The following is a 71169-nucleotide window of genomic DNA, read 5'->3' as shown; positions in this document are numbered from 1 at the left end:
AAAATCTTTTTCCATTTGCAGGGATGAGGAAGAGCAGTAAAGAACATTGTGGTCCCAGCACTATCTTATTCAGGATGAGGAAGTGTGACGTGGTGTTTCATGGATGGCAACAAAAGGGAGCTGGGTGATGGAGGGAGAGGAGGTTGCTGAGTGATGGTAGCAAAGGAAAGATACGAAGGGGGCGTTGGGGAGCAAGGAGTGTCCTATAATTTCTTCCTGGCCCTGAGTGCCAAGGACTGTGAGAACTAGCTTTGAAGATGGTGCCAAGAGATAAGGCAACTTGAGGAGAAAAGTAAGGTTTCTGTGAGTAATTGAAGACTGAAGAAACATTAAGAGAAAGAGGTCTAGGATGAAGGGGAGAGGAGGGTTCAAGGAGAAGACTGGAGGCCAGGGACAGATGAGGGCTAGGCCTGATTTTACTATTGGGAGATGGCAGTCAGAGCACTCTGCTTTTGCCCATTCCCCATTCTCAGTCCTGTAGTGATCCCCAGGCCAGGATGCATATGGGAAAGCAGAACCTGAGAGTGGAATGGAAAAGCCCTGGGACCATGGGAGAGGGAAGGAGCAAGTTTGTCAAGTGGCTGGTGCTCTGATTGGGTGTATATGGGGAGTATGCTTCCCCTTTCCCCACCAATATTGGCTAATAGGACAAAATTTCAGTTGCCCTTTGCTGGTCCCATTTCTGCTGTTTGCTGTGCACTCAGGGGTGGGAATCTCTTTTTATCACACAATCATTAACATTAAAGGAATTTTTTTGATACTGCTAAATATCTAGGGAACCGATAGACATAATTAACAGCTATAGGCATAACATCACTTTTACATGGTCTGCCTTTCAAATGGGACATCTCCAGAGCTTAATAATTTTACTGTGTCTATGTACTATATCGATATATTTGTCACATCCTAACACATAACACATCCTGACATATATACATCGCTGTAAAGTCTTTGAGGGGGACTATATAAGTTTTGCCTTTGAACCTCCAGTGCCAAGCACTATACTTTGCACATGATGCATGTTCATTGACTGGAATTTTGTTGATTTGAGGGAATTTTACAAGATAATGCCTTGCTCAGGATCCTTAGCTCTGGGTTTACATGGAACAGACTCAGATTTTTTTCCCCTCACTTAGTAGTATTTTTTTTTCAAAGATAGTTTTCAACTTTTGCAAGATTTTGAGTTCCAAAATTTTTTCCCTTCCTCCATTCCCCTTTCTCAAGACAGCATGCAATCTGATATAGGCTATACATATACAATCATATTAAACATATTTCCACATTAGTCATGTTGTGAAAGAAGAATTAGAAGAAAAGGGGGAAACCACGAGAAAGAAAAAAAAGAGAAAATTGTATTCTTCAATCTGCATTCAGACTCCATAGTTCTTTCTTTGGATGTGGGCAGCATTTTCCATCATGAATCCTTTGGAATTATCTTAGATCATTGCATTGCTGACAAGAGCTAAAACCAAGCTCAATTTTGTAGATAATCTCTCCTTAATCAAACTCTCTAAGGATCATTAGACCTCCACTAGAGTTCCTTGGTCTCCACAGATGTATCTAAAAGAGTCATCAGGTCCTGCATAAGCACTCAAGGTAGCAATGATATATTGGGTCCAGGGCATCCTTTATTCTAATCCCATAGAGAAAGCAAAAAAGCACAAAAAGAACTTCAACAATGTAGCAGCAAAACATATAAAGGACTCATAGTAGCTCTTAAACAATCAACACAATTATCCTCTGTCTCTAGTGAGTTCCTCAGAAGGGTAACACACCTGGGGCTACAAGATGAGCAATGCCCCATGGTCCAAATAACTCCCGGTAATAGTGGAGTTCCAAGTCTAGCTCCCTTGCTTCCGTATATCATAGTTTACAGTGTGTTGTGGCTCCTTCAGCTTTAGGAGTCATTTGCACCATCACAAGTGTAGGTATTCACAATTATACTGTGTAGAAATTTCCCTTCTTCCAATAGAAAAATCAGGGTTCAGAAACTCTTACCATTTGGATGACATTCAGTTGAAAGTATGTATACTGCTTTCACTATTTCTCCAAGAATGCTTCCTTCTCCAACACTGCTGCAGTTACTTCTTTCTCTCAGCTGAGAGGGAGTTCTCTCTAGGACACTTTGCCACATAGCAGAGAGGTGGTGCCTACTACCTTTCCAGGGCATTGTCCAGAAACTCCCTGTTGTTCTCATGGTTACTCATCTCTTTGCTACCAGCTTTTAGGCTTCTTCTTTTTAGGTACTTGCCAGCTATCCGAGCTCTGAGTACTACTAGTGTACTCAGAAAGCCTCTTTCTGTTAAGGTTGGACCAATCACTATGAGCCACCACATCTAACTAGAGTCAAAACTGGGCAGAATATCCTCAATCTAAGATGAAACCTAATTTTTAAAGCTTGTCCTAGGGATGTCTCAGTCCTTTGTCTCAGACAATTTTTGACTTAGAAATAGATATTCCCAAGATGCTTTGGTCTTATACAAATGAAAGGGGGAGGAAGTGAAAATAAAATCTTTTAGGAAAAGCTACAATTGTTTCACATTCATGCCATTGTTAAGTATATTCAATAGGCAACAATCCTTAGTTTCCAAACTCCTTGAGGGCAAGAATTGGTTTTTTACCTCTTTTTGTATCCCTGTGCTTAGTACCCTCCCTGGAACACAGTAGGTACTTAATAAATGTTTATTAAATGAATTGAATGAAAGAACAAGTCTTGAGGCTTAGAATATGAATTAGATAATGTGTAGCATGGATATCAGACCATGTTGGAGGGAAACAGAACGTAGTTAAGCAATATAGTATGGTGAGGAGTTGCTATGCTGGGAAGTCACTCTTCCTTACTGCCCCACCTTTCCTTTCTGGCTCTTTGCCTCCACTGCCACTTTCTCTCATCACTTTCTAAGTTTACTTCTCAAGAGAAGGGGTTTTCTTCTCAAACTGGCCATAGTAAACCAGTGGAAACATGGATGAAATGTTACCTCTCATATCAGTCTTAGCTTGTCTAAGATTGTTCCAAACAACCAAAAGCCACTGATTTGTTCTTGTAGAAGAACTAGGTCTAAAATTTCTTTGTTTTTGGCCTAAGAAGTTACAAAACTGAACTGATAATTCTTTTTTTTTCAGCTTGAACCTCTAGCTAGAAAAAAAAAATATATCCAATGAAAACATACAAATATCACTATTTTTTTAAAAAAAGATTTATTTCTCTCTTTTAGCTATTCCCTCTCTATTTTCTCTCAGCTGAATTTGCACAGAGACACATACGGATCAGTAATGGTTAACCACATTCAACTTTTAAAGGGAAATAGAAAGCAAACAGAGATTTGGGGAACAAATGTGGTCTTCTAAGAATAAGAGGCAGAGTAAGAGGAAGAAAGAATGTGAAGAGTCACTTCCCTTGGTATCCGTAGCTTTAACAAGTTCAGCAAACCCAGAGTCTGATGTCAGATTCTGGTTCGTAGCTAGAGCCCACAATTCCTTTCCTGTAGCCCAGAACTACAGATCTGATTGTTTTCATTCTTCCTCCATGGTTTCCTGGAGTACTCACTCCTCTTGGTCCTTAATACAACTGCTGGTAATGACTCATGTTCCTTCCCTAGAGTCCCAAGCGCTTTCATACCTCCCCCTTCTCTGTCTACCTACCAGAAAATGGAAATTCTCAGAATTCTCTTCTTTGATTCTCCTGAGGATAGGTCAGGATGGCCTGGGACCAGATTTTGGTCCCTTCCTATCCTGAGAAGGGGAGCATGAAGGATTTTTACCTGCCATCAGCCTCTGCTGTCCTGTGACATTCTTACTAGGGTCATAAATTTTGCAGTCCCTTGCAAAATCAATTTCAGTAACTCCTGACTTTTGAAATTTTACACATTATAACAACTACAGCATACATAGCAACACATCATAGCAAAATAAGTAGTATCACTTAGCTGAAGATGCATGCCTGATCCAGCATCCCAAGGGTGCCGTGCATATATAGCACATATACATCAACAATTCATACAATAGGCATGGCATGATATAAAAGCGTTTCTTGACAGGCTGTTTCAGAACATACATGTCTATGTCATGAAGACAGATAAAAATTACATGTCTATGTCGAGAAGCACATGCTTAGCTATATAATGCAAGCAAATATGCAAAACAGCAAAGCATCAATAGGTCTATAGAAAAACAAACCATGCAGAAATAGTAGTATATATGCAAATCAATCAAATAGTGGACTTGACAGATAATTGTATCTATAATAATACATGCATTACAATGATAATTGTACAGAATAATGTTACATAAGTATATATAAAACATACCATATAAAATAAGTAATACAAATATATGAATAAAATATATACAATGCTATATAAATAAAATTATATGTAATAATACTAGTCCCATGAAAAAGAAAATCATAAAACAGAAGCACACTCAAAACATGGAGTAATTAATATATGTGTATTAATGAACATATGCCATTGCTTGCAGAGCACAGGTTACATGGGTAAACATGAGCACTGTCATCTGGCTACATATATACCCACTTCTGTTTCCTCTGGAACATCATAAATTAGTCCGGTAACAGGTCAAATAAACTTCATTTTCCTATAACCTGCTGACTTGTCTGCCCTCCCTCACCGATTTATTTATCCCATCGACTCATCACTTGCCAGTTTTCAGACCTTTTCATCCTTCCTCAATCTTCCCATGATTACCCCTCAGTCCACCCCCCCAGCTTCTTAGTGGAAAACCTTGGCTTATATTTGACTTGAAAAACTGAGGCCATTCACTGAGTTTCCTTTTCTTCCCTCCTCCTCAGCTCTCATCAACCACTCCAATGCCTTCCCACACTCTCTCCTCCTTCAATTTTCTCTCACGTGAAGAGGTGAGACAAATCTCTTCGAGAAGGCAAAAAACCTTCTGCATGCACCAGCAACTGGTATCTCCACTGTCCTCACTATTTCATTAATGTTTGATCTCTTCTTGTCTGTTGACTGTGTCCCTGAAACTGACAAACATACTCATGCCTCCCCCATCCTCACAAACACCTCACTTGATCTATATCTATCATCACTTGCTGTCATCCTGAACTTCTTTTCCCTTCTGTGGCCAAAGTTGAGAAATTTGTTTCTGATTGATGACTTCATTTCCTTTCTATCTTCACCGTCTTCTGTAGTCTGACTTCTGACATCATCGTTCAACTGAAACAGCTCTCTCTTTTGGGGAGGGGGGAGAAGCAATCAGGGTTAAATGACTTGCCCAGAATCACACCACTAGTAAGTATCATTTGAATGCAGGTCTTCCTGACTCCAGAGCTGGTGCTTTATCCACTGCACTACCTAGCCACCCCACAATGTTCTCTTAATTGCCAAATCTAATGATCTTTTCTCAAATCTCATCCTTCTTGATCTCTCTTCAGTCTTTGACACTGGTGATCACATAGTTCTCCTAACTGATCTTTTTTTCTAGGTTTTCCCAACACTGCTCTCTCCTAGTTCTTCTCCTACCTGTCTGATTATTCCTTCTCAGTTTCCTTTGCTGGGTCCTCATCCAGATTGCACCTGATAACCATAGGTGTCCACCAAGGTGCTGTTGTATGCCCTCTTCTCCCTCCCATGTACTGTCTCTCTTTGTGATCTCATTAACCACCATGAATTACTTTATAATCTCTAGGCTGATGATCATCAAGTCTACTTATTCAGCACTTATTTACCACCAGCTTATCTCCAACTGCCTATGAGGCATCTCTAATAGGATGTTTCATAGATGTTTCTTAAACTCAACATGTCCAAAACAGAAAACTCATTATCTTTTCCCCAAACCCTTCCCTCTTCCTAATTTCCCTGTAATTGTTGAGGTCACCACCATTCTCCCAGTTACCTAGGTGTGCAACCTAGATGCCATCCATAACAAATCACTCTTTCTCACCAATCCTAACCCCCATACCAAATCTATTGCTATGTAATGCTAATTCTACTTTCCTAGCATTTCTTGTATACCATCCCTTCTCTCTGTCCCTGCTACCACAATGGTATAGGACCTTATCACCTCACATCTGGACTATGATAATAGCCTGCTGGTTGGTCTCCCTACCTCAAGTCTCTCCCTACTCCAATTCATCTACTACTCAAGTGCCAAAGTGATATTCATAAAGGACAATTTCAACTGTCTTATTCCCCCCCCCCCCACCATATATACATGCTAAATTCCAGTTGATCCCTATTGCCTCCAAGATAAAATATAAAGTCCTCTATTTGATTTTTAAGGCCCTTTATAAACTGCCCCCTTTCTATATTTCCAGTCATCTCATACTTTATTCCCCTCCAAGTATGATTCAGTAACTCTGGCCTACTTGTAGTTCCTCAAACATGAAAATCTCCCTTCTCATTCATGCATTTTCACTGTCTGTTCCCCACACCTGGAATGCCTTTCTCTCTTTTCTTCTCTGCCTCCCAGCTTCCCTGACTGCCTTCAGGTCTCAGTCAAAATCCTTCCTTCTTTAAGAGACCTTTCTTGGTTCCTCTCATTGCTAATGCTTTCCCTCTTAGATTACCTACAATTTACTCTGTATATACACAGTTTTTTATATTATCTCCTCCCCATTACAATGTAAGTTCTTTAATGGCAGAGAGCCCATTTTAACCTCTCTTTGTATCCCCAGCATTTACAACAGTGCCTGGCACATAGCAGGAATTTAATAAATGCTTATTGGTTTGACTTGTCTTCTTCTTCCATGTAAGTTGAATGCTGAGGACCATAGGCTGCCCAACAGACAGTTCAAGGCATCTTGAACTCTTGGTCTGGTGTTCTAGTCCAATGCAGGTTTTTTTTGTTCCAAGTCTAGGGTGACCTCCTTCCCTGCCCCCACCTGTTACTAATACTGGTCCTGCAGACCCCACTTTCTGCAGTCCTGAAGCATCACTATCTTCACAAGTACATCTAACTAATATCCACCTGAATCTCTTCTCCACTATATAGAACTGTCATAAGGTACGTCTGCCTTTGTAATTGTTTCCTGATGGTGATGTCCTATATCATGGTCTCCATTTATTTGTTCCATTACTTTCCCAAGTGAAACAATTTTATTCATGTCTCCCTCCCTTTGTGGTGTTTTCTGAGGGCTTCTGTATCTCTAGTGGGACTTCTTTGGTTTGTTTCCATAGCCCATAAATTAGAGGATGGTCTTTTGCTGTTTGCAGATGGGACTTCTCAGTGATGGTTACAATAGACTATTAGGAAGGAATCTAGGAAGGGTTCCTAGATACTTTCTAGCCCATTTTATGCTACACAAATGGGGAAACTGAAGTCTAGGGAAAGGGAGTAACTTACAGCTAGTTAGTTGCAATATTAACTAGAACCCAGGACTCATGGCCTTCAATCTGAAGCTGCCTCAAAGAGGACTCTTAGACCAACAGGCAGAGCTATGGAGTGAAGGCCATGCCCCTCCCCCACTTCTGCTGTAGGATTGGACTCAGGTTTCTGAATGGGGGAATGAAGCAAATGAGGTTACAAATTCTCCTGACATATTGCTGGTTCTGAAGTCAGCTCCGCTGCTAATGACTCATATTTCTAGGGATGAGTTCTGAGGCATCTAAGTGCCCTGAGAAGAACCTATCTACACAATGAAAGTTACACTTGAGGAGTGAGGAGGAGTGGGAGAGAGAGAGAGAGAGAGAGAGAGAGAGAGAGAGAGAGAGAGAGAGAGAGAGAGAGAGAGAGAGGAGGCAGAGAGACAGAGAGACAGAGACAGAGAGAGAGGAGGCAGAGAGACCAACAGACAGACAAAGAACTAGGTAGACACAGGGATCACAAGAGAAAGAAAAGGAGGCACGCATGGAGATGTATAGAGAGAAATAGAGAAAAGAAGTAGATAAGAGAGGCAGAAAAAGTTAGATAGTAAGAGAGAAACACAGAAGCTTAGAGACAGATAGCCTGGAAAAGAGGGGGGAAGGGGAGGGAGACAGAAGGAGGGAGGGAGGGAGGGAAGGAGGGAGGGAGAGAGAGAGAGAGAGAGAGAGAGAGAGAGAGAGAGAGAGAGAGAGAGAGAGAGAGAGAGAAGAGAGAGATGGATAAAGTGAGTATCCAGACAGAGAAAAGTAGAGAGCAAGAGAGGGACAAATCAACATTTCTCCATGAAACCTGGCAAATTCTGCAGATTCTCCAAGGGCTCTTCACAGTATCTATCAAACACTTTTCATGCTGATATGTAAGGGATGATAAAAAGTTCCTTCCCTGGAAATCCTCAGCCTTGAGCTAGTCTGAGTGTATCACCAAGTGCCTCTTTTACTCCCTATCTCGCTCTCTCCCACCACAACCCTTCCCTGTGTCCCTAACCCCTCCTTCAAAGCTCCATCCCCTTCATGGCATCCCTGTCTCTTCAGTCAGCCAGCCCTCATCATCTTTACAAAGCATCCATCTTGTCAGTGAGCAGCCACCCTTCTCACAAAGATTCTGTTCCTCAGCTCCCTGAATCCAGTCTCCCATCACTGATCCACTCAATTACCTTTGTCCATTTCACTGCTTGCTTCCCCTCTCACTAATCCTCCATTCCGTCACTGAATTTCTATTCCCTTACTAAGCTCCCCAAAGGAGCCCTCATACGTTTCAATGATAAGATATCCCCATTCACCTCACTGAGCCCTCATCCTCTTTACTGAGTCTCTACCTTCTCATTGAACTTTCATTCCTCAAACTGAGCCTTCATTTCTGAGCCTCTTAATCTCTTCCCTGAGTCCCATCATTCTTCATGGATCCCCAATACTCTTCATTTGATTCCCATATTCTCTCTGAGCCCCATCGATGTCACTAAGCCATCATCCCCTTCATGAGCCTTTATCCCTTCACTGAACCCCAATCACCCCTGTTGAGTATTCATTTTTCTTGCCTGCTCTTCTCTTTACAATTCTCCCAGCCCATCACTCACCACCGAGTATCCTTCTCAAGTCCCTAACCATTTCATTTAGCATTCACACCTCTACCTAAAATCCCACCCCCTCATTGAATCCTCATCATTGTACTGAATCCCTATCTCCCTCACATTCTAATACAGTCATTTTTTCCCTCACTGAATTCATATCAACTAAATGTACTACTATCCCAAACATAGATTTCCCCATATCACTTCTGATCCCTCCCCCCACCATCACTAACTTTCCCAAGACTTCACAAAGTGCCCCCCAAATAATCAACTAGCCAGCAAATATTTATTAAGTAACTTCCTGAAGTCAGGAAGAACCTGTGTTCAACTTTAGCATCAGTCACTTATTAGTTGTAAAGTGATCTTGGGCAAGTCACTTTAATCTCTGCCTGCCTCAGTTTCCTTATCTGTAAAAAGAGAATAATAATGGTACTTACCTTACAGGGTTATTGTGAGACACAAAGAAAGTAGTATTTGTACAGTGCTTAGCACAGTTCCTGCCACATAGTAGGTGCTTAATAAACACTCATTCCCTCTCCACCCCCACCTTCTATGTGCCAAACCCTGGGGATCCAGAGATAAAAAATGAACCAGTCTCTGCCTTCAAGAAAATCACATTAATTATTATAGAACACAACTACATTGTGCTTTAAGGTTTGCAAAGCATTTTATATATGTTGTCTCTTTTGATCCTTATAACAACTCTCTAAGACACCATGAATATTATCCTTTCTATTTTACAAATGAAGAAGCTGGCTCAGAGAGGACACATCTATGATTTTTGGATTTGTCTAAGGTTACAAAGCTAGTGTATCAACAACATTCACACTTTCCACTCATCAAGTCCCAATCCCCTTTGCTCATCCCTCAACCTCCTGTAAACATTCAAAACAATCTTGACAGGCTAGAATCCTGGGCTGAATCTCATAAGGTGAAATATAATAGGGGTGTAGATAAAGGCTTATATCTGCATGCAAAAGAATCAAGTTCACTAAGTAGAGCCAGGAAAACAATACACACAATCATTACAGTGATGTAAATAGCAACCACAAAACAATAGAGGATGAACGTCGTGAACTGACAAAGAACTACCCTGATCCCACAGAATAGCTGTAAGAAAATATCTCTGCCTGTTCCTTTGCAGAAGAGGGGGAGTGCATGGGTGTAGAATATTTCATATAGCGTCACGTTTTTTATGCATTGATCAGTTTTGTTGATTGTTTTTCCTCTTTTTTCTGAAAAAAATTCTGTTATAGAGAACAGCTTTCAGGGATATGGGAAGAGAAGGGATGTAGAGAAAAATGTAAAAACAAAAACCGTCACTAAAATCTATGTATGAATTGGACTAAGTGGTGTCTGATGTGGCTTCCAAATTTTAAATTTTATGATTATGTGTTTAATTGAATTTCTGCCTCCCTCAATAAACCCTTAAGATACTCTTTTATTCAAGACTTGTTTCCTCTCTGAGCCTTTGTCTCCTTTTCTGAGTCTCCTTCCTATTTTATCTGCTCTCATTCCCCCCACTGTTGCCATATTCTCTTCTCTGATCTGACATTTCCCACTGAACCCTCATTTCTCTGATTCTTCACCCTCCTCATTCAGCCTCTATCCTCTCACAGATCTTATCTTATTCACTAAGTCCCCAGCCCTCATTCCCCTCACTGGTTTTTAGTCTTTCACTGAGTCCTTCAACCATCTCTTGGTCCCTTTCCCTCTTATTGCCTCTGATCTTTTATTGCCTCCCCATCTTCTGAGTGTATTTTCCCCTCTTTGAGCTTCAATGACCTCGCAGACCCCCATCTTCTCACAGACAAACACCCTCGCTGGACCGTTATTTACTCAATGAATCTCCTTCCCCTTCTCTAAGTTCTCATGGAACTATGGTGCCCCTATCAAATTCACTGCACTCCTATATTTTTACTAATACCCAATCCAACTGTTTAAATTTCTATCCCAATTTAAGTCACCTCCATCACTAATCTTGTCCTTTCATTGAACCCCCATGTGTTCAATGAGTCCTCTATCACACAAACAAAACCTGCCTCCTGCCCTGATCCTCCATTCCCATCAAATACCTGTCCCCTCATTGTTCCACCATACTTACATTGAGCTTTCCACCACATCACTGATTCCAGTCTTTCTTAATGAACAATCATTACCCTCTTTATATTCCCAAATTTCCTCAATAAGACTCTATCCTCTTGCTGAGGCTGTTCCTTTATGTATTCTCATCACGTCACATACCCCACTCTCATCGCTGAACCCCCATTCCTCCCTCTATTGTCTTATCTTCCAGCTGAATTCCCATTCCTGTGAGTTCTAACTCCATTCAACTCCTGTCCTCCAGCTGAGACCCTCACTGGTTTCCTAGCTCCTTCCCTGAGTCCTTATCCTCTAGAGCCTTAGTTCTTAACTTTTGTGTGGGCAAGTTATGAACCCCTTTGGCAGTCTGATGAAGCCTACGCACTCCTTCTCAAAACAATGTTTTAAAATAATTCAAGGAAATGTTAAACTTCATTTAGAAGGTAGTGAAAATAAAGATGTCATTTTCCTCCATCCAAATTCAGGGACCCCCTCAAATCCATTCAGGTTAAGTCTCCCTAGATTAGGTGATCTCTTAAAACCCTTCCAGTTGTATGTAAATTTATAATACTGTGCTGCTATTTTGCCCTGCCCCCTCTATTTCTTAAATGAACCATCCAGGCGATCAGTTACAAGTTAAGGTTATCAGTTGTGGAGTGGAGGGGAGGAGAAGCTGGAACAAAAAGGGAGCAGAAGAGACCCCTGGGGAGGAAAGAGGAGATCTTGACAGGGGCTAGGCTGTAGAGTTGGGGGAGAAGAGAGGGGTCCAGAGAAAAGTCAGGAAAGGGGGTGGGGCCAATGGAGAGATCTACTTTCCAAATCTGCTCTTCTACTCCCACCTAGTGGAAATGGGAAGGTGGAGACAGACTACAAAGGCTCTTCATTTTCCAAACCCAGGATATGGAGCCCAGAGGCCATTAGATTCATTACATCAAGAGCAATTCAATTTGATTCAACATTTATTAAGCACTTGCTATGTGCCTGGTTGCTGATTCTGGGGTTATAAAAGACCAAAAACCAAAAAATAAACAACAACAAAAAACCAATTCAAAACCAAACCACTTAACCCACAAACAAAAACCAGAAACAGTATCTGTCTTCAAGGAGCAGAGTGGATACATATACACAGAGAAGATACAAAAGATGAGAAAGAGACAGACAGACAGACAGAGAGACAGAGACAGAGACAGACACAGAGAGAAGTTTTAAAAATATTTATGTTTAGGAGATGGGTGGGTGTCCTACCTTCCTGTCCTCCCTTCCTGTCCTCCTTTTTCCCCATTCCCACATGACATTTGGGGATAATACTAGGAATTATTGGAAAGTGATTTCTTCTTAATAGAGAATGAATGCATTCCTAAAAGAGAAGGGAATGAATGCATCCCAAACATGGCTGACCATCTGTGCAAAAGCACCGAGACCAGAGACGATTGCCATGTGTAGGGAATAGTTAGCATGTCAGTTTGCATGGAATGGAGAGTGAACAAACCTCAGGACTGGCACCCTACCAGATACATAGTAGGTGCTTAATAAATGCAGATTGAATAGAATTTAATCATTCTTGGTTTAATGAGTCATATGAAATAAAAGGCATCATAGGGAGAAATCAGATCGTGGAGGATTTCAAATGCCCAGCTGAGAAGTTTGTATTTTCTCCTAGAAATAACAGGGAGCCACTGAAGATTTTTGAATAAGAAGGACAGGGGTAACATAGCTAGATCTATGGTTTAAGAATATACATTTGGCAGCTGCGCAGAGGATGGACTGAAGAGAAGAGAGACCTCCATTCTAGGTTCTTTTGACACCGATGGTGGTGATGGTGGTGGATCTTTATCCATGTCCCCTAACCTCTGTCTAGGGTCCCCTTCTGACTCTATATTATCTCACTTGGTGATCTCATCAGTTCCCAAGGGCTGAATCTGGGAATCTCCATGAAAATGATTCCCAGATTTATCTATTCGGGGCTAACCTCCCTCCCGACCTCCAGATTCACTAACTGCCTCTTGAATATCTGGAGCTGGTCGATCCATAAGAATCCAAATGCAACATGTCCAAAACAGAACTCTTCTCTCCCCCCACCCCCAATTCTCTCCTCTTCTCAGTTTCCCCATTACTACGGAGGATACACCACCATCTTCCCTATCACCCAGCCTCACAGAGGCATCCTTGACTCCTCACACTCACCCACAAATCCAATGCGTTTCCAACTCTCTTTTTTCTGCCTTCCCAATATTTCTTCCTTTTCTCTTCTCATCCAGACATCACCAGGCTTCATACCCCCAAGCACCTCTCACCTGAATTATGAAAATAGCCTTCTGATGATTTTCCCCAGCCTCTAATCTCTCCCTCTTCTCTTCCAGCCTCCACACAGCTGCTAAGATGATTTTCCTAAAGTAGTGATGTTCCCATACCAGCCCCACCGCTCACACTTCTGCTGCCTAAACTCCAGCGGCTCCCTCTGACCCCCAGGATCAAACTAGAAACTCCTCCGTTTGGCTTTTAAAGCCCTTCGTCCCCTGGCCCCTTCCTTTCTTTCCAAGTCTTTTCTACTTATGCCCCTCCGCGCACTCGGGAGTCCAGCTACCCTTCCTCACACCCTGTTCTTTCGCAGGATGCTCTGTTTTCCAGCTCCAGCTCTGCCCCGGCTCTGCCTCCTACGGTCTCCCCCGGCCTCTGGGCTTTCCTGGCTTCCGCCAAGGCTCAGCTCAGATCGCCTCTCCTGCACGTAACCTTCTCCCTTATTCTTTCTACATCTTCCATGTGCCCGAGTGTTTACAAGTGGTGTCTCCAGAAGATCATCATCTCCCTGCGAAGAGGGACTGTCTCCCCCTTTCTTTGTATTCCCAGAGCTCAGCGCAGTGCCTGGCCCCTAGCAGATGCTTGTGGACTGACTGAATGAGAGACTTTTCTTAACGTGGCTCTGGGAGGTGGACAGTGCAAGGATGATTACTCCCAAGACTGAGGACCAGAGTGACTCCAGGATTCTTTCTTTCCAGTCCAACTGAGCTTGACTTTTATTTCACTACCAAAAGATTCGTTTCTTTGGATAGCAGTCTTCGCCTCCCTCCTTTCCTTCTTCAAAGTCCCACTCCTCTCTAGGAAGTCTTGCAGTTCGGCCACACACGATTCAGGGCTCTTCTTCGTGTGTATCTGCGTGCGCATGTGAGCCAGGGCTGGGGGCCTGGTCAGGGGTCCTCATTCCGTGTGTGTGCACCCCTTGGGGAGGGGCTCGGTGCGCTCGTGCCCTCTGATGAGAACGCAGGACTGGACAAGGGGAGGAACCAGACAGCAGCCCCAGTCCCTAGATCTAGGGTTTTCTTAAAACACTCTGAGCGTCGGTTTCCGTAGTGTAGCGGTTATCACGTTCGCCTCACACGCGAAAGGTCCTCGGTTCGATCCCGGGCGGAAACACCTCCTTTTGGGGGAGGGGCAGAGAGGAGTCGTATCCTGATTTCTATAATAAGTTTTCACACACTTTTTGTTTATATAACATTACTCTCGTACATAAATAAGAGGATCATGGACTCCGTTCCTCCCAGTTTTACTTGCGATAAGAAGGAAAAGGCGTGGCTGAGAATCGACCCCGCCCCGCCGGCGTGTGAGGCAGCTACGCTAACCAATTCAACATCAGCATTCCACGAGACGCCCCGCCCCGGAGTCCTCCAGCTCGCGAGATAGGGTACCTTCCTGTCTCTCGCCGAGGCTCACCCAATCGGCTCCTTCCTTTTCCCTCTCGCTCCTCCCCTTGACTAGATGAGTCACATCCGGGCGGTTTTGCTGTCCTCCCTCCCGCTGGGGTCCATGCCCCCGCCTCGGAGGATCTACTTCCGGGTGAAAAGGTCCGCAGCCGCCGGGTTTCCCCGTGTCCGCCACCTTCCCCTCTCCGCCCTCCGCGGCCGTTTCCGGGGCCGCTCGCCGGGGCCATGAAGCCGCGGGTGTGAGTGACGAGCCGTCAGGCCGCCCCCCACCCCCCCTAGCCCCAAACGGAGCCCGATACCGAGCCTGAGACCCCGACCCCGCCCCGCCGCGGTGAGGAGTTGACCGGCCCCACCTTCCCTCCCTTCCCCACCCTTCCCCTTCCCTCCCGGCCCGGCCTCCCTCCCTTCCTAGAGGGACTGGGCTTGTCCTGTCCTCCTCCTTCCCCCGTGGTGGGTGTCCTGGGTGTAAGGCCCCCCTCTCCCCCGTGTGCGTGGCCCCTCCCTGAGTGTGGGTGACCCTACCCCTCGGAGTCACCGCGGGGTGAACGACCCCTCCCTGTGTGTGTGTCTGTCCGTCTCCATAGGTGTCACCCTCCCTTGGGTCACCCCCCCCCCCGCCCCGCCCTCCGTGGATGTCTGACCTAGATCCCACGGGTGAATTTGTCCATCCCACGGAGGCGCGTGGGGTGCCCCCTGCACGGGAGGCTTTCCCCCAGGTGCCCTCCTTCAGACCTTTCCTCTTGGCCTCATTCTTTCTCCCTCGGCCCGCCTCCCGGTCCGGTCTGGCTGTGGGACTCTGGGCCAATCCCCCAAACCCTCCTTAAGGAGCCCTTGCCTCCAGGCTCGTTGTCTGAGCCCCCCTCAGCCGTGGAGCACTTAGGCCCCCTTCGCAGACCAGTCCAGCTCTGGGAAGCTCAGTGCCCGAGTCCCCCCCCTCCCTGGGCTGGGGCTTCCTTTCGGTTTCTCTTCTGTCAGTGCTACCTACAGCCCTTCCAGGGATGACCCGGAGGGAGTCTGCGCTGCTGCAGATTCCCTTCTAACCTTCATCTTTCCCTGTCTCACCTACATAGTTAAGAAGATTTGAGGGGCAGTATGGTATAATGGAAAAAGCAAAGTGGTTGCTCGCTTGTGGGTTTTCGTTTCCTTCTCCAGATCATTTTACAGATGAGGAAACAGGAGGAGAACAGGGTGAAGTGACTTGCCCAAGGTCACACAGCTGTATGTCTGAGGCCAGATCTGTGCTGCAGTTTTCCTGACTTCCCGCACAGTACTCTAACCACTGTACCACCTAGCTGCCCCTAGGCATTATGATATAGTGGGAAAAGCACTTGCTCTGAAGTCAAAGTCATTGCTCAGTTACGTCTGACTCCTCAGGTTTTCTTGGCAAAGATACTGGAGTGGTTTGGGCTCCTTTCTCCCGATCATTTTACAGGTGAGGAACTGAAGCCAGCAGGATTAAGTGACTTGCCTAGGGTCACACAGCTGGTGGGTGTCTGAGGCTGGATTTTAACTCATGGTGGTGAGTGTTCCTCACTGCAGGCCCAGGGCTCTATTCACTGTGCCACCTAGCTGCCCCTGGAGTCAAAGTAACAGAGTTCATATCCTGCCTTCGATTCTTATTTCGCGTTGACCTTGAGCTTAACCTATGTGGACCTCACAATTTCTCATCTGTATAATGAGGGGGTTGGTCTGAATGGCTTCTGGGTTCCCTTTCAGCTCTAAATCTATGATCCTGTTATGGTGTTACAGTTTAGAACTTAGAAGGGGTTTAGAGATCATCAGATCTCTTTATTTTATAAAGAAACTGCACTTTCAGGTTCTGGATGGGAGGATCTCTTGTCTGTTCTTAGTTGCTGTAGGATTTTCATCTTTCTCATCCCCTAGCATCTTTGGTGGTTCTGCCGGTCTTGGCCAGCCCTCTGCCAACTGCTCATTGATGTCTTACTTGGGCTGTGGAGGAGTCACCCATTTCACAGACAAGAGGAAACTTTCTTTTTAGGAGCTGGGACTAAAGTTTAAATATCATAAGTCTTTCATTCTGTCGTGTGTTTGGATTAGTTTGCTAAAACTCACTAGTAACTTCTGGGTAAATCAAGACCGGTGAAAGTGTCATTTCCAAGTCGAACTGAAGGGAAGGGCAGTAAGTCAAAAGTACTACTCAGAGTTGGAGGAGTTTTTCAGGTGGGAAGTAACACATGAAGCTCCAGGAATACAGAGAATTCCAGGGGAAGAGATCACATAGCTTATCCCTGCTGTCAAGTCTGCCCAGTCTTGGACAGATTTATTTAATCAAAGTCTGGGCCCCCGACTGTGTTTGGAATAGAAGATATTTGGACAATTTGGAAGGTCAGTTGTTCTGGAGTTATTTGGGCACTCAATAGCTAGGAAAGTTTGCATGTGCACTCTCTGCCTTCTTGGCTTCTTTGGGTGATTTGGGAATGGTTCATAGGATTTAAAGCTGGAATCTCTTTTTCCTTCCCAGATTATCACTTGTGTACTTAATGTGTCAAATGAGATAGTATATATAAAGTGCTTTGTTAACCTTAGTGTTACATAAAGTTATTATTATAAGTTCCATGAAGATAGAGACTGCTTTTCATTCTGGCATTGTATCTTCAGAACCTTGCACATAAGTCCTGAAATAAGTACTTTCATTGGCTTAATTGAAAGACAGCTTTATAGAGATGATTTTTTACAAATTGAGGCCCAGAATGTTTATGATTTGTCCAGGGTTGTGCAGTTAGTAAGCTGCAGATTGTAGTGTTCTGTCATTTTCAGTTGTGTCTGATTCTTCGTGACCCTGTTTGGGGTTTTCTCTTTCTCCAGTTTTTTGAAGAACTGAGGCAAACAGGATTAAGTGACTTGCCCAGGGTCACACAGATAGTAAGTGTCTGAGGCCAGATTTGAACTTAGGAAGAGCCTTCCTGATTTTAGGCCTGGCACTGTGAACAGCAAAGCCAGCATTCAAACTCCAAGGACCCTGGCTCCAAATCCATTGCTGTGTCCATCACTTTCGTTGCTTTGACTTAGAAGGGTTGTTATATAAAAGCAGCATTTAAAGGAGCAATCTTGTCTATTCCTTCCTTTGTGTTTCTTGTGCTTTCTCTTCCTGAACATCTGGGTGCTAGGTACCATGACTAAGAGGGAAAGGGACTGTGCTCTGATCTTAGGTTTATCCCCTTGCAGTTGTGGCACCGGGAACAGTGAGGGCAAGTCACAGAGAACATAGTGTGGACTTGCATAAGGGAAGACTTCATAACAGAAAACTGCCCCAAAATGAGCTTGGCTACCTACTGAAGTCATGGTTTCTTCCTCCCGGGAGCTCTCCAGGGGCTGAACTTGGGGAAACTATTGCAAAGGTGGTACAGGTTAGACAAGATGCTTTCTGGGGTCTCTTCCTCACTCTGAGCTTCTCTTGGCCCCAGAAATGCTAAACTCTGCGATGGTCTTGTGACAATGGGATGACGTTCTTTGCTTTGATTCTCCCATACATCAGGCAGTCTTGTTTCCCTCTATCTCAAGAAAGTGTTCCTCACTTACTGCTACCCCAGAGTCATGTGAGGCTGGGAAAACTGCACAGAGAAAACATGCTTTTTTTCTTCAGGGTGTCCTTGTTTTGGCAGAGTTTTATAGTGTTTCAGGCATAGAGTCTGAAAAGTCTTTCAGAATAGCATTGGCTCAGAGATTGGCCTGAATACACCAAAATGAGCTCTTTCAGACAAAGATGTAGAGGAGCTCTAGGTGCCATTGCTGATGCTGTCATCCCCTTGACGTTTGGCCTCTTTCTTTTCTAGGTTCCCATCCTACCAGAAGCCTGCTGAGTAGTTAATGCGGAAGGTAAAGAGGTTGCGCCTGGAAAGCAAGACCACTGGAAGTTGGAGAAGGTAACCTGCCCCTTTGTGATTGTCTCTGATGGTCAAAGCTGGAAGCGATTTGGGGAAACAACTCATTCTTACCCCTTTCCCCCTGTTTGTTGTACAGATGAAAATATTGAGACTTCTGGAGAAAAGGGAATTGCTAGTGGTCATATGCTTAGGGGGTGGTGGACCTGGAGTCAGAACATGGGTCTTCTGATTCCTGGTACAGAGCTCCTTCTACTGAGTCAGATAGGGAAAATATCAAAATGTACTCAAGGGTTGGAGGCAGCAGAGTAAAAAGGGAGAAAGAGACCATCTGGGCATACCCGTGGACCCACTGTGTTACCCCCATCTTTGCTGCTTGTCCTGCCTTGCTGCTCTACTGGCCTTGTTGTGGCTCAAATGAGGGAATGTGGACTAGGTGGTTTCTGAGGTTCTACCAGGCTTCAATCTATGTTCCTGTGGCTCTTACCTGGCCCAGCCTAAGTAGTATGTGAACTCTGAGAGGGCAGGACTGTGACACTTTGTGTTTGTATCCTTGGTCCCAGGAAGTGCTTAAAAAATGCCTGCTGAATCACACCTTGGGGGTGGGGGTGAGGGGAGTTGGTTATTGGTCTTCATTGGCTGCCTCAATCAAACTGGCCCAGAATTTTTTCATGGCAATTGCAAATCAGTTCAATACATAATTATGATGTGCCCGTTGTGTATGAGGTGCCATGTATGGAGGGTCTTGTACATTTGAACTGGGTGCTGAGGCCACCAGCGTGGTGGAACATTCCAGAATTCCATTTCTTAATATCATTCCTCCAGTACTTATTAACCCCACACTGAGCTTTGGGGGATTGTTGCCCCACGGAGCTCTGTCTCAGTGCCCAAAAGTTTTTGCTATTCTCAGCCTGTTGGAGCGTTTGGCACTGGTCATATGATCCAAACTCTTAGAACTGAAGGACCTTAGAGATCATCTAGTCCAATCCCTTCATTTTTCAGGTGAGGAAACTGAGGTGTGAAGTGGGAAAATGGGTTACCCAAGGGCAGAAGAGGAATTCAGACCCAGGTCTCCTGCCCTCAACCCTTCATGCTTTTCATTACAGTACTGTGGCTTTGGTGCAAATATTACCCAGCTCTTGATTGAGATCCTTGCTGCTTCCTACTTCATTGAACCCCATCTGCAGCTTCATTTGGAAGGAGGGGAGTAGGGAAAGATTTGGTGTGTGATGTGTGGGAAGTCTTTTCCCAGCCCCATTCCAGTGCTGCAGCTGGAAGAAATGGTTTTGAGGGAGAAAAAAAGTTGAGAGGCAGCACTGCTTAATAGATAAAAGGACTGGTCACAGAGGCAAGAAGAACTGGGTTCAAGTCTTGCTTCCCCCCCCCCCCCCTCGCCCGCCCCTCCACCATACGGGGGGCCATCACCTTAGTCAACCTCATAGTGCCCCAGGCAATTTTCTAAGACTACTTGCAGAGGAGCTAGAAATCTGCATTGGTAGAAGGAGTTTCATCACCTGGAGTTCCTTCTTCCAAAAAAATCCAGTCACAGTTCTGGTCATTAAAAATGGAAAGGATTACCTAGTTGCTTGATGTGAAGATTGGATGGCTTCCTTTGGGGAATTGTGTCAGCTGGGGATGTTGATTAGTCTGTTCTTAATTTAAATATGTACCATTTTAATGTATCTTATTATTATAGGCTAAAATCATTTCTGAGGACTAAATTAGGTGGAAGGGGCAGAGGAACAGCTTTTGTTGGTAGAGATAAAGGAAAGATTTCCCTAGAGATGCTTGGCCCATCATGGGCCTAGTGGACCTTTGTTCCTGGGACTCTCCTTTTGGAATCCCATTGCTAGACACCCTCCTCTCTCCCTTCTTGAATTCTGAGGCTGGATAATACTTTGCATGCCCAGGAAGATAATGAACAATCTGCTGGATTTCTCTCTCCCTTCCTCCTTTCTCTGCTGTTGACTGAATGGTCCGTAGATTACAACCATTGATAACAGTCTATACAGTCTCTTTAACTCATGTACATGGCTCACCTTTGCTCTCTAAAAGGAAGTTCTAGAAGTTGAGTGGATGCTCAGATAGCAAGGGTTGAGTTATTAAAGGACCTAGATAGACTGAGGCCACTGAAATCTGGCCTAGCCTTGGAAATTACTTTCTTGAGTGGTGTGAGGTTATTTGTTCGATGACATCACCATCTTTGAAAAGGCTACCTTGATTGGCTGAAAGAGTGTGTAGGTGGAATTGTACATTAGTTTGCCCCGAATCTGCTTGAATTTCTCAAGCTGTGCAAACTCTCCAAATTGTGAGCTGAAGTAGGCTTCATGGAGGTGGGCGTGGAGAGAAGCTATTAGAGACCTGTTCTTAAAGGTACAGTTGCTCACTCACCTGTCCTAGCTTCATGCTGTATTCCCAGTAGGTAGTGGGTGACTTTAAAAAAAAAAGTCTTTTGCCTTTTGGAAGGCAAGGAATATATTGCTTTGCCAAACCAACTCCTGCCGGGATGAGAGAGCAGGGCTGCCTGGCTGGGACATCTGGCATGATCTTTGAAGGTTCCGGGAAGTTTCGCCAGATGTCTCATCACATTCTTGGTTGTCTTCTTGACTGTGGTTTCATTCCATGCTCCATTTGCAGGCGTCTGACTCACAAGTATTTTCTCTCTTTTTTGCTTCATATGCTTGAGCTTGTGGCTTTTTTGCAATGTGTTTAGAGGATGGAATCTAGGCTTGGTTACTGAGAGTCGATGATGGTGTTCCTTCTATATTTATGACTGGGATTGGGGCCAGAGAAGTTGTCAGGGGCTAATTCTTGGAGGGTACTGCAGCCCAGCTAGAAGTGGAGGGTAAGCCTGGGGTAGCCAGATGGTTTAGCACATCTTGACACATGTGCTAGGGCAACCTGATATGGTGAGAAAAACATTGTATTTAGAGTCCCAAGGCATGAATTCAAGCCTTGGTTCTGCTGCTTACTACCCAATTGGGACCTTGGGCAAACCCTTCACTTGGGCCTCGGTTTCCTTGCCTGTAGAATTAGACCAGTTGATCTCTAGGGGCTGTTATGTTCCAGCGTTTCTGTGTTTTCTCTTTCTGAAGCTCTTGCCAAAGCAATGGAATAAGAAGTGGGGATAAACTCAGGGACTTTCCTGCCTTCTGCTTTAGTCCTGTGTCTGTGGTAGAGGCAGATAAGAAATCATCTTTTCTTGGTCATCCATGTGTTTTTACCTCTAGGATCAAATGCAGATTTCTCTGGGCATTTAAAGCTCTTCATAACCTGGTACCAGCCTGTGTTTCCAGCCTTAGAAATAATCTCACATATTCTTCAGCCTAGCCAGACTGGCCTTCTTGCTTTTCTTCATACATGGTGTTCCATCTCTGATGTCTGAGCCTTACACAGACCTCCTCCCCCTGTTCCTAGAATTCACTCCATCCTTGTCCCTGCTTCTTAAAATCCTTAGTTTCCTTCAAGGCTCAGCTCGTGTGCTACTGTCCTCAGAAAGCCTTTTCTGATGATCTCCCTGTTACCGCTCTCCTGAAATTATGTTTACGTACCTATCTATTTACATGCTGCACCCTCATCTCGACCTCCTCGCTTCTCTGGTTTCCTTCAAGTCCCAGCTCAGATCTCACCTTCTATAGGAAGCGTTTCCCAGTCCGCCTTAATGCTAGTGGCTTTCCTGTGTTAATTATTTCCTATTTATTTTGTCTAGAGATTGTTTGTACGTAGTTGTTTGCATGTTACTTCCTCCATTAGGTTGTGAGCTCCTGAGGACAGGAGCTGTTTTTTGCCTTTCTTTGTATCTCCAGCACTTAGCACCTAATAGATGTTTAATAAATGTTTATTGACTGACTATATCCTTGTAGTGGATTGTAAGCTCCTTGAGGGTGAGAACTTTTTTATTTTATATTTGTACCCCCAGGCCCAAGTACAGTACCTTGTATATGGTAGGCACTCCATAGGTGCTTGTTTCATTGGGTTAGACTTTCCTGCCTTGGCCTGTTTCTGCCTCTGTAAAATAGAGACAGTCATTTCTGCTTTGTGGGTCTTCTGAGGGTGGCATGAGACTCAAATGAAGTAACGTTTGTGAAAGTGCTCCATGATCATCATGCTCTGTACACATGTGACGTTTTCTTTTTAAATGCTTATTTAAAATGGATGTCAAAATCAGTGAGGAATCCTTCTCTATTTCCCTGTGTTCCTCCCCTGCTCCATCCCTCTTTGGAAAATGGGAGCTGAGAAGAGGTGATGATCGATAGGGAAGTGACTCGGAGCAGTGCTATGCAACGGGGCGGGGGGGGGGGGGTGGAAGAGCTCGCTTGCATGGAACCAGCAGAGCAGCCCGAGTGCTGGATGCTCACGAGCTCTAACTCTGGGTTAGTCACCTAACCTCTCCCAGCCTCAGTTTCCTCATCTATAAAATGAGGGGTGGGACATAGTTGCCTCCAGACTTCCTTCTAGCCCTGAATCTGCGATCCTGCGATCTGAAAACCATGCATAGAAATGGATGCAGTGTGAGTTATTGGAAAAAATATGGAATTTTAAACCTGAGGCCTTAAGTTCAAATCCCATTGTTGCTGTTTTCAATTCAATTTGATGGACATTAAGCATTGACTCTTTTCAAAACAGGTTGAGATGGTTCTTCTGTTAAAGGGCTTTCATTCTCTTGGGGGGCAGCAGTGGAAAGGAAGCTGTAGATGTACATGGACAAGTAGAATCGGGGACCTAGGGGTGAGGGTGGGGATGTGAGAGAAGGCTTCACGGAGCCTTCAGGTGGCACCTGAATGAAATCTCGAAGACATTATGAGAAGTAGGGATACATAGAGAATACATGACAAATTTGGGGAATGTCTTGGGCAGATGCATGGATGTGGGAGATTGGGCTTCCAATTTGAGGGATAGCTAGTCATCTAGTTTGACTGAAACAGTGAGTCTGTGAAGAGTGATATGAAATATGGCTGGAAAGCCAGTGGAAGCCAGGTTGGGAAAAGGCTTTAAATGCCAGCCCAGTGTGTTGTTCCACTGGCCTTAGGAAATAGAGAGGCTCTGAAGAGTTTTGAAAAGGGAATAACATAGTCAGACCTGTGCTTTAGAAAGATTATTTTGGCCTTTTGGAGGATTAACTGAAGAAGGGAGAGACTATAAGCAAGGAGGCCAGTTATGGGGCTGTTATAGTTAGTTAGTTAGTCTAGGCCAGAGGTGATGAAGGCCTGAACTAATAATACTGTCTGACATTTTCAACTTTAATTTGTCAGTGTACACTTGATGTACATTATCTTTGAGTCCCACAACTAGCATCCTCATTTTCCTGATGAGCAAATTGAGGCCCAGAGAGATTGACATAGAGTTGTCATGGAGACAAAAGTCAGAAGTGGGATTTGAACCTCTGTCTTCCTAACTTTAGGGCTAACATGCTGTCTACTTATTCTTTACTTAATTTTGCTAGGGTGATAGCTAGGTGAATGGAGAGAAGGAAACAGATGCGAGAGATGTCATCTAAATAAAAACGTAAGATCTGGCAACTGATCAGATATGAGAGGTGAGGGATGGGAGAATCTAGGATGAAAGAATCTGGGTCCTGGGTGACTGAAAGGATGATGGTGTGCTGCAGACTGAGGGATGTTGAGAGGAGGAGTGAGTTAGCTGGGGGTTGGAGAGGATGCTAAGTTCTACTCTGGACATGTTAAGTTTGAAAGCGTTATCAAGGAAGCTGTTGGTGATAGACTGAAGGAGGTGTGTCTGCAGGTCTGCGACTAGAGATATTTAGAAGTCATCTATAAGAGCAAGGGTGTAAAGTGAGAAAAGAATGCCCTGGACAGAACTCTATGCAATCCTGATACCAATGGGGCATGGGGAACAATCAAATGAATAACCGTGCACTGGGGCTCTGAGATTGCATGATCTGACAGACAGTAGGCGGAGACACCTGGAGAACAGTCATAGAATCCAGGAGGGAAAAGGTAGTCAACAGTGGCAGAAGCTACAGAGGACTGAGAAGAGCCCTCTGGATTTAGCAGTTGAGACCTTTGGGAACCTGAAGGGAAACCCATTTCAGGTGAGTGGTGGTATTGGAAACCACATTTTAAGGAACTGAGAAGTGAATGGGAGGTTTGTAAGTGAGGGTGGCAAGTGTAGACCAGAGTGTCTAACTTGCAACCTGCCTGTCCAATCCAGACTATAGAACACATCCATATTATACCCCATAACTTGAGTATGACAGCTTAGAACAGCATGGATGTTGGAACAGCAAAGGCTGGGGGTGAGAGGAGCAGGAGAAAGGCCATTTTAAGAGGGAAGGACTTTTGGTGATACGCATATTGGTAAAAATGTGCTATGGACTGGTTGGTTGGGAAACATAGCCAAGTCGTTGTGTAGTTTCTGCTTGAACTAGCCCCTCTGGTAATGAGGAACTCCCAGCCAAATGAGAGGAGTTGTGAGAATTCCAGTCCAGACAAGTTCCCCTTTAAATGGGAAACACTTCTTTGCTGTATATTTAATTCAAGGCTCTTGCAAATGGAAGTTAGAAAAGTTAAATGAGGAGGTGATCAACATAGGTCTACTTCTTACTTCTCTTAAAAAACCTTTTGCCCCTGTCTTGCCAGGCACATAATAGCAGTCAACAAGGTCGAGGTGGTGTATGGTTTCCTAGCTCCAAATGTTCTTGCTTGCAAATGAACACTGACATCAGTAATAGAAGCTGTTTTCCCAGAAGAACTAAAAAATCCAAGGTCTGCTCTCTCAGCAACTAGCAGACTCCTAATACATTAGTTGCAGGTAGAGGAAAGAGTCTGACAGTGAGATTATTTGCATCTGCCTCTGTGCTCTCACTGAACTGCACAGAACCTTACAGGGCTCCGCCTAGTAAATTGAGTCACAGAATTCAGAAGCAAGCTGTGACCTCCATACCTTTGACACTGACATGATATCTTGCCAGTGACATCTTGCCCTTTAAAAAGTGGCCCTGGTGGCTCTCTGTAGGTGTTTAGGGTTATAGGAAAATATTTCAGAAGAGCTAGTAAAGCTGGCTAAAACTCAGTAACTCAGCATTACTGTTGCTTCCTCCCCTTCAGGTACCTGGGGCATAGCTGTCACACTGCTGTCACTGCATGCTTTGGCCATGACACTCCTTCTGGAGAATAAAGCATCTTCATTCTTGCCCTACTCAGTCAGCAGTGCAGACAAACATTTGTTTAAAAGTCAGTCTAAACACTGCTGTAAATGACCCAGTTTACCTAGAACACAGAACTAGGAGCAATGAAGGACAGTTCCAGAGGAGAACATTTTTGGTTCAGTATAAGGAAGACTATCTGGACAACAAAGGCTCCTGGAAAATTTGTGGGTGGCAGTTTTCGAGATATTCAAGCAGAGACTGGATGCCCACTTGGTGGTGGTGGCCTAGAGGTGATTCAGATCTAGGGATCAGCTGTACCAGATGACCTCAAGGGTCTTTTCCACTTTTAAGATTCTGTGACTGTAGAAACAACCTTGCCAATGCATGACTCTGTGCATGCCCCTCCCCTTGTCAGAAAACCTTAGTTGGCTCGCTACTTGCCAGGAGGACAAAATCCATTCTTAATCTGACTTTAAAACTCCCTGAAGTTTGGTTCCAACCTCTTTTTCCAATATTTTCCAGTAACAATAATATTTTTAAATAATTAACAAATTATTTTGTTAGTCTCTTTCCATCTGTTTTATATTCCAACCAAAGAATGGTTGGAATATGACTAACTGTCTTACCTTCTCATTTGTCCATAAGTTGGGATCACACTTCTTCCTCACTGTTGCTGGCTTTTCTTTTGAGGTCCCACTCAGATGCTGCCTCCTTAGTGATGCCTCCCCTGATTTTCTCTCCCCCACACCCTTTCCTACCTCAGTTGAAATTATTTTTCCCTCCTTAAATTTTATTTTTAAATTTAATTTCAAAGAAATTCTGAACCCCAACAAAATGAGCATTTTCATATGTAAAAGAGATTAGAAATGTGGAAAATTGTGAATCACCCTGTCCAGCATGCTTTTCCTTATAAGTATATAACAAATTCAGCATGTAACTTTCAAAGCTGTCCTGCCTGTCTGTTTCTTCCTGGCCTCCTTTTTGTTCTCTTTTTTTGTTTTTTTTAAAAATGCTTCAATGACCCTCTTTTTTTGGGCGGGGGGGCAGCTACCTTCCTCCCAACTGAAAAAGAAAAAAACCCATTTTAACATATTTACATAGACAAACAAAACAGATCTTTCCATGGGGCATGTCCAGAAATGTATCTCTTATTCTTCACCTTGACCCATCTCACCCCTTTGTCAAGAGATGGGTTCAATGCTTCGTCATTGGTTCTTTAGAATTGTGGCTGACTATTGCATTGATCAGAGTTCTTAAGGTACTCAGAGTTGTTTGTCTTTACGGCATGGTTGTTATTGTGTAAATAGTTGTCTGGGCTCCACTCACTTTGAATTAGTTCATCCTAGTCTTCCCAAGGTTTGTTTGCTACCATCCATTTCATCATTTATTATGATTCAGTAATATTCTATTACATGGGCATTCCCTTAGTTCCCAATTCTTTACTGTAACAGAAAGAGCTGTTACAAATATTCTTGTACTTCTGGGCCCCTTCCCCCTTTTCTTTGGTGTTTCTAAGGCCTGATAGTGGTATCTCTGGGTTAAAGAATATGGGGCAGATTAGTGATTTTGAGAGTAGAGTTCCAGATTGCTTTCCAGAATGGCTGAACCAACTCGCAAGTCCACCAACAGCCCTTTAGAGGCCTGTTTTCCTGTAGTCTCTTCAGCAGTTGTTGTTCTCCTCTTTTTCATTTTTGCCAATCTGATTCTCCTTAAATTTTGTCTGATTTTCCTTTATTCTGTCTTATTGTTTTGTTTTGTTTTGTTTTAATAAAAATTTTTTTTATTTTAAACTTAAATACACATTGAGAAAAGAAAAAAAAAGCCATGTACATAGCAGACCATAGGAAAAGATTCAGTATAAAATAATAAATTTCCATTTCAAGAAAACCTATATAATAAATACTAAACAAAAACCTATATAATAAATTTCAGGCTTGATATTGAACAAGACCCCGTTGGTTTTCTTTTGTTCTCTGCTGTGTACTTTTTACTTTATTTTTTCCCTCCCCCCATCCAAAAGAAGGCTACAATTAAGCATAGAAATATAGATAGATAGACAGACATAAATATCTATAAACATGCACATGTATACACTCACACATATATATATGTAAAGCCAGGCTGTGCTTATTTTCACCTGTCATCTGTTTCTCTGAAGGAGAATAGCATCTTCCTTCATAGGTCCCAAGTCTTTCTGAATCAACCAGTTCCTCATTTCCTGCACCATACCTGTATTTAAACCCAATCACATCCTGTTTGAGGGATTATCTATGACAGGTTTTTCCCCAATTTCCTGCATTCCTTTTATTCTTGGCTACATAGATTTTATCATCTCAGTTTCTTGGATGATACTTGTGTACATGTTAAATTCTCATTTAACCCTATCCTCAAGGAGTTTAAAGTGTCATTTTTCACATTTGTATCTCCAGTGCCAACCACAGGGCTTTTCACGTAACATATATTTTATTAATACTTGTCAAACTAAATGGGAGATAGGGATTTTGGTGTTCTCTCTTTCAAAATGCTGGAGCTACTGGTGGGTATGAGTAATATAGTGGTTCAGGAATTGGTAAAGGGCTGGAGAGTATGTTGGTTCTCCCATTTGCTAAATGTTATCACTTTTGGTTTCATTGGTGGTAGTCTTTGTCTGTAAAGATTTCTTCTGGGTTGACTGGTAGGGACTGGCTTCAGTGAGCTGGGGTCTCAGAGGGTCTTATGGGCTACCACACTTCTGCTTGTAACACCCTTTTCATCTCCCCCCCCTTTTTTTTTTACCCCCACCATCTTCCATGTAGTTTCTCACTCATCTCTGAGGGGGAAGAAAGGATGACCACTGTGGATGTACTGCCTGAGAGGCCTGATGTGGTGGAGATGGAGGACCCCTCCTCGCCCTTCCAGGTGGAGAAGCACTCGTGGGATGGGCTACGGGACATCATCCACAGCAGCAGGAAGTATTCAGGCATGATAGTGAACAAGGCCCCACATGACTTCCAATTTGTCCAGAAGACAGATGAGTCAGGCCCTCACTCTCACCGACTTTATTACCTCGGTAAGCCAGGCTTCCACACCCTTTCTCTTATCAGTTCCTAACAACAACTGTAACAATATTTTGCTCATAACAACTCTGTGAGGTAGGTAGCACAAGTATTATTGTGCCTGTTTTACTGAGGGGGAAATGAGTGAATTAGCTTCCTTGAAGTTATAGTCTAAGACCCAGCCTAGATCTTACTCAGTTCACTTTCAGCACTACTTGGCCTCCCTATCTGCATATCACCTATCTATCACCAATATGCTTGGGGGCTTTTGACCAGGTTGATTTCCTGTGGAGAGTTGCCAGGAAGTAAATCTGGTTATTAAATCTCTGATTCTTATAAGTCCAGTCACTCTTGCTAGTTGGAAGGTGAAAAAAAAAACCCCTCTGTAGCAGTAAGTATTTTTATTATACTTAGGCTAACTGTTATGGACTCTAATTAGTGCAATCCGGACCTTTCCTAGATTGATCTGTCTGGCCTCCAACACAACATTTTGTTCACGTGAAATCAGATTAAAGTAGTCATAGAATTAGACTTCTAGAACTAGAAGGGATCTCACTGTCATTTGGTCCAATTCATACCTGAACAGGAATCTCTTTTATGTTCTTCCCAGAAAGTATTAATTTAGCTTCCCCATAAAGACCTGCAGTGATGGGGATGTGATCTCCTCCCCAGGCAGCTCCTGCCACTTTTTGATGGCTCTAACCTGTAGAAAGTCTTCCCTTATGTCAAACTTAAATGTGCTTCTCCGCTACTGCAGCTTGCCCTCCTTGTTCCTAGTTCTCCCCTCTTTTTCATGGGAGGTCTGCAAGGATATGAACCCAACAATCATGTCTCCCTCTTAATTCTTTCCTTCGCTCACCTAAACATCTTCCGTTCCTTTAACTAGCATGGTCTCTCACCATCTTGCTCGCCTTTCTCTAGATCCTATCCTTCTTGCATTCCTTTCTGGGTGCCCTGCCCTATTCAGCATAGAGCACAGTTCTGGACCCTGCTTCTTCTAATGCAGTCTCACATCAGAAAATTAACTTTTGTAGCTTCTATGTCACACTCTTGGCTCACTTCAAGCTAATAGTCCACTAAAACCCCAGGTCCATTTCACATAAACTGTTTCTGGCCCTGGTTCCCCCATCCTGTATTTCTGTGGCTGATTTTATTGAACCATGCTCTGGGTTTTTCCATTTCAAGTTTCTTGAAAGTATTAAAATATATTAAAAAAAAAAAATAAAGTGTTGAAATGTAAAAACCTTCACTTTGGTTCAGTAAAATCAGCTGCACAAATACAGTTATCACTATTAAATTTAATTTTGTTCAATTCAGCTTCTTGTTCTACCCTGTTAAGATCATTGGACTCCTAGTTTTGTATTCATACCCTGCATGCCTCCTCCACAAACTTCTTTGGGTGCCTCATTACGTCTTGGAGATGATCATTGGCTCTGCCAGGAGAATGCAAGCCCTGATCCTGCCTAGCCTGATGCCACCTGCAAGTAATTTGGGAACCTTAGAAGGGAAAAGAAGTCACCTTAGGAACATTCTGCAGCCTGTTGGTGGAGGGTGAGGAAGAAGGGGGAGGGAGGGGAGGGGAGTCTGCATGTGCTTTTTTGATGGTCAGGTAATACAGGTCTGAGTGTGCGTATGAGAGAGCCTTTTTTTTTAAATCACTAGTTGGCTGGAGCCACCTCCCTGAGTCATTAATTTTGGTCACAGCAGACCTTGGACCGAAGCATATCCTCCTTCTCCAGAAGAGGAAGCTTCCTGGAGACTGTATAGTCTGCTGCTTTGCAGATTTACTTTTTTTCCTTCCCCATGGGATTACATATTACAAAATGTCCGAGTTGGAAGGGATGGGGATGTTAGAGTTTATCTAGTCCAACCCCCTCCTTCATTTTCTTATAAGTGAGGAAACTTGAGTCCCCAAGGCTTAGGTGACTTGTCCAAGATCTGTGAGTGAGTGGCAGAGCTGGGAGTAAAACCCAGGCCTTCTGAGCCCAGAGCTGATTGCACTTTTCCCTCACAGTGCTGCTTTTTGTGTCCTTAGAGGCCAGTGCTGTAACCTTCCTACTAATGGCTCACCTTCCTAGGCCAACTGCAGATTTACAAGGACTTTCCATACAAAATCCCCTTGAGGAAACAAAAGTGGGTGTGGCCATCACCATTTGAGAGACCAAGCTAGGAAATTTCAGTACATTTGTAGTAGAGCCAGGCCTAGATTCCAAGTTTTTTGACTCTAAATCTAGACTTCTTGACTTTGGGAGAAGATTATCCTTGATATCACAGTTCTTCTCTTGGCAAAGTGTTGGGATCCCCCTGATAAGCCATGACAGGTAGGCAATCCTTACTCCTTCCTAGATCAAGTCCAGGAACTGGATAGTGCCCTCAGAAGAGGTTGGAGCAGCTAGGTTGTGCAGTGGATAGAGCACCAGCCCTGGAGTCAGGAGAACCTGAGTTCAAATCCAGCCTCAGACACTTGATACTTAACTAGCTGTGTGACCCTTGGCAAGTCATTTAATCCCAGTTGCTTAGCATAAAACAAAACAAGAGGCTGGGGAAAGCCTCCTGTCTCACTTGCTTGGGGAGCTCCCAGTGTTCCTCTGGGGACCACTATGGAGGTTGGGCCTGGTAGTTAGATGTATTTCTCTGTGTGGGAGAGAGCTCTGGGCTTGGAGCAGGAGGATTCAAGCCTCCTCATCTTGGCTATTTCCTGCCTGTGTGACCTTAGACAGATCACTTGACCCCTTTGGCTTAAGATTCCTAATTTGTAAAATGAGAGCATTGGACTTGATGGCTTGCAAGATCCTTTCTAGCTCTGAGAGTCTGAAACTGAAATAGCACAGCAGAGCCAGGAAAGGATTCTGTGGTGAAGGAGATGCTGGCACTTATTCAGCGCCTAGAAACTAATGCAGAAGACTCAATATTTGGGGCCGTGGTTGAAGGTGGAACCTGTCTGGGACGTAAATGACCTATAAGGGCCCCTCTGGCCCTGGATGCTCTCCTTTGTTAGGCAGAAAGACAGCCTGACTGGTCCAGGGCAGGAGGGTTACTGCTAGCTGTTAGCATTTCAAAGTGGGTGGTTGGTGGCCACATCATGAGTCCTCTAGACTTGCCCACCATGGGATGGACTTAACGGCTGCAGGCAGAGCCCCATGACTGATTACATTGGAATCTCTGCTTACTCAGGGAGGGACCCTGGCCACTATACCCCCTGCCTCTAAATCTTACTGCAGTGACAGCACCCTCCCCTTCTACCAGGCCATCAGTAACCATGGACGTGTGTTACAATAGACTGAGTCTGTCAGCATTTCCTCACATGTGTCCCTGGCTGGAAGCTCAGAGGACATTTGTCAGAAAGCAGGTGCCTTGACAGCATCCCAATAAGTAGCTACCTGGTACCCTATTATTGAGCGCTTCCCTTGGCAGCATTGTTCTCATTGCTTAGGAATTTTTTTCCAAATAGGGAGCTGGACTCTCCCTATCTAAAACTTGCCGAGTGGGGCCGAGTGGGAGCAAGCATGCGGCCTCTTCTTGGTCACCGTTCTTCATGCACTGACCTTGTCCTCCATCAGTCTTCTCTTCCACAGTGTCCTGTCGGCACGGTGATATTCCCTTCACCGCTCTGGCTGATGCCTGTCCAATAGTCTTTGTTTTTAGGTCATTTACATTCTCTAATTTTATCCACAGATAGACCAAGTTCCTCAGAATTGGCTAAGACATCAGAAGCAGCCTGATGTTGCTAACATTCCATAGCACTGCTCCTCTGCCCTGCAAAGAGAAGGGAAAGTGACGGCCCCTAGCTCTTTTTGGGGTCATTTTCCAGCATTCAGTAGCCAGCTTTTTGTTGTTCTTTACGTTTATGTTGTTGTGTTCCTTATTGAAGGATGAGCTCTTCCTGTAGCCCAAGGTCATGTTAGTTATTTTGGCTGCCATGTTACACTGTTGATTCCAGTCAAACTTGCAGTCACTAAAGCCTCCAGAGCTTTTTCACAGGAACTTTTATCTAGCCACACCTCCCCATTTCTGGGTTGCTGTGTTTGAACATTTGCTGCCTTTCCCAGGGCCTGGTGCCATGGATTTCTTTTTTGTTTCCCCAGGAATGCCTTATGGCAGCCGTGAGAATTCTCTCCTTTACTCAGAAATTCCCAAAAAGGTACGCAAAGAGGCGCTGCTGCTGTTATCATGGAAACAGATGCTGGATCATTTTCAGGTGAGATGGCGTGCTTCCTGTGCTACCTTAGACTTGGCTAAGACATAATCTGCCAGGCCATCTGGGAGGGACGATTTGGCTGGAAGAGGGAGGTTCATCTGTAGTCCTCTCAGACTGCTTACAGAAGATAGTCGTCTTGGCATCTGTTTGAACTGAATTTGACTGGATAGGGATGGAGTTGGGTTGAGTTATGGCAGTGATGGTTTTAGCATTTAATAAGAGTATGTTATGTTAGAAGAGCCCCGGACTAGGGTGAGGAGTTCTCATGTGACTTCCCCGCTCTGAGTCTCAGCTTCGACATTTTAAAATAAACAGATTGTACAACATGGTCTCTGTAAGGGCCCTTCTAGTGCTAACACTCTAAGATACCATGTCTCTGTGGGGAAGACTGAATTTTGGTGGCCCTCAGGCTGTCATCTTGTCATATACATGTATAGGCACCCTTGAGAGGCACTTAAACATAATTGTCTAATACCCTTTTTGACAGGTTTACTAACCTGGTGAATCAGGGGAATGTTACAGATACATTTTACCCAGATTTTAACAATAACATCTCTTACAGTGCTCTTTTTTGGGTTATTTTTATTGATCTTGTTATTTTTTTTATATTACTTTAATTTCTAAACATATTCCTCTTTCCTCCCCTGCCCAGAAAGCCATCTTTCCAGCCTTTTACAACAACCATTAAAAAAAGAGAGACACGGTTTAGTAAAACGAACCAGCACATAAACTGTGTCTGACATTATGTTTAATATTCCACATTCATAGGCCCCCTCCTCTGCAGGAAAGAGAGAGATATGCAGTGTCTCGATTCCTCTTTGGGGATGAGCTAGGTCATTATAATTACATGGGGTTCAATTTTAGTGTTTTGATTTTTTCCATTTGCATCATTGCATATGTTATTGTATATTTTCTTGGTTTTGTATAATTTATTTTCAGTCAGTTTATACAGTTCTTCCCATGTTAGGTTGAATTCTTGTCTATTTTAGCGTTCAGTAATATTTCATTACTTCATACACCCCAGTTTTTTATCCGTTGCCTAATCATTGGGCCTTGACTTTGTAATTCTCTGCTGCCACAAAAAGTCATGTTATTCTTGTAGACAAGATGGAGAGAGGGTGGCTAAACAGAAGTACAGTTATAAATGACTTGGACCTTATTGAGTGCTGTGATCTAATGAGGAGTCACTGATAGTTTGATGTCCCCTTAGAAGGAAGTCTCTGGGGAAGTGCTGAAGAAATCTCTGATATTTTCTTATTTTTTTCTTCCTGATGTGGATAAAAGCATAGGTAGCATGTTGATCACATTCATAGGAGACCCCAAGCTGGGCAGGAGAACTGGAGTATTGGATGACAGAATCAGTTCCTGCAAAGATCCTTCAGGCTTAGAATTCTGGGTCAGTGAGCTCTTTTCAGCAGTGCAGTGATCAGATATTTCCAAAAGACTCATGAGGGAAAATGCTCTCCACATCCAGAGGAAGAACTGTGGAGTGTGAGGGCAGATCAAAGCATGCAGTTTTCACTTTTTTGGTTTTTTCTTTCTCGTGGTTTTTCCTTTTTGTTCTGATTCTTCTTTCACCACATAACTAATATGGCAACATGTTTAATGTGATTGTACTTGTATAGCCTTTAGCATATTGCTTGCCATCTTGGGAAGGGGGTAGGAAGAATAAAATTTTGTAACTCAAAATCTTATAAAAGTGAATTTTGAAAACTATCTTAGCATGTGATTGGAAAAAATAAAATACTCTTAAGTGTGGGGGAGGGAAGAATGTTGAGTTAGATTGAATGAAGATCCAATTTAATAAGGAGATTATCTGAAATAGAGCTGGAGATCTTAGGAGACTACAAACCCCTGCCTTATTAGCACTCTGAGGTGGCCTGATAAAAGTCAGTGTCATCTTAGACTACATTGAAAGGCATAGGGTTCAAGAAGTTGATGACAGTCCTGCCGTCCTACCCTGATGAGATCACATCTGGAGCGCTGTATTCTAGGTCTGGGTGCTGCATTGTGGGGAGGACATTAATAAGCTGGAGAGTGTCCAGAGGAAGGCATACAGGGTGATGAAGGGTTTCTGGTTATTGTCATCTAAGGATTGATTGAAGGACGTGGGACTGCTTAACCTGGAGAAAGAAAGACTTAGGGAGGTCATGAAGGTCTGCCTTCTGAAAGGGGGGACTGGACTTACTCTGATTGGCTCCTGAGGGCAGAATAAGCACTGAGGACAAGTTGCAGTGAGGCTGATTTAAGCTTGGTGTCAGGAAAACCTTCCTAACAATGAGAGTAGAATGGGCTGCTTCAGGAGGAGCCTCAGTGGGCTCCACAGTGGGACATGGATGACTCCTCCTTGGGTGGTGTTGTGGAAGTTGTTGAGGGTGACAGTTTAGGCTACATGGCCCTGAGGCCCCTTCTAATTGTGAGATTCTGCCATTATTGGTATAAACCAGGTGGAGAACAATTGTAAAACTTCCTCCTTTCTCCCTCCTTCCATGTGCCCATATGTCACAATGTGTGTTCTTGACAAGAATCCTTTATCAGAAGCATCTCCTTCTCCTTTTAAATGCAGTACCAGTAGTTTGAGGGAAAGTGGTGTTGAAGCCCTTTTAGGGAGGCTGGCTAATAATTAATGGTCTTGGCAGCCTATGTCTCCTGGGAAGGAGCTGATTCTGAATTTGAATGGGGCCATTGCTTTTACCAAACAGAAAGAGAGTACTTTGGGGTAGGGTCTTGGGTTCTTATTTTTAGTGCAAGGAAGAGCCTCCCTCTCCAGCCCTTGACAGGCTGGGAGGAGACAGGGGAAGGACAAGGGAATGTGAGAAAGGTAGTGTGGTCTGCTCTAGAAGCCTCTCCTTGGGCCACCTGTAGCATACATCTCCAGCAGCTGCCTCTTGCCTGGCAACTAAAACGAGCTCTACCTTCACATATGAGGCCCTCCATGTCTGACTCCACCCGACCCCAGCCTCATCTCATAATACCGCTGCACACACGCTGCACTCACTGCTCCTCTCTGCATCCACAGATTTCCTGGTGCTCACTTCTTCCTTTCCTCTTCCCTGGGCCCACGTCTCCTTCCTTTCCTTCTTTGTTGAATTCCCAATCCTTTCCTAAAGTCTAACTCAAAGGCTGGCTTTCTGCAGACTGTCCTTGATTGCTCCTCTTCTTCCCTTAAGCTTTTCACAACACTTTCTTTGTGTTAATAACATTTCTATAGGACTCTTAACATCTGCACCTTCCCTGATGTACACTCTCTCGTCTGAGCCTCTCATAACCCCATGAGGGAAGAGCTGTGATAATTATCCCTATTTGACAGATAAAGAAACTGAGGCCCAGAGAGCTCCAGTAACTTCCCTGTGATCACTGCTACAGAAGAGAGAAGAGCCATGACCTCAGCGCAGGCTGCCAGGCTGTCACGGGCGGGGCCTGGTCTCAGGTGTCCAGCCTCAGGCACTAAATTCTAGTAGTTATCATCCTCACATTCTCTATTGTAGCAATCTTTGCCCCTTAAGTGGTTAACGTTAGCGACGGGACCGATAAAAAGAGATTATGTTAGGCAGTACCCAGGAAGTGGGTTTGCTTCCCCCTAGTCATCATGCAGTCTTGACTTTGTGAGTAAAGTAGTTTTTGTGTTAGAATGTTTTTGAACATGATGGGGTTACGTAGCAAGGAGTTTAAGGTCACTCTGGCTTCCTGTGATTCACCTCTTTTAAGGGGCAGAGGCTAATAGTGCAGTCACAGGCCCCTGAAGCTTCACTGGGTCCTTGTTCCATTTGTGTGCACTCAGGCTACCCCACACCATGGCATGTACTCTCGAGAAGAAGAGCTGCTGAGGGAGCGGAAGCGTCTGGGTGTATTTGGCATCACCTCCTATGACTTCCACAGTGAAAGTGGCCTCTTCCTCTTCCAGGCCAGTAATAGCCTCTTTCATTGCCGAGATGGGGGCAAGAATGGATTCATGGTGAGTTTCTGAGACAGGCTGGTTAGGTGTGTAGGTGATAAGGCCAACAAGATCCCTTCCTTATGTTCTCATTCCAGCCAAATACTATTTCTTGTCTCTGAGACTTTGCCCATACTATTTTTCAGGGGCTCCTCCCTTCCCCCTTGTTACAGCCTGTTGGTCCCAGTTTTGGAACCAGTTTCTTCTTTAAGTTTTTCTTGATTTTTCCCTGATTTCTTTTCCCTCCTTCCTTCTTTCTTTCTCTTTCTCCTCCTGACTTTCCCAGCTGAAAGTGCTCTGCCCCCTCTCAGACTTCTTGTCTGAGGTTTTGACACCAGAGAGATTTGTATACCTGTCTCTTCCTGTCAAAGATGAGTCACTGTGAACTCATCTTGTCCCTGGCATATCTGTGCCCCAGCCCATACATAGAAGGTACTTAATAACTGTCTGGTAACTGTATTGTATCTCCTCAGGTGTCTCCCATGAAGCCACTAGAAATCAAAACCCAGTGTTCTGGGCCTCGGATGGATCCCAAGATCTGCCCTGCTGACCCTTCTTTCTTCTCATTCATAAATAACAACGATTTGTGGGTAGCCAATATTGAGACTGGAGAAGAGAGACGGCTGACGTACTGTCATAAAGGTGAGCGCACGCCTTTGGGAATGGGGTCTTCAAGAATCTGGCCATCTCCCTTACTGCTTTAGAGGTTGTCTTTGGTAATTGTTCTTAGGTGGTGTGGACTGTGACTATCACCATCCCCACTCTCTCTGCTTCACCCCATCCTGCCTGCTGCCTCTTCCAGCCCATCCTGAGGCACCAGAGTGCCCCCCCCCCCCAAAAAAAGAATAAAACTGCCTGCTTCAGATTCCTCCCGTCCATAGCCCTCCCACACCCCACCCACTTCCTGGACTACTGCAGCCCTGTTTAGTCAGCCACTGCTCCTCTTTCAGGGCATGCTTAATGACCTCTTCTCGTGTACACTCACTGCTTTTTCTCCCCAGCTAGGTTGTTGGGGCTCCTGGAGAGCAGGGAGCACACCTTCGGTGTCTATGTTTGCCACAACTCCCAGCCCAGGCCCCAGGTTAAGAGGGTTTTCAGTAAATTCATATTGATCACTCTTCCTTTGCAGGTTTGTCCAGTGTCCTGGAGGACCCCAAGTCAGCAGGAGTAGCTACTTTTGTCATCCAGGAAGAATTTGATCGATTTACAGGCTACTGGTGGTGCCCAACAGCTTCCTGGCAAGGTGTGTCTTTCTTTTTGCTTATTTGATGGCCCAGGGCCCTTCAGAATTTTAAAGAAAGAGCACTTTTAGTCCTTACTCCCTTCCCCTCCCTTGATCCATTAGCATTGGTTCTTGGTGCTGAGTTTTTGAAGTGTGGGGAAATGAGCTGACTTCTTAGGCTGTGAAAGCTCGATTGACTGTTGTTGGCATCCTGGAATGAGAACTTAAATATCAGCGGTGCTTTAATCAGTTTCTCTATCACAGTACTTCCATCTCTGAGGAGTCTGAGGTGTAGAGAGGTGGCATCACTGACTCAGGGCCCACTGGTCATGGAGATTAAAGCCAAGATTCCCAGAACCCTAGACTCTTAGAACAGAAAGGAACTTGGCAGCCACTGTAACATGCCCAACAAGGAGCTGTCGTTCTCTGCAATGAAGGGCCACTGATTGCCTCTTGAAGCAGCGGCTGCCACATTTTCACAACTCTAATTGTGAGGAAGTTTTTCCCGAATTTAAACCTAAAATATCACTCCTGGTTCTGTGCTCTGCAGCCAAACATAATACATCTACTTCTTCCATATGTCAGTCCTTCCACTACTTAAATACTGCTGTCACATGTTCCTCCCCACCTCTCCTCTGTTCGTGCCCTCCCAGACTTCTCCAGGCTAAACATCTTCAGATCTTCTGAATTCTAAGTCCAGTGTCCTTTCTTCTTGCATGCCAGAGACCTTAGAGCCTGAGGATCAGAGAGGACCTAGGTCTGCATGCCCAGGCTCCCATGCCAGATCTTTTCCTGGTAATGCTAGGATTTAGATGGCTTTGTAGTAGATTGGCAACAGTTTGCCCTTATGCCAGGTCCTTTGCAGGCTGTGAAACCTGTGTGGCTAACTGAGTTTTTCATGGCCCTTAGGTCAGTTTTTCAAGAGGAGTATTGACTAGAAGATCTTCAATAAAATTCCATGAACCTGATTGTTAAGAAATGTTTATTTCTTCCTTCATAGTTCTGGTCCTTCATTCACCCATCTCCCCATGTGACTTTGTAATAAAGGATAAAATGTTTGAACTGCTGAGCAGTCTGGGAGGACTGTCTCCTGGGTGCCTATTCACAGGGCTTAGTCTTACCATTCTCTGTCCCTAGCAGGCACTTTTCTTTGGCAGTGACACAGATCTTAGGGCCTCCCCCCAGCCCAGCTTTCCTTAAGTGCCTACTTTGGGCAGCACAAAGGGCAGATGGTGCTTGGCCTCATCAAGCTTACAGTTATAAGGGGGGACCTAAGAGAGGTGTGATCAGAGCTATGAGTAATGGCTTACATGAGTGAAGGAGGCTCTAAAGGATCACAAAAGGGAAGGGGAGGATGTTGCAAATTGTTGCAAGAAAACCCTTGGCTTCTTAATCCTTTATTTCTTTCTGTTAGCTATCTCTTTGAGTTAGGGCTCCCATTTTCCAGTTTATAAGCCTTTCCCTACCCCCATTCCGTCCTTGGCATAAACTCTACCTCTCCTTGCTGTCATCCTCATTCACAATGCCCATCCCCTTCTAGTCTTGCCTTTTGGGATTCCCTTTCCATAGTTAAGCTGTCCATTCTTAAGTACTGCTTCTTGTACTCCCTTCCCCTCCCTCATGTGATGACCACATCAGTTGAGCCCTCATTTTTCTCTAAGCACTGATCTTCTCTTGATCTGGTCCAGCACTAGCCACTTCTTTTCCCTGCTATCTCAGGGGAGCTTGTGGATGAAATGATGCATACCAGGATCAAGCTACCCTGCCCCTTCCAGATTCTTGCTCTGCTCTCATCACTCAGTAACTGTCATGCCCCATCCTGTTTCTGTCTTCAGTGACCTCCAAGACACCCTCCTCCCTTCCCCCCCACCATCTTCCTCAGGGCCTCAGAACTTGGCCTAGTCTTCCCTTTCCCTGGTCCCTGCTGTCATCCTTGGAGATGTCTTCATGCTGAAGATCCTTTTGTCACTCTATTCTTGTGGTTCCTTGAGTCCCTCTATTTGTTTGGCCTGTCTCTCCACTCGGAGGGGCAAACTTAAAACCATCCCACTTTCATGCTTTTCAATTCTGAAACTTCCTGCTTTGGCCACACTCTCCTGTCTTTTCACCTGTCATTCCATTAAGTAGTTTCAGATAGAGGTCAGGGAGTGGAGATTGCGCTCGATTTGGAATAAGTCCCACACTTGCTTTTCATTGCCACTGGCCACCATGCCACAAGTGTCACTTTGCCTCTTCCAAGCCCTAGTTTCTTCATCTGTAAAAGGAGGGGTTTGACCTAGATCATCTCTAAGGTTCCTCCCAACTCTCCTCAATCCAATCATCTCAGGACTTTTTTCACCCTTAGCATAATTTCTGATCCCTTGGCTTCTTGGCCTTCAACCTTATTCTTTTCTCACTGTTCTCCTTATGCAGTCTTTACCCCAGTGACCAGCCATTTTGAAAATGTTTTTTATCACTTCTATTTCTGAATATATCCCTCCTTCAGAACCCTATCCAGCAAGCTATCCCTTGTAATATTAAAAAAGAGGGAGGAAGGGAATATTTTAGCAAAAAGTCTAACGGTGTATGCCATGTTACACACCAATATATCCCCACCTCTGGAAGCAGGGATGGGGAGGTGGATTCTCTCAAACTCTCTGAGACCAAGCTTAGTTCTTAAAATCTCATAATGTTCAGTTTCATCTTTTTGTTCCTTCTGTGTACATTGGTGGATTCTTTGCATGTACTGTTCACTTTGTGTTAATTCATATTGTTGTTTCTGTGCGTCTCTGAATTCTTTGTAGTTTCTTACAGCACAGTAACATCCCATTATATTCAAGTACCAGAGTTAGTTTAGCCATTCCCCAGTCAACAGATATCTACTTTATAGATATTTTTGGCTGCCATAAATGCTGCCATGACTATTTTGGTGTATTTGGGACCTTTCTTTCTGTTTTTGACCTTCTCAAGATCATAGATTTAGCCACATCTTCCTCTTGCTTTAGGGTCTGAAGATTGTAAGACCCTGCGAATCTTATATGAAGAAGTAGATGAATCAGAAGTGGAAATCATTCATGTTCCCTCTCCTGCTCTGGAAGAAAGAAAAACTGATTCCTATCGATATCCCAGGACAGGTGAGCAGCTCTGGGAGGGAAGCTGGAGTTGTCTCTCCCACTCTGGCCTTGATTCTCAGAGCACTCCTTCCATCTAGGGGACAAATGACTAAAACTGTTCAGTGAAATCCCAAAGGCTCCACCCATTCATAAGTGGGGGATGAGAACCTCCTGCTGCTACAGCCTGAGGAGATGCTGTAAGGGAGAAACACAATCCCTGCGCTCAAGTGTTAGCTGAGGAGCTGTCACTTATTCATCTAGTTATTCTTCAGGATGTAGCCCCAGCCCTGCAAGCACGCAGGTCCATGCCCTGAGCTCAGCTGAGGCCTGACCCAGATTTCTTGGTGCTTTCCATGTTCTCTAGTTGATTTTATACACTCCTTGGGGACAGGACTCCACATCTCACACTTATTTTAATTCCTAATAGTACCTTACTTAGGGGCCTTGCACTGAGTAGATGCTTAATACACATTTAAGGAGGTTTGCTTATTCAGTCTGAGGGTGGCTCAGGGATCTGCTGTTTTTAGTCATTGAGTATAACCCATCATATATACATATATATATGTATAGCACTTTGCTCCCTCTGGAAAAGTGCCCTTTTGGATCCCCTTGACCTGAGCACCCTCCTCCCCAATCTGTACTCTCTGCCCCAGGGACCAACCCATAGATTGACTTTGGTCAGGTACAGAGAATGCTTGGCATTTGGCAGCTTCTCCTTTTGTCCTTTCTGCAGGCAGCAAGAACCCCAAGATTGCTTTAAAACTGGCTGAATTTCAGACAGACAGTCAGGGAAAGGTAAGAGGGCTTTATTTTACACACACATGCCCACTCCCACACTCACCTACCTCTGGGGAAGGAACACAGTAGGGCTGACTGGCCTTGGCTAGCTGCTTTCTGCATTTCCTGGCCTCCCAGCTGCTGGTGCCTTCCCCTCAAAGTTACCTCACACAAAGGTTATTGTGTGTGTTCCATACCTTCCCAGTATAGGAATATATCATGTCTCCTCCCATTAGAAGGGGAGCTTCTTGTCATTGTATACATGCCCAGTCATTGTACACATGCCCAGTGCCTAATAATATACTTCTTGATTGGTTGGGACCATTGCCTGAGGTGAGAGAAAGGTCATCCTCTCTCTCTGGAAACAGCTCCTATTCCCCATTGTGGCCCCTGGGTGTTTCTGGTAGAAAGCAGACCTGACAGTGCTCTATCATATGAGGTAGTCAGCACAGGTGTTACTGTCCTCATTCTGCAGCTGAGGAGACTGAAGCTCAGGGTGTTCAGTGACAGTGACGTGTCCAAGGTGACACAACCAGTGCCTGGCAGAGCTAGGACTCCATCCCAAGTCTCCTGATGCCAGGTGCAGTTATCTTCCCACTGCTCTGGAATGTGGGCATGCTTTCCAGGGAGCAGTCTCCTTACAAAAGGACATAACCCAGTATCATTCTCTAATGTATTTCAATTTAATTCAGCAAGCATTTATTCAAAGCCAGTTATGTATTAAAGCCTTGAATAGGGCCTTGGGGATGCAAAAATAAATAGACTCTACTGTCAAAGAGTTTTGGAAGCTGGATGGCATAGTGGATGGAGTGCTGGGCCTATAGTCAGAAAGATTCATCCTGAGTTCAAATCTGACCTCAGATACTTCCTAGCTGTGACTGTAGGCAAGTAATTTAACCCTATTTGCCTCAGTGTCCTCATGCTTTAAATGAGCTGGAGAAGAAAATGGCAAACCACTCCAGTATCTTTGCCAAGAAAACCCCAAATGGGGTCATGAAGAGTCAGACACAACTGAACAACAACAAAGAGCTTACAATCTAGTGATGAAAAATATAGGAGTGTCTTGGTTTCTCCTGGATCATATTTGATTGCTAAGAGTCTGGGCAAATATCTGTGAAAAATTTGAGGTGGGTGGAGAAGGCAGGGGAGGCTTTATGAAATCAAGAGGCCCACCAGAAAGGGGAGAGATTTCATCAGATGGATGTCTACAAAGGAGCCCTAGAAAAAGTGTTTTTCAAGTCAATTTCCATGTCAGCATAAAGCTCAGGCATAGTTTGCAGGCCCACTTACGACACGTGGTATTCAGTACAATGAAAATTCATTAGAACATAGGATTATAGAATTCCGAGCTGGAAGGGACCTTAGAAATCCTCTTATCCAATGCTGTCCTTTTACAGATGAGAAAATTGTAGCCCAGAGAGGTTGTGACTTGCTCAAGGTCACACATATTAAATTGGAGAGGCAAGATTTGAACCCACATCCTCTCACTCCCAATCCAGTGCTCTTGCCACTCAACAATGGCAACTAATAGGATCTTGTAAGGGTCCAGAATTCATTGGAATTACATTTCAGTTCATTATGGTAATGAGATTAAAATGATTGAGACTCAACTTGAGAAAAACTTGAGGTGTGTGCTCTGTGTGGTACTCAGTCCACCATATATATTTTAGATTATCTTCCTTTTATATAAGAGGTCCAAAGAATGGAAATGGGACTGGACTTAGAAAAATTGACCCAAAAGATGTGTGATAACTTAATAAAAGAATCATTTCACACTTGTCTCATACCCATAATTGTTTTTAGAGGACCTTATCTACCTGTTTCTTCCCTGGACTTATACAGTAGATTTTGAAAAACCAAAATGTAGAACCTTTCCTTAATCCTTGTAGCCTTTGTTGTAGTGCATGTGCTCCTAGTAAGAGGCAGCACTGTACAGAGGGGAAAACATTGGCTTCTGCCCCTCCCTCACTGACCTGGGCTAAGTGATGTAGCCTCTCTGAGCCTCTGTTTTTTCCTCTGTTAAATAAGGGGTTGGACTGAATGGCTTCCAGGGCCCTTTCCATCTTTAAACCCATGATCTGTAGTCTCCTTAGGGGAAGATTGGCTGGAACACCATGTAACCTGATGTTTTGTTTTGGTCTAGATGGTTTGTGCTCAGGACAAGGAGTTGGTACAGCCGTTCAGCACGCTCTTCCCTGCAGCGGAGTACATCGCCAGGGCTGGATGGACGCGAGATGGCAAATAGTACATAGGTTTTTCTTTAGCCTCTTTGGGTCCCAGAACAAGTCACTGCTCGTTATCTCTTATATTTATATCATAACTGTTATCATCTTTTACTTTGAATATTAGTCCCATTTTATAGATGAGGGAGCTGGGGTTAGCTGCCTCACTGTGAGTCACATGACTTGTAAGTGGGAAAGTTGGGACTATAGACCTCAGTTGCCTTGACTCTTCCTATAACCCCTGATATCTGAGAGGTTATAGTAAAGATTTGGACCAGCTCTGCAAAAGCCAGGGCTGGTAGACTGGTTTCCTACAGTACAAGTTCTGGCTAGGTTAAACTCTTCAGAACAAGGATGGCTTGCAGATTCTTGCTTGAGTCCATCAGAAGAAACAAAGCCTAGTTCGAATCCTAAAGATACATAATCATGACAGATAGCCTTGTTGGTGATACTGATAACTCAAATACAGGCCCTTCTTCTTCCCTAATCTGACTTGTGTAAAACTTGGATATAGCCCATAAGCCAACTCCAAATAGCCTTTGTCTACCCAGTCTCTCCCTCCAGTGGTGAGTAGGAATCAGGTGTGGAATTGACGGTCTGCCCCCACTGGCTTCTTTTTTTCCTCCAATGGAATGACTTCCATTCTGAATTTGCTGACACTGCCTCCTTGCAGGGACTTTTCTTACCATCTTCTTCTCAACTCTCCAGCTTTCATAATAAAAAAAAAAAATCAAAAACAAACCCACATATAAAAACATATGTGTATTTTGGAATAATAATTTTTTAAATGTGTTACCTATATCTTTCTAAAGAGATCTCATTTTTGGAGTATGGCTTCTGTTCAAGGATGAGCTTTGTTTGGACCAATATGTTAGGGATGAGGAGACAGACGCTGGATTGTGACAGTTGAAACATGCAAAGGAGAGATTGGAAATCAGGATTCTGATCACAAAGTAGAATTTTTATAATAATCCCTTATATTTGTATAAGGTTTTATATTGATAGGGACTTTTATCATTTGTGATGCCAAATAGAGAAGGGCCAACTAGAGAAAGTCCTGACATAGTAGCAGATATCCCATGATAATGCTGTTGTTTGAGGAAAGGAATGAGCATTCAGATTTTCTATTAGAAGATTGTAGGATGTAGAACGAGAATGAACCTTAGAGCCATCTGGTCCAACCTCCATCATCTTACAGTTGAGGAGACTAACTTGAGGCCCAGAGGGCAAGCTTTGCCTGAGATTGCATAAGTAGCAAGAAGTAAACTGGGCTTTGAACTCTGTGTTTCCAGTTCTAAATCCAGTGCCCTTTCCAGAACACTGTGCTGTTGTACTGTTGTCCCCCACCACCTTCATAGGAGTAAGATAACTAGAAGGACAGCCCACACTTTTGTGGTCTTTAAGTCTTACAAAAAGCTTGTCTGCTTTTGCTTCCTAGTGCCTGGGCCATGTTCCTGGACAGGCCTCAGCAACGGCTCCAGCTGGTTCTCCTTCCCCCAGCCCTCTTCATCCCTGTCCCAGAGAGTGAGGAACAGCGCCTTGAATTTGCCAAAGCCGTTCCTGAAAACGTCCAACCATATGTCGTGTATGAAGAGGTTACAGATGTGTGGATAAATGTAAGGACCAAGGGAGTGCTGTTGTCTCCCTCAGATGCCCCAGGCCTTTTCCCCACGGGCCCTGTTCTTTTCCTCCCAGCTGAGCAGCTTGAATGCAGGCAGACTCATATTGACCCCACTTCTAGTTCCAGCTCCTAATTCTTGGCTGAGGAGAGGAGGCATTTATGCTCCGAGAGAGGGCCGAGGGTATAGGCCCATGCCCTGTCAGAGCAATTCCCTGATTTCCCTGGGTGACCTTGAGTTTCAGATGTCTCTGTTTGTTCTGCCTTTAGTAGGGTTTCTTTCACCCAGGTCTTCGAGCCACTGATCTTTCTTATGCCCTTTTTTGCTTCTTTTCCTTGGTAGGTTCATGATATTTTCTATCCTTTTCCCCAATTGGAGGGAGATGAAGAGATTTGTTTTCTTCGAGCCAATGAATGCAAAACGGGCTTTTGCCACCTGTACAAAGTCACTGCAGTGCTAAAACCAAATGGCTATGACTGGACCCAGCCTTTCATTTCTGGTGAAGGTGAGAGATATTTTATGCATTCATTCAGTGTCCATTGAGTGACCCTTCCTGCCTTATGCCCCATACTTGATGCTGGAGGCAGTGAGAACAGACCCAAAGAAGACCAAGTCCCAGTCTTCAGAACTCTAGTTGAGAAGAGGATGGTAATTGTAGTAACATCCCATATTTCTGAAGCACTTTAAGGTTTACAAAGTTCTTTCCTCGCAACAGTCCTAGGAGGTAGGTAAGAGGCAAGTGTTTTCCCCATTGAAAAGATGAGAAAACCAAAATAAAATAACTTGCTCTGGTCAGCCCAGATTCTCCTGAGTCCAAGTGCAGTGCTTCTTGAACACAAAAACTGCCCCTCAGGGCAGATTAGGAGGAGCATTACAGAAAACAGTTGGTTATATCTGAGGAGACAGCTTCTCCTTGCTTCTGCATTACTCTTCCTCCCGCACCGGCTCCCCAGAAAAGATTCCCAGACTCTTGCCAATGACTCAGTCTTCAGAGTGCTGCCATAGGTCTGGGTTCTCCCATTGACTTGTCTCTTTCCTGTCTTCCAGATGACTTTAAGTGCCCCATCAAAGAGGAGATTGCCTTGACCAGTGGTGAATGGGAGGTTTTGGCAAGGCACGGATCCAAGGTACCAGAGCCCTTTTTTCCCCGTAGGTTCCCTGCCTCATCCCTTCTGTGTATGGCCTTCATCTTCCCTGTCTGCCTCAGACCTCTTTTGGGAAGTCACATTACTTCTTGTCTCCTTGTTCTTTGTACTGTGACCTGGAGAAGCATATTTCTTCATCTTCAGCCTAAGGAGGAGGGATTGGCTGCTTATGTGAGCCATGCCCTTGCTGATCTCATTCATCCTACTTGGGGTGAGAAGATGGACCTGCCAGATCTGGGCTTGGTTGGAAGTGCAGATGAGGTGCAGCTCTTAGAAGGGTCATCTGCTGCTGTGACATAGTTTTCTCTGTGGGAGATCAGTCAGTCTGAGTCATCTGAAACCATTACTTCACTGAAGTTGTTAGAGGCACACCACACCAAACGTGTTCCTCCAGACCCTTCTCCTGAGGCAGCCCCTTCTGCTTAGGGACCATTGGAGTTGTTTAGAAAGTTCCTCCTACATGCAGCCTATGACCTCTTGGCATCTTCCCATCATTGCTGCTGTAGATCACTAAGGGCCACTGGGGCCCAGAAGAACCAGCCTAATCCTTCTCCCACTTGGTAACCCTTCAAATACTTAAAGAAGGCTGTTGTCCTTCCCCTTTTCCCCATCCCCCACCCCAGTCTCCTCTCCTTTGGGCTTAACATCTTTGGTTTAGTCAGTCAACAAATACTTATTAAGCACCTACTGTATGCTAGAAACTGTCCTGCACACTGAGGATGTGGAGAAAGGCAAAAGATAGTCCCTGCTCTCAAGGAACTTTCCATCCTAAAGGGGGAGAGATGGCATGCAAACAACTATGTACAGACAAGCCAGATTCAGGATAAATTAGAGATAATTGACGGAGAAAAGGCCATCAGTATTAAGGGACTTTGGGAAAGACTTCCTATGAAGGTGAAGCTTTAGTTGGGACTTGAGTAGCTGATGGGGCAGGATTCCAGGCAGAGGGAATAGCCAGCAAGAAAGAAAGCATGGAGTCAGGGGAGGCCAGTGCCCCTGGATCACGAAGTGTCGGGGAGGGGAAGCAAGGTATGAGAGGACTACAAAGGGTGTGAAGGACTTTAAATGCCAGAACATTTGATATTTGGTCAAGTAAGTGATAGGGAGTCTTTGAAGTTTGTTGAATACAGAAGTAACATAGTTAGACCTGCACATGAGAAAAATTGGTTTAATAGCTGAATGGAAGATGGAGTGGAGTGAGGAGAGACTTGGGGCAGGCAGACCCCCTCCCCTTCCCAGTAGACTTTGGCAATAGGTCAGTTGTGAAGAGATGAGGCCTGCACCAGAGTGGTGGCAGTGTCAGAGGAGTGTCACAGATGACAGTATGGTTCCTTTAACCAGTTGCCATAGAACATGGACTCAGAGCCCTTCACCATCCTAGTTTCTTTCCCCTGGAAACTGATCAGCATCCTCCTAAGCTGTGTGTACCCATCCAGATGTGGTCCAGTTAGGGAAGAGCCATCTGTTGCTTCCCTGTGTTTCCTGGATGGCTTGCTGCTTTGAGTGCAGTCCAAGGATATGTTTGCCTTTTGGGCTGTTGTGTCACACTGTTGATTCTTACAGAACTTAATTTTTCCACTAAAGCCTCCCAAACTCTTTTTCCAGATGCTGCCTAGCTATGCTTCCTTCATTTTAGTTTTGTCCTAGTGTTCTTTGGATCCTCATCCCTCCCACCTTTGTGACATCTGCACATTTGATGAACATGCCTTTATCCACTTTATTTGGAGCATCTGCATTGCCACACTGAATCAGACCTAAAGCCACTGAACCCCAGAAAGTTAGAATGGGAAGGAACCTCAAAGAGCATTTAGTTCAGCCCACCTCCCCTGACAGAAATCCCTTCTACCACTTGTGCTATGACTGGTCATTCATTTTCCACTTAAGTTCCAGTCACTGCATCCTGAGGCAGCCCGTTTCACTTCTTTAATTGTTGGGAAGTTTGTTTTGTTTTTCATGTTGGATATCTGTCTGCCTCTTTGTAATGTCCCCTCACATTGCTCTTTAGTTTCATTCTCAGGTCAGGCTGAACAAGTCTTCTGCATGGTAGGTCTTCAGATATGGTTGCCATGTACTACCTTAAAATGTCAGGGCTTTCTTTAGCTATCACTCATGTGGCCTGATTTCCACTCCCATTCTCATCCTGGATTTTCCTAGGGTCACCATTCATCTTGTCATTCTTTCTTCTAAAATAATGAGACTGACCCTTTCCATTTTTTGACTAATTTGGTAGAGTCTGTTTTTTTCAAAAGATGGAATGGAAGCTTTGGACATCGTTCAGAGATTGTCACGATGACATTATGTCTGTTCTTCTGAATACAACCGGCTTGGTTTCCCAAGGTCCTGTCCTTGTTTCTTCCAGTCAAGGGTGTCTGCCTCTCAAAATGCTTGCAGAAGGGTGTGACTGCAATTCCTACGCACCAGCCTCAAAGATCAGAGATGTGCTTTAAAACTTCTTACTTTCCCATATTTACCCATCCCAGGTGTGCTCATCTACCTGGGGGATTTTCAGTCAAAGGCAGCTAAAGGCTCATTTTCAAAGTGAGTTCTCTTGAGAACATCCCGTCTTGGACCTTGAGTTCTATCTGGCTGACCCTTTGAATTTCCTTTCTGAGAATCTGCTGTCCCATTTCTTCAGTAACCATCACTGTCTCTTCATTAGAAACTGGCCATTTGTCATTGACTCAGTCCTTAATAACAGCTCCCATTTCTGTAAGACTTTAAGGTTTACAAAATACTTTCCTCATAACAGCTCTCTTGGATAGGCAGTGAAATATATTATCTTTGTTTTACAGATGGGGAAACTGAGAATCAGGAAAGTTACGTGACTTCCCCATGAACACACAACTAGAAAATGTCAAGGCACCAGACGCAGAATTCACATAAGCATGTCCTCTGAGTGGGACTTTTTCCCATAGTCCTTCCTGCCTAGGAATCTCTCTTGTTCTCACCCTTGGTGCTAGTCTTTGACCATGGGCAGAAATGTTGATAAACCTGCTGTCCATTCTAGACTCTCAGTTAGAAGGGATCTGAGAGTTCCTGTGGTAGGCATCCTTTGAAAAGTGCTAGGTCAGCATTCTAGCTTCCTCCACACACACACCCTTCCCTGCCCACTGCCCACTACATTACAAGCGTGTGTAACTCATACAGTACAATCATATTCATTACATTAATTTGCCACAATGTGCTTAACCATTCCCCAGTTGATGGACATCTGCTTTATTTCTAGTTCTTTGCTACAGCAAAAAGTGCTGCAGTAAGTATCTTGGTATAGTTGGGGGCCTTTTTTTTATTAATGACCTCTCCTTGGGTCACATATGCACAGTAGTGAAGTCTTTGCGTCAAAGAGTATGTCTATATTAGTCACTTTTTTATATAATTCCAAATCATTTTGCAAAATGGTTGTACTAATTCCTATCCAGCTCCACCAGCAACACTCCAGTTTGTCTTCCTTTCCATAACATGGCCGTCCCCATCTCTTGTCATCTCTGCCAGTTTTCTGGGTGTGAGCTGAAACTTCAAGCTTGTTTTGATTGTATTTCTCTTGTTATTGGTGATTGAAGAATTCTTTCATATGTTTGTTAATAGTTTGAGAAGGAAATATTTGTATCCTTTTGTCCTTTGTCCATTTATCTTTTGGAGGATGGCTTTTGGTTACATAAATAGATATAGATATCTGCCTATCTGTTTGCTGTCCATATCTTAAATATAAAACTCTTATCTCAGAAATTTGATACAAAGATTTTGCCTATTTGTCAACTTCCTTTCTTAACCTAGATTCATTAGTTTTGTATCTCTCCTCAACACCCTACACACAATAGGAGTTTCATAAGTGGTTGCTGAGTTGAATTGCCCATTCTGTTTTAGTTTGTAGACTACCTCCTGCCAGTGTAGCCTTTGCAACAGAGAGAAATTTACCAGGTGGTAAGAGAGTTCATGGACCAGGAACTGGGCTGCTCTTTTCCTGAGGTAATGGTATTCATTTTCTAATTGCAGATCTGGGTGAATGAGGAGACAAAGCTGGTGTATTTCCAGGCCACCAAGGACACCCCGCTGGAGCACCATCTCTACGTGGTCAGTTATGAGTCTTCTGGTGAGATTGTGAGACTTACCACACCGGGCTTCTCACACAGCTGCTCCATGAGCCAGGTCAGCCTGTTCAAGCCAACCAGTGACCCCTGTCACTCAGCGCCCCAGCTCCAGCTCACAGTGCATGTTCTGGGCAAGCCCACATGATGTGGTCACTACCTTCTCAGGGCTACCTAGTATTTTGTAAGATAACTTGAAGCATGGTGTCTGTTGGCATGCGCATACGCACACACATACACACGCATGCGTGCATACACATGCACATACACACATGCACACATACACATATACACGCATGCACATACACACAAGTCAGGTAAGCATTTGGGCTTGCGTTTGAAGCAGCAGGAACACTTCTGTTAGGTCCCATCTGTACTTTCTCACTGTCACCTCTAGGACCAATAGGTTGTAGGACCTAGAGCTGGAAGGGACCTTGAAGGTCATCCAATCCCCACCTCATTTTGTACAGAAGGAAAGTGACGCCCAGAGTGGAGAGTGATTTCCCTGAGGTCCCACAGACAGTCAGTAGCCAGCAGACCTGGATTCAAACCCAGGTCTTCGGATTCCAAATTCAGTTTTCTCTTCACTCGCCTGTGCTGCTGCCTCTCTGGCAGGGGTATAGTTTTTGTTCTTAACTTTGGAAGAGTCTCAGAGGGAATTGAACCCAAGGCTCCGGCTTTAGTATCCTCTAACCACAAGAGCTCACCATCTATTGACAAGCAGGAAAAGACAGCAAAGACTCATATTGGTAATTGTGAAAAGATTGATTTGATTGGAATTTTTTAAAGAGGAGTTGGAATGAATAGAGGGATACTGAGTTCAATTTGAGGTGTTCCTTTTAAAACCTCAATAGGATATTTAATAATAGATTATAGTGGAGTGTTTTACATATACTTTCTTTGTTATTCTTGGCAGTAGCCCTGTGGGGTAATAGAGGCAGGGATCATTATCCACATTTTACTGATGAGGACAGTAGTGAGGCCCAAGAAGATAAGCACTTTGTCTGGGGTTTTACAGCAAGTTAATGGTACAGCCAGGACAACACCCCAAGGCTCCTCCTGTGAGGTGCTATGTGTGTTCACTCTTTGAGCCACACACCATTGCTGTCCTCGAGAGGTTCATGGTGGTTTGAGGAGCAAGTCTGACACTCCTCTCAGACTCTGTGTCAGCACTAGTAGGGTCTGACTGGACCTCGGGATCCTTCTAAGACTTGCTTGCTTCTGCTATAGCCTATGACTCAGTGCTCAAGCCATGGGTGACGTGGAGGCAGTGTGAGACCCAAGAGTCAGGAGACCTGGGTTCTCTCTCAACTGCTCTCTTCAAAGTTACCAGAGAACTCGTAACTGCCAAATCTGATGGCTGTTTCTCAGTCATCATCCTTGTCTTTCTGCAGCTTTTGACCACCTTCTTTTCCTTGATACCCTTTTCTCTCTACAGTTTCTTGACCTTGCTGTCTCCTCAGTCTCCTCTTATGGAGGACATTCCTTCTCAATCTCCTTCACTGGATCTTCATCCAAATCATTCCCACTATCATTGTCCCCTAGGCTCTGTCCTTCCCTTTTTCTCCCTGATCTTATCCAATTCTGTGGGTTTGATTGTCATCTCTGTGATTCCTAGGTTGATGTATACAGTCCTGACATCTCTCCTGAGCTCCAGTGTCCAATCACCAGTTTCCTTTGGGGTGTTTTTATCCAGATTTCTCATACGCACCTCAAACTCAGTATGTCCAAAACAGACTTCATCTTTTCCCCCAAAATTCTTCCCTGTCCTAAACTCTCCGCTGCTGCCTCTCAGGCTCACAGGCTCAGGGTCTGCCTTTTTCCTCTCCGATACTCACTTCATGTATCCAGTGTGTTCGGCCTTATTCATAACATCACCAGATGCTCCCCCACCCTCTGTGGGGAGAGCCCTCCTCCTCTGACACCTACCCTCTGAGGCGGTCTATCTGATTGGCCTTCCTGCCTCAATTCTCTTCCTGCTCCAGTGCATCCTTGACTGGCAGCCTAAGTACAGATCTGACCATATTTCCTACTGTACTAAGTAAAGTCCACATTGTCTCCAGGACCAAATATCAGATGCTCTGGTAGATGTTTAAAACCCTTTACAGTTTGTCCCCTCCCACCTAGTTAACTATCTAGGAACGCTAGGCCCTGGCTGTCCCCTAGACCTAGAATGGTCTCCCTCCTCACTTTTGCTCTCTGGCCTTCCTAGGGGCCCTACCCTACCCCTTCCCCTTGCAGCGTCTTTCCTCTGAGATGACCTCCCATTTATACTGTGTGTCATGTATAGAAGTTATGTGCATGCTGCTTCCTCCATGAGAATGGCATCTCCTTGAGGGCAGAGATTGTGTCTTTGCTTTTCTGTTTTGAAGCACTTAGCAACCATGTGTGTGCCACATAGTAAGTGTTTAATAGATGCTTATTGACTGAATCCTTCCTAGCTGTGTGACCTTGACTAGGTCATCAGCTGAGCTTGGGCCTTCATATTTCTGGAATATAGATAGCTTCTAGTTGTACTCCCTGCACTCCCAGGGTTAATTTGAGGAAAATACTGTGTGAACTTTAAAGTGCTCTAGGTACAGAAGCTATTGTTACTATTGTGACTGATAATAAGTATGGGACATTTCTCCTTTTGTTCAGCATAGGTAGAGAGAGAGAGATTTTAAAGACATATGGTGGCCATTGATCAGATTAAGAGCTAGAGGATGCCCTGAGATTAGTTCAAGCCTCTCATTTTGTAGAGGTGGAAACAGAGGCACTGAGGGAGGGAAGAGGGGAAGAACTGATCCAAGTTCCTGCAGAGCTGGAGTTGGAACAGTGGTCTTCTGACCCCATCTCACCCCCGCCCCCACCAGACCTTGTTACCTCTAGAAGGAGCCCTCGAGCCCTCCTGAGAGAAGCACTAAGCTAGCCTCCTTAACAGGTCCTTGTTCTCTTTCTGATCTGTAGAATTTTGACATGTTCATCAGCCACTACAGCAACGTCAGCACCCCACCCTGCGTGCATGTGTACAAGTTGAGCGGTTCTGAAGATGACCCACTCCACAGACAGCCCAAGTTCTGGGCCAGCATGATGGAGGCAGCCAGTGAGTACCAGAAGGCTCCCACTCTAGCTGTGATAACACTGAGGCTGGCCTCATGGTGGGGAGACCTGCTGCACCCCCCACCCCCACCCTGAAATGGCCCCAGGACACCCAGCCCCTCAGGTCAGCAGGTCAAGCAGAGTAACAAAGGCCTCTGCAACTAGGGATTAGACAATAGGGGTTCCTCTGGTCCTTTTCTCTTTTGTGACTCAGTTGTTCTGCTGCTTCCTTCTGGCTCCTTATATGCTAACTTCTAGCCTCCTGAGGGTTCAGGGAGGGAGGGACTTTGTGACTCTTTCACTGTTGCAAGTGAGTTGTTGATCTCTGACCTCTGTCAGAGGCAGCCCAGAGTAGTAGAAAGAACCCTGGCCTAGAAATCTGGGTTTCTTGGGCAGTCAATCAATCAGTATTTACTTAGAGCCTACTATATGCCAGGTACTGTGCTAAGCCCTAGGCTTCTTGGCTTTGGTCTCTCTCTGTCCTGACTATGTGAACTTGGCTAAATAACTTCTTGGAGCTTCATGTTCCTTCTTTCTGTCACGGAGGAAGGGAAGTAGAGCAGATGACCTTTGAGGTCCCTCCCAGTTCTGACATTCTCATAACCTCTGTAATCTAGATCACTAGAGGGATACTGTGAGTATAGACAAGAGCACTAGGCTGAAAGCTGGGTGACCTGGGTTTGAGTCCCAACCCTGTCACTGACCTCTCTCCTCTCTCTGATCCCTTCATTTTTTTCCTCTGTAAAATGAGAGTGTCACAGTAGCTGATCTCAGTGGGTCCCTTTGACTGATGTTCTAGGTTCTCCGTCCTTTAAAGTTGCTTTTAGCTCTGACATTCTATATTCTAAGAGTCTTTCCTGCCCTGCTATTCCATGCTCTGTGTTCTAAGGCCACTCGCAGTTCTGTGCATACAAAAGTGAATGGTGTGGAGTTAGCAGGGGTGGAACAGGGTAAGCTACCCAGCTTTAGTCCTCAGAGCTCTGGGCAGTGATTCCCAGAGGCCAACTGTAACCACTGAGCTGCTGGCTCTGTGCTTTCCAGGCTGTCCCCCTGATTATGTGCCTCCTGAAATCTTTCACTTCCATACGCAGTCTGATGTGGAGCTGTACGGCATGATCTACAAACCCCACAACGTCCAGCCTGGAAAAAAGCATCCAACGGTGCTCTTTGTATATGGAGGACCTCAGGTCAGTGCACAGCTGGACCTCAGGCCCTTTCCTCCTTGGTTTTCCTCTCCTTGCACTTGGGATTGAGCTGTGTGGCAGCACAGGCCTCCCAGGAAGACAGAGTAAGGTGGGCATTGTTGGCCTGTCCAGTGAGAATTTGAATTCTACAAACGCTGATGCAGCGTTTATTGGACATTCAAGTTCATTCAGAGCCCGGTGCTTGACTCAAGGGAAGGAGGAGGCAGCAATTAATAACATATGATCCTTGTCCCTATAGTCTGCCCTCTGAAGGGGGCAGCACTGGAAGGATGTGGCATGTACACAAATAACCATAATAGATCCTCAGTGTGTTAGAGAAGAAGCGTCCTGGCCTTGTGAGATCTGAGCAAAGAAAGACAATTTTAGTAAATCATTCAGTAAATGAATGTAATACGTAAGCTCTAATAAGCTGAAAAACTTGAGTACAGACTTGGCAATGGCATTGTGCAGAGGCTCATCAGAACAAAGTAAAGCTTTGGTCGGGGGACATTTGTTTTCTTGGTCACAGTAACTGATAGAGCGCAAGGCATGGGCACTGGAATCAGTGTTAGAAGCACCTTGGATAACATCTTGGCTCACTGACTTTTGTGTGGCTGTAGCACCTGCCAGCCGTATCTGGGTGTGTCAGGTATGCCCCCTGACCAGGAAGAACACAGACAAAGAGATAATGAACAAATGAAAGCTTATGATAAAAGTCATAAGGGTAGAGTAATAGCTAAAGGCTGCATTGGGTACAGAAGCACTTCACAGGGGATGTGGAGCTGCATCTACTCAAGCTTTGGTGGGGGGTAGCATGACAGGAGGGAGCACAGGGGGTTTTGAGTCAGGAGGCCTGGATACCATTTAGTAGTTGTGCGGTCTTGGCCAGAACACTTGGTCTCTCTGAACTGAATGAGGAATTCAGAGACTAGAGGACACCCAAGGAGAGAAGGAGAAGGGACATTCTGAGATTGGGGAATGGGTTGGGGTCAGAGAGCAGTGGCTTAGATTGAGGCTCAGAGGTGGCAGGAGTGCTCAGCCTGTGTTTGTGGGACATGGAGTGATCCTTGATGGAATGGAGGATCCACGTTGGAGAGTAATGGGAGATGGGTCACAGTCAGGGAAGTGAACATCTTGGTTTAGGTTGTACCAGGCCTCCCTTAGGAGAGGAAAGGGATCTCCATTGGTTTTTGTGACTTCCCAAGGTTCCCTTCAGCCAGCATCCCAAAACATGTCATGATAGTCTGTTTAATTGTGTTCCTTCTCTGTCCCACTACAGGTACAACTAGTTAACAACTCTTTCAAAGGCATTAAATATTTGAGGCTCAACACATTAGCATCTCTTGGCTACGCTGTAGTGGTGATCGACGGCCGAGGCTCTTGTCAGCGAGGACTCCAATTTGAAGGGGCCCTTAAAAATCAAATGGTAAACACTTTTTCAAAGTCGGTTCCTGAGTGATAGGCCCATGATGGGTTTCCTTGGGGACACTCTTGGGAGGATACTGTCCCACTGTCAGAAGCTGACTACAGGACTGCTGGACCCCTTATGGCATTTCTTAATTTAAAAAATCAACAAGTATTTCGTAAGTGCTTACCGTGTGTCAGGCACGGTGCTAAATGCTGCGGATGCAAAGAAAGGCAAAAATAGAATCTGTCTTTGCGGAGTTCCCATTCTAATGGTGAAGACAGTATGCAAACAGACAGATGTACAAACTCTCTATAGTTGTATGAATGTATCTAGATGTTAATGTCAAGGTAATCTCAGAGGGAAGGCACTAATATTACGGGAGCCTGGGAAAGGCTTCTAGTAGAATGTGGAACAGCAAAACCTATCACTTAATCAATAAGCTTTTAATGAGCAGCTGTACTGTGCCAGACACTGTTGGGAGATGTGAAAGGACAGTCCCTGCCCTGAGCTCACGTTCTAGTTGAAGAGAGACAATTAAGATATAAAAGCATTAGCAGTCTAAGACTGAATATAATCAGGGACCCAGAAGACTAATGTGACCATTAAGAGCTTGAGGTGGTCAGGAAGAAAGGAAAAGATGAAAACTGTTAACATTCATAGGGTTGGGGTTGGGAGTTAGAAGACCTACATTAGAATCTTGACTTTATCACCTGGCAGCTACCGCGTGGTCCTGGGCACATACGCTCTGCCCTCTTGGTCTCAGTCTCCTCCTCTGTCAAATAGGGATGTTGAACTAGATGCTCTCTCATGTCCTCTTGGCTGGGTAGCACTTCTTGGTTTACAGAGCATGCTATGCACTCTCCTCTTTGAACCTGAAAACTGTCCTGGGAGTTCAGTCGTGCAAGTGTTCAGTCTACCTGTTCTAGAACTCAGGCATTGTTAAGCAGAAGGCCACATGGTTATTAAACCACAGAGTCAGGACTTGAACAAAGAGTCCATTAGTCTGAATCCAGCATCATTTCTAAGTGCACTGAATTGTGAAGGAAGGCTTCTGGAGAAGAGTTGGACCTGAATTGTATGGGCCTGGCAGCAGGATTTGGCAGTCCGTCAAGCTTGTTCCAAGGGTCCGTGTCCATGCCCATTGGCTTTGGCTGGCTGGCTGAATCAGGTCTTCTGACTCTTCTTTCTCTGTTCCCCAGGGCCAGGTAGAAATAGAGGACCAGGTGGAAGGTTTACATTTCGTGGCTGAGAAGTACGGATTCATCGACCTGAGTCGAGTTGCCATCCACGGCTGGTCTTACGGGGGCTTCCTGTCCCTTATGGGGCTGATTCACAAGCCTCATGTGTTCAAGGTGAGTGCCCTCTAGACTGGTTCCGGGCCCTGCCCTGCCCTTCTGTGTTGCTGTGCGTGAACTCAGTGTGCTGGGGACGGAACGTGGGCAGCTCCTGTGCCAGCGAGGTGGTCGTGCTACTTGGCTGTTTCTCCCTGCAGCAGTATTATGGGGAAGAGCCCTCTTTCCTCATTGCCCTCCACTGCTGATCCACGAACCGCATCCGGCTTCACAAAACCCATCAGCAACTTTGTGTTTAAGGCTGAACCCGGGACTCCGGCCTCAGATGGGCAGAGGTGGGGAATGGTGTGGAGAGGAGTTGGGTGAGGGGTCATTAGGCCTGTGGAGGTGGCTGGGGTTGGGGAATGAGAACACAGCAAACAAAAAAATAAAGAGTGGGGATCTGGCTGCTGGGAGGGCCTCAAAAGCCATCTATCTGAGGGCCCCCATCTTTCTCCCCACCAGCCCACTGATGTGCACAAAGGACCCAGTAGTCAAGCTTTGTGAAAACTGGTCTCTTGAGTTTAGAGTGAGGGCCAACAGATTGTTTGGTGTGTTGAATTTAGATGACCTTAGCTTCTTGTGTCCTTGCCCATCTCTTGTTTGCCAGGTTGCCATTGCGGGTGCCCCTGTCACAGTGTGGATGGCCTATGATACTGGATATACAGAGCGGTACATGGATGTCCCAGAGAACAACCAGCAGGGTTATGAGGCAGGCTCTGTGGCATTGCATGTGGAGAAACTGCCTAATGAGTAAGTGGTCTAGAACACATCTCTAGAATTCTCGACAATTGGACACCACCATGACTTGCCCTGCCTTTCCTCCCCTGCGCCTCTGAGTGAAGTTTCCTTAACCTTTGGGGGGTCATGGACCCTCTGGCCATCCAATGAAGCCTGTGGCCTTCTCAGAATCGTGTTTTTAAATGCAGAAAATAAAATTCATAGCATTACAAAAGGTATCAGTCACATAGCAATGCACTTGTCAGAATGCTTTAAAAGCAAGTTCACAAACTCTGGGTAAAGAGAGCCCCAGGTCTGCACAGACCCTGCTTCAGCCACCCTGCTCGGGTTGCTGTCCTTCCAAAATGACTCTGGGCTTTTAATCATGCTGGTCTCATTGGCTAGAATGGTCACCCCTGCTGTCCCTGTTTCCTTCCACCTAAGCATACCTGTCAAGGTGTGCTGTTACAACCCAGTTCAAAATACCTATTTTTCTGTGAAACCTTTCCTCATTCTCACTATCCCAGTCCTCCAGGTCTAAGTCATTTCACCATCCCAGAGTTCCCAATGTCTTGACCCCTCATGTGGCATTTCCTCCCCTTTGCCTTCCCTCCTCTCCCCCCATTCTCTGGGCCTCAATTTCCTCATCTGTAAAATGAGGCCATAGACTAGATTACTTCTGACCATTATGAGGCCTTATACATTGTAAGCAGAAGCCTAGCAAATGTTTGTCAATAATTAGAACTTTAAGTTGTTTTGGAGTTATTTGGTGACTTCCTCATAACAGCCCTGTGAGAAATAGCAGCACCTCCATTCTGAGGGGAGCTGGATGAACCCCTGGGATGGAAATTCCCGGTCTCGGCACAGATGGCAGCTTGCCTATAACGCAGGGTCTTGGAGAGTGGCTGGAGGCCGCCCAGGTGGTCTGTGGCAGCGGCAGGTCAGAGCCCAGGCCCTCTCTTTGATGCTCTGCTGCCTCACCCTCCGTTTTACAGATGAGGAATCTCGGCACAGGAAGGCCAGGTGATCTGCCCTTCACTGAGTCACACAGTAAGTGTCAGAATTGGGATAGGATCCCTGGGCTCTCCGGGCTCCTTTGCTGACTCAGCCCTTGTGTTTGGTCACTTACATGATGGTCATTCAGCCCCCACGTCTTTAGATCAGCAGCTGCTTTCTCTTCCTCATCCTCCTCTCTTTGCTTTAACTTCCTTAGTAAACACATCTTGACCATCAACACTCGTGCCCCCAAAGATCTGGCATGTTAAGGGCTCTGTTCCTGGTGGTACTAGGGAGAGAAACCTGTAGCTTCTGGGCATAAACATGTATCCAGGACAGGCTGTGTTAGTTGATGCCTCTCAAGAAAACTTTGGTATTTTGTGTCTCATCATTGTGTGTATTTTTAAAGTAAGCTTTAGCTAAACTAAGTTTGAGTTTCTTTAGTTCGATGAATAAAGATACCTTTATGATTGAGTATTCAATAAACGTTGGTCTTAAAGCTCTTCTTTTCAATTCCCTGGGTACTGGCTGGGAGAGGTAATTGAGTTCTAGCCCCAAGGTGAGGACGTTGTTCTGTCCCCTTGTCCAGAGGTTCTCATCCATATCTTCTTTTCTAGGCCAAATCGCTTGTTGATCCTCCATGGTTTCCTGGATGAAAATGTGCACTTTTTCCACACAAACTTCCTCGTTTCACAGCTAATCCGAGCTGGAAAACCCTACCAGCTGCAGGTGGGTGTGGGCTGGTGAGCATTTCCTCCATCATTCTGTGAGGCTCCTGGGTAGGGCTGGGGACCATGTGTAGGGGCCACAGCTCACTCACTCATAGGGTGTCAGAGTTGGAAGGGCCAATGGAAGGGCCTTGTCCCAGGCATCATATTTCTTAGGTAAGAACCCTGTCCTACAGAGCTCCAGTGCCCAAGGGCAGAGCTGGGATGAGGACTTGGGTGTTCAGTCCCCATGCAGAGCTCTTTCCACTGCCAGGAGTCTTAGAGAAGAGGGGCTGCAGCTGTGGGCTGTCCCCAGCAAGTCAAGATGAAGTCATTTCTCAAGGACCTTCCAACTCTAAATCCTCCAACCCTGGGACTGGGCAAGGCCAGGCAGGGTAGGTAGGAGAGGGCAAGAGGCCTCCATCAGGGCAGATTGCTGCCATTTCTGAAGGGCTTTCATTTTGTTATCTTTGAGAAGAAGGGAATACACTCCCATTTTACCTATGAGAAAGCTAAAACTTGGAGAGGTAGTGGCTGTAGACCTAGGGAGTTGTTGAGCCAGTGTTTTGTAGGAACTGTTAAGGGGACAACTAAAAAAAAATCCTTAGATACTGAAGGTTTGAGTCAGGATTGCTGAGGGTCGCTTATTGAGTTGAGGATTCCCTTTGTCTCCTAGCTGTGCTCCTTCCCCACAGCAAATGGCCATGGAGTTGCTGCATTTGCATTCTAAATGGAGACTTGAGGATGGGCAAGCCTTTGGTGACAAAATGGGATGGGGTGTTGCTAATGGTATTTTGTGGTAGGGGATCCCCTGCACCATCAGAGAATTCTGTGGAGATGAAAGAGCCTGTCCCTCCATTATGCTTCCTTCCTCTTCTCCTGGTTACCTTCCCTCCCCATTTCCACCTCTTCTCCTCCTCCAGGTTCCACCAGTCCCCTTATGATAGAGCCACTCCCTCAGGAGAGTTGTGCCCAGGTAGTTGGCATTACCCACTTACTCTGTTCTTGAAGAGCCCCTACCCACTCACAGCGTGAAAAATAACAATAGTTCCCATTGATGGAATGCTTTAAGTTTATAGAGTAAATTTTTAAAATTTAATTTTTAAATTAAAAAAAAATAAGCTTTTTTTTTTTAAGTAAATGAAGGCATGATATTCTTCCTGTGTCCTTTGGACTGAGTGGGTATGACTAGTCACTTTACACTCACCTGCTGGCATTTCCATTAGCATGACTGAGGATGCCCTGGAGGCAGTCCTTGTGCCCAGGCAGAGCTGGGGAATTAATCATTCCCATCTCTGTTAGGCTTTCTAGTTATGGAGCTCTTCTGTGCTCATTGTTTCATTTGATGCTGACAGGAGCACGAGGGAGCTGGTCACTTATTCCAGTTCAGGTGAGGGAAGAGAAGTTTAGACAGGTCAAGGGACTTGGCCAAGATCACACCGCTGGTATATAGTGAGCCCAAGTTCTCTGACCCCTGCACCTCACTGCTGCTCATAGTGTGACTTGAGATGTGCCAGAAAGAGGCCCTGCCCAAGAAATCCTCTTCTCCCCCTCACTCCTTACAAAGTGTATGTCCGTAGCCTGAAATTCTACCTTTTGAGACTCATTTCTTAAGATAGGTGGCCACAGGAAGCATTATCAGGTACAGAGTCTCAACGTTGTGAAGGACCTCAGTGGCCACTCACCTACAACTCATAGCTGAACAATATTCTCTTTTACAAGATACCCAACAAATGGTCATCCAGTTTTTGCTTGATGATCGATTGCATTGGAAGAGTCCCTTTCCTCCTGAGGTAGTTCATTCTCCTTTGCGGCTGATTTTTAGGGAAACTTTTCCTTAAAACAGTCATGTGGATTTACATATCAGCTTCCCTACTCACCCCCAGAACCACCCCGAGTGATACCCAAAAGCAGATTTTGCTAGTGGGGAGGGTGAAGAACTAGAGGAATCTGGGCCATTGGGGCTAGGAGACTGGAGAGGGGAAGTCACTGGAAGGAGAAATGTCCTGAAGAATGTAGGATGGTATGTCCTGGACTTTGTGCTTCACAGGGGTAGGGAGCCAGGCTGATATGAGAGATCTCTGTCCTTTGTCTTGATGCTAAGAGTTCCCTTTCTATCCATCCCTATGTCAGATTGGCATCAGGAGACAGATAACAAGAAAGTCCAGTAATGAGCTCCTTCTGTCTCCCACACAGATCTACCCCAACGAGAGACACAGTATTCGCTGCCCCGAGTCAGGAGAGCACTACGAAATCACACTGCTGCACTTTCTACAAGAATACCTCTGAGCACATGGTCTTGGCCAGACCCATGGGACACTGACAGCTCACCTCTGACCCCTAATAGCCTTCTTATCCAGAGCACAAACGGCCAATGGCCCACCTCCTGGCTCCCCATCGCCTGGCCTGAGGATGGGGAAGGGGCCGAGGATGCTTGGAATGGTGCCTCCTCCCTTGACTCACCCCTGTGGAATTGCTCTCCATTGCCAGCTGATGCTTGTTATCTTTTTAACGTCCCTCTATTTGGCTCCCACTTCTTTGATCCCAGGACTGAAAGACAGTGGCCAGTTTCCACCAAGGCTCTCTTTCTGCATCTTTCTCCTACCTGTTTTATGGCTGTCTTGTGGGGAATGGGATAAAGAGCCCTGAAGCAGCTGGAGTTTGTCCTGGTTAGGTGGGGAAGGGGTGCGGGGATGGCGGGGAGAGGAGCACCTAGAGCCAAGATGAGCGAATTAGGAAAGCTGCCTTAAGCCAGGAGACTGTGGCTTCCAGACTGGCCACCTCCTTCTGGTCCCTGAAAGAAATAACAGCATAGGAATAGACATCTGGGACCTAGGCACGTGGTCTCTCCCTCCTCCATACTTTGATTTTTTTATGATTGGAGCTTTCACATATGATTGGGCAGCCTGAGAGATTCATCTGAGGCTGTTTGAGAGGGTGGCCCAACTGCTTGGAGCTCTTGGGATGGCTCAGAGCACATGCTCTTCTCCTGTTCCCCAGAATGGGCAGAACAGGGCCAGCAGGTATCTTGGCCTCTGGATGGGTCATCCATCCAGGGGCTGCAGGACTGTCATCCAAGATTTTTTCCTGGATGAGATGAAATGAATATTTATGGTTCTTGTCCTGTTTCCTCTTAGTTCTTCTCCATCAGCCTCTCCCCTCTTCCCCTTCCCCTACACTGTTCCCTGAGCTTTCAGGCATGCACTGAAATATTTGCTGTGCTTCAGTTCTCTGCAGGTCAGTGACTGTTATCCCTCGCCATCTCTTCTGCAATGCATCTCTGTTCACCTAGCTCACGTGAATCACGCGTCCGGGGTTGGGAATTAGAACCATCCCGCCTCAGGGTAATCCCTTTCTTTCCCAGCCTTCCTTCCCAGCCAAGAGTTCCGCCAGGGGCGTTAAAGAAAAGTAAACGAACCACATCTACTTTGCCCGAGTATTTTAAGTGCGTATTATGAAAAGAAAATATTTTTGTGGATTCTTATTCTTTTATAATTATGAGTGTAAGACGTAGCAACTCATTAAAAATATTACAAATGGCAGCCTAGCATCTGGTGGAGTGTTCTTTGAAGCTAAGGTTCAGGTGGGTCGGGCCTCTCAATGTAATTGGAAGGAGTGGGGTGTACATGAGCAGGTTTGGGAGGATAACCCCAGCCTGAGCCCTTGCCAAGCTGGGAGGAAGGAACGTTGGAATTGTAGTCAAAGGAACTGGAGCTAAATTAGAGTATTTCCTCTGTGACCCTGGGAAAGTCACTTAACATTCACTCTCTGGGTCTCCACTTCTGCCTGTCTAGAATGAGGGGGCTGGACTAAATGGTGCAAAGGTTCTCTCCAGCCTGAGAACCCATGAACTATGAATAGTCAGTGACAGACACTGGCCCATCCCCTGATTCAGTGTGGATGCTACTTTTGCAAGGGAACAGATTCTTCTTGTTAAAGAGGGTGCCGCCTACTCAGATGTGGCAAGTGAGTGCAATCTGGAGAATTTGCTGCCTCCATGGATGTACTCTGTACAGTGCTGACTGACCTACTGACTTTTAAACCAACCGTGCCTTTGAGAAAGTTTTCAGAAGGGCAAATTCTTATTCCCTGTTCCTTGTGCTTCCCACACATAGGAGTGAACTGGAAGCCAGAGAATCTCAGTGCTGTAAGAGACCTCAGAGGTCACACTAATGAGCCCTCTCATTTTACTGATGAGGGAACAGGCCCTGAGAGGGGCTGTCTAGATCACACTGCCAGTAACTAGCAGTCAGGATCTGAACCCAAGTGTTCTGACTCAACACCGTTAGAAGGCAGGAAGAACCTTGTGTCACAGACTTTTCCTTCTACAGTCAGAGGTACCTGCCTTATGAACCACAGAACAAAAGGGGGATGGTTTAACCTGTTAGGAAGACATTTCATAACAGTAATCTGCCATAACTGGGTTTGACTGTAATTTTCACCTCATCAGCTGCAACAGCAATAGATGGAGGCAGTTGTCTTCCAGACATCAAACTTCCAAAGGTCATCTCAAAGTGATTCATTGATTAGGATAAATTGTGGGAAAAGGGAAGAGTGCTGGGCCCCAAATGTTCTGAGATCCGAGTTCTAATCCGGACGCTGTCACTAACTCACTATGTAACTGTTTGAGGCAGGATTCTAACTCAGTCAAGTCAAACCACCTCCACCACCTTGACTGCCATCTTCCCCTATACCTCTGGAGACAACAGCCCAGGACCATGAACCTTTGGAAAGGCATGGCCCTGACCTACCAGACTTTCTTCTAGCCCAGCCCCCCAGCCATCATTGAAGGAAGAAACTGGAAAAAAGGCCCATCTTCCTCATTGCCATGGATAGGCATATAGATCCAGGACCCTGAAAGTGGCAATACTGCTGTCCTCCCAATACCATGCCCTGCTCTGCTCCCCATCTCTCAGAAGATGGCCCAGGACCTTGAACCCAGCTTTGGGAATCTCAGTACCTCCAGCGCAGCATCCCTGTGATGATCATCACGGCAAAGTGCAGCTTAGCAACTAAATGTTCCTTCAGGTGCTACAAGACCCAGGGAAGAAAAGCTCCTGTCACCAAAGTCCTTGGTGCTGCTCAGTGGTTCCACATCAGACACTGGCTTGATTTTTATCAGTGGAAATGACACAAGAGAAGAGGCAGTAACCTCTGCTTCAGGGCAGCCCCCTAAGGAGCGTGGGACTTTTCCATCTGACTTAGGTTGTATGTTGTTTCCTCCCTTAGAGTGTAAGCTTGAGGGCAGGGACTATCTTCCTTTGCTATTTGTATCTCTGATAACTTAGCTTTGCATATAGCAAGTACTTAATAAATGCTTTATTCATGCATTCATCCTGTGACCTTGAGCTAGTTTTTTCCACTCTCCAACCTTCAGGTTCATTTTCTGTAAAAAAAAAAAATAAATAAAAGAACTAACTCTTCCCTGAGTCCCCTCCATCGTCAACAGTAAAGATTTTCTAATTCTGTCCCTTAGTGGTAAGAGATTCAAGAGAATGCCAGGTCCAGCTGTCCCCTTCCTTGTCTTTCACCTCAGTTCATGAACATTTTACTGCCAGACCCTTTCCTGGCTAAAATTCCAGGGAGACTGGTAGGTAAAAGAGTTTGGTCAAGTCAAGGAGATGAGGGATGCAGAGGAAAAGTTAAAAGATTAAATTTAAGTTAAATTTAAATTAAGCAAATTAAGGTAAATTAAAGGGTAAAGTAACAATGACAATAGACCAAGAGATCATCCATCACAGGATGGCAGGGCTAGACCTGAGAGGTCATCTGCCCTGTTTTGGAAGTCCACCCTCTTATTTTGCAGATGAAATTGGAGCCCAAAATGAAGTCACTTACTCCATACAGCTCCTGAGAGACAGAACCAGAATTCTTAAAAGGCTTTGCAAAATGAATCCCCTATGTCAGACCTGGCCTCCATTTCTGATTCAGAAAGTTCACATGGATGTAAGTGTATGAGGGATGGTGGGCTGAGAGGAGGAAGAGAGGGGAGAGGCAGAAAAAAGGCTTTCTTTAAGAGCTACTAAACATCTGAGCATTAAGGTGTAGGTAGGGAAGGGAAGAGCCTTCACCGAGAGAAGAGATAAGAAATCCTGCCCTTTATGACTCATAGGCCAGAATACTTCGACTCCTACCCTATCTTAAGGGCACTTTGTGTGATGACTGTGAAGAAAGAGTTTTGTTAAAATGGCAGTCCTCTTCCTCGTCTCAGAGACTCCCTATCTCACCACCTATAGCAATTGCTCTAAATCTCAAGCCCCCTAACTCCACTTTCTTCCCATCATTGACTGAGGAAGTGAAGCCATCTCAACCACGAAAGCATCCTCCTCTCTCCTGAGGTCCCTCCTGTCATCTCCTTTCTTGTTTTTGCCAAAGATTTCCCCTCCCCCCATTTTTACCCTTGATCCTATACAATGTAAGCTCTTCAAGGGCATGGAGGACGCTTTTATTTTTGCCTTGGTACCCTGGGTTCCCAGCATAGAGATTTTACTAGTGGAATTTAATGGAATTAGTCCCATTCCCATCTCCAACCAGGACTTGCCCCTGGTTAATTCTCCCCCTCTCCCTTATCCCCAGTCTCTCCTTGTCTAGTGACTCCTTTCCTTTTGTCTACACACAGGTTCAGATGTTCCTTTCCCCAGGCCCTGCTATCACCTCATTCTATAAAGCCTGATCTCTCTCTTCCCCTGACCACAGACTCTGGAAAAACTAATCTACATTTACTGCCTCCTCTTAATTGAACAAACACATAAAGTATTTCCTTTGCACTGAGGATACAAAAACAAAAACCAATCCCTGTCATCAAAGGATAATCAGTTGGGTGTTGCAGTGGAGATAGAGCTGGAGTCTGGACGAGCAGAGTTCAAATCCAGTCTCAGACATATAACTAGCTGTGTGACTCTGGGCAAGTCACTTAACCCATGACTGCCTCTGTTTCCTCAACTATAAAATGAGGATGATCATGGCATCTATCTCCCTGGACTGTTTTGAAGATCAAGTGGGATAATATTTGTAAAGTGCTTAACACAGTCTTGTTCATGTGCTACAGAATGGAGCTGTAGAAAATCATGAAATTATTCTGAGTCCATACAAATGTATGTTCCATAACCTCACCCGGGTTAACTCAGTGTGACAAGGCAATCCTTTTACACTTCCCCAACCCCGTTCAATATCCCACACACCACTGCAGTGATACTACACCTTTTCATGCTTCCTCAAGCCTTCAAGGTAGCCCCTGGAACCACACACTCAGCTGGGGAATTCTTACACTTCACTAAAAAAAAATGAGGCCATTCTTATGAGCTCCCTCTTCTCTCATCTTCCTTATCTGGAATCAAATGCCTTCTTCTTCAACCATGAAGAGGTATCCCTTTTCCTTGCCAACGCAAACCCCTGCATATGCACACTTGATCTCATCCCATCTTCAGAAGACTGCCCCCCCACTATCAGCCCCACTCTGGCTAATCTTCAGCCCCTTTCTATCTGCTGGCTGCCTACAAACACTTGCAAAAATCTCCCACATCCTTAAAATACCCTCACTTGATCTTACCATCCCCATTCTATGCTACATCTCTCCTCCCCTTCAAAATAATAATTCCCTGCCCTCACTCAACTCTAAATTCTCTGCAATGTAGCTCTGAACCTCATAATTCAACACAAATCACTCTCTAGATAGTCACTAATGATCTCCTCATTGCCAAATCTAATGGCCTTTTCTCAAACCTCATTCTTTTCCATCTCTTTGTAGCCTTTGGCACTGTTATGTCATGTACTGAATATTTTCCTCTCTACATTTTCTTGACCCTGACCTGTCCTGGCTCTCCTCCTGTAGGTCTGACCATTCATTCTCAGTCACTTTTGCTGGATATTCCCCCAAATCATTCCTGCTAATCACAGGTGTCCCCCCACCCCAAGGCTCTTTCCTGGACATTTAAAGCTCTTCTCTTTTCCCTCTCTATCTCACATGATCTCATCAGCTCCCAAAGTTCAATTATTATCTTTATGCAGATACCCAGATCAATATATCCAGTCCTAGTCTCTCTCCTGAGTGCCAGTCTCTCCAAACTAATTACCTTTGGATATCTTGAAGTAGCTGTTCCATAGACATTTCAAACTCAATATGTCCAAAGAAGAATTCTTTATCTTTTCCCCCAAAACCTCCCCTCTTCTAAACCTGCCTACTACTATCAAGGGGACCACTATCCTCTTAGTCATTAATTCTCATAATCTCTACCATTCTCTATTCCTTACTCAAATTCATTTGAATCCAGTCTATTGGCAAGTCTTGTCATTTCTACCTTCCCAACATCTTTCCATATGGCTTCCCTCCACTCACACAGCTGCCACCCTGATGCAGACCTTCATCACCTCAAGCCTGGGCTATTTTAAATTGGTCTCCCTGCCTCAAGTCTTTCCCCACTCCAACCCATCCTCCAGTCAGCTCAGTGATTTTCCATAAAGCCCAATTCTGACCATGTCACCCTACTTAATAAACTCTAATGATTTCCTATTTCTTTCCAAATAAAACATAAAATACCCTATTGGGCATTTAAAGCCCTTCATGACCTGTCCTTTTTTTACTTTCAAGTCTTCTTACACTTTGTTTCTACAATCTAGCAACACTAGCCTTCTTACTATATGACAATCCATCCATTGCCTAACTCAGTGTCTTTTCACTTGCTTTCCCCCATGCCAGAATTGCTCTCCACCCCCTGGCTTCCTTCAAGACATAGTTCAAGTTCTACTTTCTGCAGGAAGCTAGCTGTTCTTGGTTACCCCCTGCCTCCAAGGCTAGGGTCACCCCTTTTAGATTACCTGCCATTTACGCTGCATAACAGCTTGGACATAGTTATCTGCATGTTGCCTCCTCCTTGACAGCAGGGTCTGTATTTTTACCATTGTTTCTATCTCCACAACCTAGCTCAATGACTGGCAAACAGTGGGAGCTTAATCAATACTTGCTGGCTGGTTGTTTGTGATATCCAAAGTGAAACTTAGCACCTTTTCCCCTAAACCCATCCTCTCTTCTGGACTTTCCTATTTGTGCCATCTTCCCAATTTTACTCTGGTCCAAAACCTCATGGTTATCTTTGTCCTTTGATTTTTCAGATCCAGTTGGTTTGTCAGGTCCTGCAGATTTTGCCACCATGGTATTTCTTGCATCTATCCCCTTCCCTTCACTCACATGGATACCATGTAGTTGATGCCCTTATTACCTCTGGTTTGGAATATTTCAACAGTCTCTTAACTAGCCTCCTTTTTTCCACTCTATTCTCCACCCAGCTAAGGCAGGTACTAGTTACAGGCGGTAGGATGTTGGACTTGGGAGCCAGGAATCCTACCTCAGACACTTATTGGCTATGTAAAATTACTTTCCAGAATAGCTAAATCAAGGGTGATGAACCTGTGACCTTGAGACCACATGTGACCCTCTAAGTCCTCAAGTGTCACCCTTTGACTGAATCCAGACATCACAGAACAAATCCTCTTAATAAAAGGATTTGTTCTGTAAAACTTGGACTCAGTCAAAAGGCTGCACCCAAGGACCTAGATGGCCACACGTTTCCCATCCCTGAACTAATTTACAGCTACTCCAATCCTGCCTCAATGATTGTTTTCTTGAGCCCTCGCAACCAACATATCATATTATATTATATTAATCTATTTATTTCCATCACTTTTACCCATGGGATGAGTTTGAGATGAAATCTCAAAAGTTACTTTCTATTTCTCTAATTATTAGCAGAGGCAGCTAGGTGGTACAGTCCATGGTGTGGGGCCTCATCTGGGATTCCTTGACCCTATCTGCTTCACCTTCCTTATCCGTAAAAATCAGCTGGAGAAGGAAATGACAAATCACTCCAGTATCTTTGCCAAGAAAACTTCAAATCCAAATGGGGTCACCAAGAGTCTGAAACAACTGAACAATGATGGCGATTTGGAGCATTTTTTCACATGGATAGCTTGGATTTCTTTCTTTGAAAACTGCTCATTCACATCCTTTGATCATGTTAGTTGGGCAAGGGCTCCAGTTCATGGTAAGCTTCTGGAGAGCAGGCTCCGTGTTTTACAGCCTGCATGTCGATCCAATTTAACGATACTTGATTAAGCATGTAATATGTTCAGGACACGCCGCTTGGTTGCTGGGGAAACAGTGACAAAAATGAATTTCCTACTGGGAAGACACATGGCTTTGGATTCCCGAGAGGCCTCAGAGCTGGTCTGTTCCAATTCCAAAAGACTCATGATGGAAAATGCCGCCCATCGGCAAAGGGAAAGAGCCAGGCGGTCTGGATGCAGAGGGAGGCGGACTGTTCTCACTTATTTTTGCTTTCTTATGGCTTTTCCCTTTGGTTCTGTCTCTTCTTTCACAGATGACTGCACAGACTGCATTCCATCTTGGGGGAGGGAGATAAAATTTAAAATCCAAAATCTTATAAAAATATGAATGCTGAAAACTATCTTTACATGTAATTGGAAAAAATAAAGCGCTAGCAAAAAAGTAAAAACAGGTAAAAAAGTTTAAAAAAAAAAAAAGTTGTCTCTTCCCAGTGCCTCATTTTGGGGCAAATGAGGAAAAAGGCAAAGGCAGCTGAGAGTCTGAACTTTCCTCTTCCGGCAGCGAGCTCAACGTGCTCCGTGACGTCATACAAGGTACTTTACCGTTACAGGAAGGGGGCTTGCGTAGGGAAAGCACATAAGCAAGGAGTCCCCATGCTGCGCCCGGCTTGACCAGGCGTCCTCTCGGGTGCCAGGCTTGATGCTAGGAAAAACTG

At 44.9% G+C, this 71169-nt stretch overlaps 1 protein-coding gene and 1 non-coding gene across 5 annotated transcripts; both read left to right on the top strand.

Annotated features, from left to right (window-relative positions):
• Positions 1–14328: 14328 nt before the first annotated feature.
• On the top strand, positions 14329–14401 carry TRNAV-CAC (transfer RNA valine (anticodon CAC)). The gene has a single exon. It is a non-coding gene; the product is annotated as a tRNA-Val (tRNA).
• A 398-nt stretch (positions 14402–14799) lies between these two features.
• On the top strand, positions 14800–65728 carry DPP9 (dipeptidyl peptidase 9). Of its 4 annotated transcripts, none has more exons than XM_072601850.1 (21): positions 14806–14927; positions 18483–18572; positions 28434–28687; positions 32759–32871; positions 36653–36826; positions 37279–37447; positions 37935–38048; positions 41012–41140; positions 41853–41914; positions 44040–44140; positions 45557–45734; positions 46080–46242; positions 46785–46864; positions 50876–51028; positions 53917–54052; positions 55090–55235; positions 56512–56658; positions 57840–57992; positions 58582–58724; positions 60305–60416; positions 62591–65728. In XM_072601850.1, the coding sequence occupies exons 2-21, from the start codon at positions 18517–18519 to the stop codon at positions 62681–62683; spliced, it is 2676 nt and encodes an 891-aa protein (XP_072457951.1). In that variant the 5' UTR covers positions 14806–14927; positions 18483–18516; the 3' UTR covers positions 62684–65728. The 4 variants fall into 4 exon arrangements, 3 of the variants coding, with proteins under 3 accessions (XP_072457952.1, XP_072457951.1, XP_072457950.1); XM_072601849.1 differs by having other exon boundaries at positions 14806–15019; XR_011965572.1 differs by lacking the exons at positions 60305–60416; positions 62591–65728 and adding an exon at positions 58133–58267 and having other exon boundaries at positions 14804–15019; positions 58582–58672.
• The last annotated feature ends 5441 nt before the right edge of the window (positions 65729–71169 follow it).

This window comes from Notamacropus eugenii, chromosome 4, assembly GCF_028372415.1.
Source record: "Notamacropus eugenii isolate mMacEug1 chromosome 4, mMacEug1.pri_v2, whole genome shotgun sequence".
Classification (NCBI taxonomy): domain Eukaryota; kingdom Metazoa; phylum Chordata; class Mammalia; order Diprotodontia; family Macropodidae; genus Notamacropus; species Notamacropus eugenii.
Note: the sequence above shows the minus strand (reverse complement) of the source record. Positions and strands in the feature narration are given on the sequence as shown.

Bases quoted from the DNA above. Each gene is read 5' to 3' on its own strand.
- DPP9 (XM_072601850.1), top strand. From the start codon at position 18,517: ATGCGGAAGGTAAAGAGGTTGCGCCTGGAAAGCAAGACCACTGGAAGT. The intron at 32,872-36,652 runs GTGAGATGGCGT...GTGTGCACTCAG, and splicing joins AGATGCTGGATCATTTTCAG to GCTACCCCACACCATGGCAT. The intron at 41,915-44,039 runs GTAAGAGGGCTT...GTTTTGGTCTAG, and splicing joins AGACAGACAGTCAGGGAAAG to ATGGTTTGTGCTCAGGACAA.